General features: G+C 38.8%; 2 protein-coding genes across 2 annotated transcripts; both read right to left on the bottom strand.

Annotated features, from left to right (window-relative positions):
* Positions 1-9,839: 9,839 nt before the first annotated feature.
* On the bottom strand, positions 9,840-40,800 carry RNF168 (ring finger protein 168). The gene is made up of 7 exons (XM_046659000.1): positions 40,665-40,800; positions 39,961-40,330; positions 25,067-25,143; positions 22,419-22,598; positions 19,799-19,920; positions 14,276-14,357; positions 9,840-12,055 (listed from the first exon to the last, which is right to left on the bottom strand). The coding sequence occupies exons 2-7, from the start codon at positions 40,259-40,261 to the stop codon at positions 11,096-11,098; spliced, it is 1,722 nt and encodes a 573-aa protein (XP_046514956.1). The 5' UTR covers positions 40,262-40,330; positions 40,665-40,800; the 3' UTR covers positions 9,840-11,095.
* Positions 40,801-43,282: 2,482 nt separating this feature from the next.
* SMCO1 (single-pass membrane protein with coiled-coil domains 1) lies at positions 43,283-47,715 on the bottom strand. Its single transcript, XM_046659694.1, has 3 exons — positions 47,587-47,715; positions 44,677-44,826; positions 43,283-44,225 (listed from the first exon to the last, which is right to left on the bottom strand). Exons 1-3 carry the CDS (start codon positions 47,634-47,636, stop codon positions 43,781-43,783), a joined length of 645 nt encoding a protein of 214 aa, XP_046515650.1. The 5' UTR covers positions 47,637-47,715; the 3' UTR covers positions 43,283-43,780.
* Between the last annotated feature and the right edge of the window lie 21,760 nt (positions 47,716-69,475).

Here is a 69,475-nt window from a genome sequence, read left to right on the forward strand (position 1 = left end):
AGGGGGTTTGATAGAGCTCAGGGCCTTGGGAGGAGGCTTTTGGAGAAACATAGGGGAAATCCTGTTTCACGCGAGATAAGCCCCTGGGCAATCAGACTTCTGGGTGTCAACAGCAGCTGGGGGCTGGTTATCTGGTGATCAAAACTTCCTTAAAGGCATTCTTTTTCTTCTGCAAAACCAGCTCATAAATCCTTGTGGTCCTTGAATCACCCCTCAGGTTAAACAAGAAAACAGAAAATTAATGAGATGAACTTCTTTTCATTTGTGTCTGTGTTGGGAACAAGGTTGAAGTGTAATCATATGCTTATTGAATATTTACAGTACTACCTTCAGGTACATTTATATGATATTAATAGTGCAGTCCTTGACTAATGTCCAAGTTATAAAGGACCAATACATGCAAAAATCATGCAGCTTCTTCCTTTCTTGATACTTCTCCTGTATCCCTCCTCAACTAGAGCCCCATTAACACAGCAAGGCCTTTAGGCATTTGTGAGAACCTGGGGATGCACAAACTGGAGAGATGTTTTGAAAAGCAGAGAAAATTCTAGAGAAAATGACTTGAGAGAGTGGATGCTGAGGTCATCCCAAGAAAGTCATTTTTCAACTGCATTTCCAGAAACGTTCTGAATTTTAACTTTTCTTCAAATGCCTGAAAATTTATCATTGAAATTAATAAAAATATTTTGGACACAATAGGTAGTCGCATAATAGTACATATGAATAGGTGTCCTTTCCTCCTAACTACTGGTTGAAAATAGCTAAAATGAGATGGGAGAGAGAGTGGAAGAAATAGACAACAGTCTCCAAATTTAAAGCAAGACTGTCATTTACTGAGATCTGCAGATGGGAAGAAGACAGAGAGAAGCACGCATACAGCTGAGGTTCAACTCTCTTAGCACCTTAAGATTATAAATTTTAAAAAATACACCCTTATTCAGAACAAATACATGAAGCTAGCATAATAACTTGAGGGAGCCATGAAGGCTTTTCTTTTTTTCTCCCTGTTAAGTATTTTTCTCTGTGGTTGATGGATCACTTGAGACACAGGGGAGCATGTAGGCAGGGGTCTCTTGTGACATGGGAACTATGCAAAGGATCATTGAGTGACCCATGGGAACTAATGACACGGGTCATGGATTTCATGGACTAAGTTTTAAAAAAATCAATTTTATTGAGGTATAATTTACATACAGTAAAAATACATCCATTTTAAGTGTACTGTTCAATGAGTTTCCAAAATATGGAACATTTCCATGGCTTTTCATATCTGGTATGCTTCCTAGTCTAGCTAACAGTGCCAGGCAGGGCCTGGCAAGAAATAGATGGCCCAGTAAAACTGGATAATTTGAGAAGAGGGACTATGTGCAAAGGCGTGGGCATGGTGTAGGGAAAGCACAAGATGGTTCCTTGTAGCGACGCCAGAGAGCTGTTACCACTCCCAGAGCAGAGGAATGGAGGGGAGGAAGCTGTCACCAGAACCTGGGAAGAGAGGCTGTGAGGAGAGAGAGACTGTGAGGAGAGCACCGCCGCACAGGAGCTCCGGCTTTAGGTGGAGGGGCACAACCAGCCCACCAGACTGGGGTGATCCTGAGGGGACTCGGAGAGAAATACTCCCATCCTCCTCTCCTCTCTCTCTGATTTCCTGCTAGGGCTCCCCTGGGCATAATTCAACTAGAAGTCGGAAGGTAAGGATCCCCCTGAGTTAGTCTTTACAGGTTGTCCTCTTGGGGCATTCCCAGGGCAAGGGTGAAAAGAAGGGGCAGTCAGAAGATAGGTGTTATCCTGATTAGTGAGTTTAAGCAAAAAGTAACACAACCTCTTGTGAGAAGGCTGTGAATGGAGTGGAAAGGCCATATCCAGCTCAGCAGTTGCTCAGTCCAAGCTACATGACCTATGCTAGTTAACTCTTGATGTATAACAGTATAACCGGAGCATCTTGAAACACGCCTATATTCTCTCACAGTCGGGAGTCTGGGTACGGCTTAGCCACATTTTCCGCTAGGGTCCCACAAGGCTGCAGTCAAGATGTCTGCCAGGGCTGGGTTCTCATTTGGAGGCTCCACTGGGGGAAGGATCCACTTGCCTGCTTGTGTGGTTGTTGGCAGCACTCAGTTCCTTGCAGCTGTGGTACAGAGAACTTCAGGGTTTTGCTGGCTGTTACTTGAAGGCCGCCCTCAGCTCTTAGAGCCCATTTATAGTTCCTTGCCATGCGAGGTTCCCCAACATGGCTTCAAACACTTTTTACCAGAGCCACCAACTTCGGAAGCCAAAAAGCTGCAGTGGAGCAGAGGGGGAAGTACCACGGGGTTCTAGAAGTAGCAGGTCTCAGAAAAACATCAGCAAACTTTCATCGTCAGAAGGTGAGGGCCCTATTCTGAGTGGAACTCCTGTGAGCAGATCTGAGAACAACCGGGACCCACCATAAGCATTGGAGAAGGTGGAAGGGGGAGGCATAGAGGAAAGGTGAGAAAATTACAAAGGCCCAGTAGCGGGCCCTTTAAGAGAGGGAACTCCTTCAGAAAGCAGAGGCAGTAGCCTCCGTAGCAGCCACTGGGGATGAAGGAAAGGAAGGAAGTGGCTGGAGGTGAGACTACCAGAAACAGAATGGGATTCTAGAGTTTATGTAGAAAAATAACAATAGCTGGAACATTGTGAGAAAAAAAGAGCAATGAGAGGTGACTTGCTCTATTAGTAATTAAAACGATGTGTTATCAGTGCATGAATGGATAGCACGCCAATGGAACAGAATAGGAAAGCCAGATAGACCCTAACATGTATGGGAAAACTGCCCATCTCATATAGGGAAATGTGATGGTATTTGTTGTACTGGAAGCGTGTTTACTGGAAGTGAGACCACTTATAATTAGCTGACTTTCAAAGCATGAGGCTTTCACTGATTGGCTGATTTTTCAGAGGTGTGTTCGATGAACCAAGTTGTCATTGATTGATTAGACAGGTTTATAACCTGTTCTGGTGGCTACCTGTTACCATGGCCATGGAACAATCAATCTTTTCCTCGGAGTGTGGGGACTTATTCCCATGGGGAAATTTTTTTATAACTCATTACAAAGAAAGGGTCAATTTTCCTAATACATAAAGAACCCCTAGAAATCAAGAAGAAAGTCCAACAATCCAATAGAAAAAATAAGCAAAGAATGCAAAAGGAAAAATAAATACACATAGTCCTAGAAATTGATTTTAAGAAAAAACCACCTCCACCGCATTCAAATAAATGTTTCCTGTAGTAACTACTCTTAAGACTCTGGACGAAAACAAACCACATTCCATAAAATTAAGGTACAATGTCAAAAAGTTTTTGACATTTAAAGATAACAATGCAAAAGTCAACTAATTTAGAATAAATGTTTCAGAAAAATACATGATACTAAATGATTTTCTTAAGCCAAAGAAAGAAGACGTGATTGGCTCAGCTCTCATCTTTTTAGTTGTTTTTGCTATTATGCAACATTAAAATTGCCACTTCTCCCTCCTCTAAAAACCTAAGTCTTCATTTTAATTAGGCCTCATCTATTTTTCAGTTTGTGACCTATTTTTATCAGTGCCAAAGGAAATTTTTTCTTCTAAAAATAAACCAGTTAAATTCATGTCATTTTTAGCCTTATGCAAATAAAACCTTTAAATATAAGTTTTCTAAGCATTTGCCAATAGAAGGAATCAAGTCAATCTTTTTTGGTTTACAAGGTGCTTTTTCCAATCATTCTTTTTTGAGATTCTGAGATTTTGGAACACTGTTTTCAATTCAGTAAACTTAGAGTACAGTTGTAGGAATTACAGCGCTTCAAGCGCTTTGGGAGTGGAAAGATTCTCACACGTTAAAACCATATTGATTTAGTATTATCTTAGTACCTCTTGCTAGAATTATTACACAATTCCTCTGCCATCTGACTTTGTGCAATCTAGGTTTACTCTGGGGAGTCACTCCATCATGATCTATTCCAATTACTCAAACGCCCTCCTTTAAATCTTGTGTTTTAACTCTTATTTCTAGGGTGTATCCTCCTACAGGCTCTGGGGATTTAGTGACACTGCCTGAGGGCTTAATTTTAGATGAAATTTCAGTGAGGGGGTTCTTTTTTTTTTTGAGGAAGATTAGCCCTGAGCTAACATCTGCTGCCAATCCTCCTCTTTTTGCTGAGGAAGACTGGCCCTGAGCTAACATCCATGCCCATCTTCCTCTACTTTATATGTGGGATGTCTAGCACAGCACGGCTTTTGTCAAGCGGTGCTATGTCCGCACCTGTGATCTGAAGCGGCAAACCCCGAGCCGCGGTGAAGCAGAATGTGCGAACTTAACCGGTGCGCCACCAGGCCAGCCCCAGAAAGGGGTTCTTGGCATCCCTGTAGGTGAGGGATTGGAAAGCTTGTGGGGACTCAGGACAACGGTAGCTTTACGTGTCTGTGTGCGGGATGGCACATAAACGTTACTCTGCTGAATCATCAGTTCTGGTCGAGATGGGGACACTCGGGTATTATCAATAGAAACTAAGTATTCAGGATGGCTTTCTACAGGTACGTCGGAAGGTTCTCCACCTTTCTTCCATAGATCCTTAATGAGATTTTACCTCTCCTGGACATTTGTTTAAGCATCATTTTCCCACACATATTACTCCATCTTGTCAAGATAGAAGCTTTCCATGTTTGTGCTTTAGAAATTTCAAGACATCTTTGTCCCAGAAGCCATTAAAGGAAAATATCTCTGGTGTGTTTTCCCCCTCTTGTCTCTCAGCTCCTGCCCGTCTTCTCAAGCCTGCCACTCTAAGCTCTGCTGTGACACATAACACTTTCCCAGACTCCTTTGTCAGCAAGCTTCCTATTAAGTTCTAATAATACGAGGTACTAGAAGGGAAGGGCAAAGGGGATTTATTTTTTTGCTGTTCGCCAGTGCTGCTCCAGCAGTGGCAGTGGACTCCAGCTTCCAAATTCCTTCAACTCTTCGAGAACTAGTCTCACTGGGCCCTTTCAGAGTACCAGCAGCCAGCTGGGAGGTGTTTCTTTCTCAAAGGTGTGAACACCAGGTCTGCAGGGTCCACTCTCCCCCACATCCTGAGCTCCTATATTGCAGCAACCAAAACGCTTCCCTTTAGTTTCCTAGCTTTAAAGGTGGTAGCCACTTCCTGAAGTTATCATCTTTGCGTCCACACCTGTCTAACCAATTCCCTATACTGCATCCCCTCTGTTGAAATACCTACTGTGGTTTTTGTTTTCTTAACTGGACCCCAATTAATACACCCAGTATAATCTACATTTGTCTAAGATAAACTGAGCAGGGAATGGGGTTCTCATACTGATCCTGGGATTCAGGAAAGCCCCTGGTCAGTCAGTCTAACCTGCAGTGAAAAACAGACACTCAAGGGGCTGGCCCCGTGGCTGAGTGGTTAAAGTTGCGCGCCCTTGGCTTTGGCGGTCCAAGTTTACAGGTTTGGATCCCAGGCACGGACCAACTCATCAGCCATGCTGTGGTGGCATCCCACATGCTAAAAACATAGGAAGATTGGCACAGATGTTAGCTCAGGGCTAATCTTCCTCATGGAAAAACAAAAGAGGAAGATTGGCAATGGATGTTAGCTCAGGGTTAATTTTCCTCACACACACACACACAAAATCAGACATTCAACCTTCTCATGGGTCTTAAGAAATGGAGTGATACAAAAGATGGACAGACTCAGTTTATGATCCCTAACTGAGAGACAGCCTTCTGAACTGAACCAGTCTCAAGGATAGAGCCTAACTGGGGCAGCCTGGGACCACAAAAGCCACGTTGAAGAGAAATGTAAATAAAATGTAAAGTAAGAGGAAGGGTCCCCTCGGTTGAACTCAGGGTCTATATTACACCAAGTCCTGCCAAAACAAGGCAAAATATTCTGGGGGAAAAAAATCAGACTTGAAATTTAAAATGGTGATTTCTTATTATTTATACACAGGAATAAGAAATGGGTAAACACAGAGTAGTGGCTCAACTCCCAGTCTTTTAATATTTCAGTTTTTAGTGTTTTCCACACCTTTATGCATACCAAATGTGTAGAAGTAGTATAGGAATTTGAGGAAACCACAAAGTATTTCTGAGAATTCATTTCCTCTGAGGCCAAGGATTTTTGTGACCTGGGAGCTGTGACACAGTGGAACTTATGGGCAGGAGTCTCCTGTGACACAGGGAGCTGCGGTTACATCTGGCAGGGCAGAGGTAAGTGGAGTCTTAACTGGTAGACAGAAGATAATTGCAGTTTATTGAATGCCACATATGGGGACTTACAGGGGCACAAAGTCACTGGATGAAGTGAGACTCTTCCAAAGTGGGACCGGTGGAGCAGTGAGGTGAATGGCCAAGGGAAGGAACTGTCACCTATTAAGGTTCTCTTTTGAGTCAGGGCCTGTGCCAGGTGTTCTATGTATATTACTTACCTTAACTCTTGACAGCAACTTTGTTGCTTACACTATGACTCCCATTTACAAATTAAGAAAGCGAGGTAATGAAACTTAAGTAGCTCACACAGGTAAAGACCAAGTTGAGAAGGGAATTCTCTTTCTTCCCTCCTGCACTATATGGCCTTGTTTTTTGGGGTTTTGTGTGTGTGTGTGTGAGGAAGATTGTTGCTAACATCTCTGCCAATCTTCCCTTATTTTGTATGTGGGACACCACCACAGTATGGCTTGATGAGCGGTGGGTAGGTCTGCGCCCAGGATCCGAACCCACAAACCCTGGGCTGCCAAAGCAGAATGTGGGAACTTAACTACAATGCTATCGGGCTGGCCCCTACATGGCCTTGTTTTGATGTTCCAAAACTCATGCACAAATTATCAGTCCCATAGTTCAATTTCTCATGGATTTAATTATTTGTGAACTAAGGAATCTAAAAGCCATTTAAAATCATTCTTAGCTCATACGCCCTACAAAAATAGGCGGCATGCAGATTTGGCCTCTGGGATGTAGTCTGCAGACCCCCATGCTAGGGCTTTCGATTGAGGCCCTGGTGTGTTCCACAGGCTTCCTTCTCCTGGTAAGTCATGAACCCTATTCTTTCATCTCATCAGCAGTGTGAGCCTGATGACAACTCCTCTCTGCTTTTCAGAGGTTTTCAGCCTTTTAGTCTCTGCCATGAGCAGTTTCAAGAAACTGCAATTATCTTGATGGGAAAACCAGCTTTGTGTTTGATGACCCTCAAGTCTCCAATATTGCCACTCCAGCTTCATGAGATGGACTAGAGCTCTGCCAGTTTTTCTGTTCACAGGCAGCAGCCTTGACGCTCGTCCTGCATTTAAAAACAGGCACATGCTAGGGGGCTGGCCCGGTGGCGCAGCAGATAAGTGCACACGTTCCGCTTTGGTGGCCCAGGGTTTGCTAGTTCAGATCCCAGGTGCGGACACGGCACCACTTGGCAGGCCATGCTGTGGTAGGCGTCCCACATATAAAATAGAGGAAGATGGGCATGGATGTTAGCTCAGGGCCAGTCTTCCACAGCAAAAAGAGGAGGATTGGGAGCGATGTTAGCTCAGGGCTAATCGTCCTAAAAAAAAAACCACACACACACACAAACACAAAAACCAAAAACAGGCACATGCTACCAGCGAAAAAGTGGTTGCAAACATCAGTTCACCTCTTACATCTTGTCTCTCAAGAATCTTAGCCTCTAATTTTGTCCTCACTGTTTCACTAGCTTTCTGGTGCGGTTAAGTAGACAATTTAACATTTTTATCTGGCTTTTCTCATTGTTCTCAGCAGGACTGTAGGTCTACTGAAAAGCTACCTGAAAAGTGTAAGTTTTGCTTTTCCGATAATTTAAAAATAGTACATTAAAGCTAAATAAATTCAAATTCACTCCCAACGCTATTTCCAAAAGTTCACAATGCTATTTTTTTTCACGCTGAAAAAAACCTTCCTGAATCTTCATTCTTAAAATTTAAAGGCAAACAGGAACCATCTTGAGTGGCACAGGCTGAGATGCATAAGCTTCCTTCATCTTGCAATACTTTAACATCTAAATTTTGACTAGATATGTTCAATATGATTGAAAATTCAAAAAGTATAAAAGAACATACAGTGAAAAGTCATTCTTCCACTCCTATCTCCCAGCCACCCAGCTTCTCTCCCTGCTGGCAACATTTATTGTTTCTCCAAGATATTTTAAGCAAAGACACACATGTATTTCTCTTTTTTGGACAAACGGTTGCATCTGCATCACGCATTTTTTATTTAACTCTATATCTTATGGTTCTTGTCATATCAGCAAAGTGGGTTTTCTGTTTAACTGCTGATTAGTATCCAGTTGGACCATCATTTATTGTCTATTGATGTGACATTAAGATTGTTTCTAACCTTGTTATTACAAAGAATGCCATATAAAAATGCTTTGTACATGTCATTCTACACACATGTGGAAACAGCTTTAAGAAATTCCTAGAGGTAGAATTGCCAAGTTTACTTCCATCAGGATTTTTTTCTTTTAGATTTTATTTTATTTTTCCTTTTTCTCCCCAAAGCCTCCAGGGCACATAGTTGTATATTTTTAGTTGTGGGCCCTTCTAGTTGTGGCATGTGGGATGCCGCCTCAGCATGGCTTGACGAGCAGTGCCATGTCCACGCCCAGGATCCGAACTGGCAAAACCCCAGACCGCCAAAGCAGAGCTTGTGAACTTAACCACTTGGCCACGGGGCCGGCCCCAGGATTTTTCATTTTCTATTCATACCAAGCAACATATCAGAGTGCCTAGTGCCCCATATTCTTGCCAAGATGAAAAGTAACACACGTACATACACCAAAAAAGGTGCACCTCTATCTTTCCTAATCTGAAGGGTGGAAAAATGCCTGAGCATTAGTATAAGTGATATTATGCATCTTTTTACAGATTTGAGCCATTTGTATTTCCTTTCCTGGGAACTATGTTTCTTGGGAACAAACACTTTTCTACTTTTCCTTTTGGGTTGTCAGTCTTTCTCTTAGTGCACTGGCAGCTACTTTATATAACGGAAGTTAGCTCCTTGTGATGAACTGCATCTCTTTCTTTCCCAGTTTGCCATGTCTTCCAATTTTCCTTTATGGTAGTTTTTATCATGCAGAATTTTTTATTTTTATGTAGTTACTTTTTATTTTTTAATTGTGGTAAAATATACATAATAGCCCATTTTTATTTTTAATAAGTGTTTTAATTTTCAGATTCTCGACCTCTGCAGTTTTAGTGCTCCCTGAGAAACTGAACACTCTCATACCCCCTCCACAGAAATGAAAGGAGAAAGCAGCAATGCCTTCTAATTACTGACACAAAACATTTAACAGTCTCTAACAAAAAGGCATACGTGGTGGGACTACCAGAAAGACTAGCAGAGAAATTACAATTGATCTTAAAACCAACTCGAGTCAGGAAGACTTCTTCACAGACAAATACATGGTTAAATATCTGTGGTTAAATCCTAAATGCATCACACTCCCCCCCTCCCCCTTTTTGGTCGTGGACTATTCCAGGAAGATTTAATTACACAAATATTAATTTGAGGAGTTACAACGTCTACTCTAAAATGTAAAGTGAAATTGCTCTTAGAAGAATATTGGTTTGAGGAGAAGACCGATTTTAGTCTATTTTGGACAAATTTGGTTAGTTCCTGACTACATTTCAGCACAATCACTACTCAGAGGGCAATCACCTTTTTTTGGAGAAAGGATAAACAAAATTCTTATATTAGCACTGGAATTCTACCCATAATTACCCAATCAATACTGAAGTAGATGCCATCAAGTATGCACAGATTAACAGAATTTCAGTTACAAAATCTGGAGGAAAAACATCTTAATAATGTATAAAAAATTGACAAATTTAAGCTAGAATTAGCTTTAGGACATTTTATTATATTTTTACTTTAAAAGGATAAGGACCTAGACATCAACAGAAATGCTGTTAAAACTGTTGGTTGTTTGCTCAAAGTTGTTCATATTAATGAAACAAAAGATTAATAGTCTCGAAGTTAAATTCACAAAACGAAATCACTGCCTTCTGATTTAACTTTCAGGGGTAAGAGAGGGCAAAATCCAAGTATCATACTTTCTATTTCTGTCCATAAATACAAATAAAAGTCAGGATCAATACAAATGATAATATGAGGAAATAAACACATGGTTACGTCTCAGGTTGCACAACAGAGGATACTGTGATATAACTCTCCTACAGTAAATTCCCATTGTTTTCCTGGAATAGCAGATTAATAGAAATGTGAATTTCCAAAATTTCAGGTAATTTAGTAACTAATCTTGATTTTGACACCAGATACTATGGTGTGAAAAACCGTAAAGCCCAAATGCTTCCTGTGTCATTTAGCAAAGAAAGGAGGAGGGCGAATGCTCTGCCAAACTACCCCTGCGACTCCATCCTGGCCCCAGTTTCTGAGGACCCACTGGCTTCCAGTGCTTCCATACTGCCAATCCATCCCACTCAACCTCAGCCCAACTCTTAACTCCTTTTACATCAAGAGCCTAGTTTCCTTTCTGTCAACTAATGCCTACTTTTCCAGAAAACTCTGATATTTCTGATTTCACATTGATCCTAACCCATTTTAAATGAAAGAAAATGCTATAATGCTTAAAATAACTAAAGTGGAGGTGGAAACTTTAGTGTTATGGAAGATGCATTTCAAGTGCTCTGCAAATATATGGGAAAGCAAGAAAACTTAGATTTTAAACCCTGCCTGGACTCCTTAACTACTTGATATAGTATAATCTTGCTTTGATTACTAGTCACGACAAAAAGGTGAGCAAAGGCCATAAAACATGCACTTTTGGGAAAGACTCAGAGCGGCACCTGAAGATTTCTTGGGTTGGCCAAGGCATTTTTATATCCATAAGGGTCAGCACACCTAGTATATCACAGTTATCTTTTTTTAAAAAAAGGTTTGGGACTCTTGCTTACCACTGAGTTTGGCAGAAACACATTTCTGTATTCCTCCCTTGGAATCACACAATCCTTTAATTAAGGACAATGAGTGTGCCCACAGTGCAGAATTAACGAAAAAATTTTAAAGATTCTAAGATGGAAGAGAGAGCTTCACAATCCAGCTTACTAATTACAAAGCACTCCCTTTATCCAAGCATTACTTTGTGTATCTCTGAAGCATCTGAAAAATACTTTTCTGTGACTTGCTAGGCTGTCGGGAATGAGTGCTTTTAGATACATTACAATTATCTCTAGCAGAATTCGGCACCTTTCTTCCATTAACATTAACTGAATGTTTCAACTGGATCTTTAAAGCAGGTTGCCAATTATCATTTTTTGAGCCTCTCCGAGGTTTTAAATGTTCTCTATCAGTTTGTCTTTTTAAGTTCCTGTCTTTGGAATTCTTCCTCTGTCCATTTAGCAATCTGTCTGGCGGTGAGGACGCAGCACGTAACTGATACTCATCTGGGGAGCCTTTCTGCCGGTTTGGCTTCATTTGTTCTTTATCCACCTCTTTCTGAAGCTGTAATGCTAATAACCTGTCCTCTTCTTCTTGTTTATGTCTCTCAAAAAGTAGATGTTCCAAATCTATCAGTTTTTGCGTAAAGTTGGTTTCTGTTTCCTCTTGGTCTAAGGAACCTTTGGGGAACATTTTCCTTCTTTTTGCAGAAAAGCAGGGATCCTTGACTGTTTCAAATGAGGACTCCTGGTTTTTTCTTTTGGAAATATCTTTATTGATCAGTAGGTGAGACTCTTCATTTTCTGTCTCAACTGTGTTATTTCCAAGTGTCTGTGTCATATCTGACACAGTGCACCCATTCTCTGTTTTGCCACTAGGCTTGTCTGCAGCTTCTCTAGAGCAGGGAGCTCTGGCGTCAGGTTCCTCATGATTTGTGACACATAACTCTTTATCATGATTGCTTGGGCTGGTTATGACCTTTCCTTCAAGACACCGTTCCGTACCATTAGCACATAACTGAGGCATAGGTGACTCTACTGAAGACTGTGTACCTTGGTCTTGAATTTCAAGACATACTTGCGGAGAAAGCGTTGGCATGTCCTCCTCAATTTCTGTGTCTTGCCACATAGGGCTCTTTATACCACTACTGTCAGTTTCCTATAGAAAACAGAAAAAGACTGAGTGAAACAGAGGAAACTATCAAGTCACAATATATGTCTAATTACAATGATACCAAAGCAGAATGATTATAAGGTAGTTATTATTACTACTAATAAGGTATATTAATTCTTAATAGTATTTTTATTATTTGTGCCAATTTAGATTAAGGCATTCCTTCACTTTCACTCCCATAAAAACCTACAGATTAAAACCCAAAAGCCAGATCCTATATCTGGCCAATAGCTGCCACCATGACCTGACCTCTCTTTCACCTTATAAACTTCCTCCAGCCCATATAAACCCCACTTTCCCCTTTAATCCTTATGTCCTCCTTTAGGCATTTTGGTGAAGCTTACAGACCTCCTCTGAGAACATTATTTTTAAATATAAAAATAAACACATAGGATTATAAAGTGAACGATTTATATTGCAACACAATTATTAAAATGTTAAAATTTGCGATGTAGTAATGTATATCTATTAATATATTAAATAATCAGATCTAGTGGCAAGTCTAGTAACTTGCAATATTGAAGCAAGGATGAATATAAATGATATTTCAAGAGATCTGCAACAAATGTAATGTGATGAAACCTGTGCTTTCTACTGATGTCGAAGTCACAGGAACTGTTAACAGTATTATGCTTTGCTGTCTACATTCATAATTAAAGGAATTAGGTGAAAGTAAAGATAAACTTTTTCTTCTACCTAAATTTATATATATTCCCTGGATTCTAACCACAGACCCGAGGTTAAGAACCCCTGCTTTAGCCAGTATAATTCTTCTTCTCACCTACGGTGAAGACCTAGGGTTAGTTTTCACCATGGGAAAAACTTAAGAAGAACGGCTTCAATGAGAATTTGACTCAAAACAAAAATTACTCCTTCTTGTTGGAGACCTTAAATCTGTTCTTTTATCTACTTTGCATTTATCATTCATGATAGCATTTCTTATGAATCAATATGGTTTGGATTGAAAAATTCTAGGTTGCTTACCTAGTTTTGCTGTGAATATGAACACCAGGGCTGGAAAAATATCCCAGCCCTACAATGCTTCTTCCATCAATCCTCTCAGTTCCAGTAGGAGCTAGACTTTCGGGATTTGCTTCCTCCCTCTATTACCTATACTTGAGGGACTTTGGGCAAGTCTCTCGTCTCTGTGTGCCTCAGTTTTCTCAACTGTGAAATGGGCACAAGAAGGATACCTACCGTGTAGAGTTGGTGGTTGCCATGAAGATCAAAGGGAATACATATATTATCTGGCACATGGTAAATGTCTATCAAACGTTAGGTGCTATAAAACCACCTAGCTGAACTGAAAAAATGTCAGGAACTTGGGGGTAGAAAGTTAACAAAACATCTATGTAGGAAATCAACCCTTTGTGTCAGTTTACCTTTCTTAGTTCTATTTTCCTGGAAACCTGATAAAGGTGCAATGTCACCTATGTTACTAGGCCATATAGCTTCTGGTAAAAATTACTCTTATTAGCGAAATGCATCTGCACTAGGAGAACTATGAGTGATTTATAAACACCTAGCAGGAAGCCAAAGCTTGGGGCTTCTGTAAGTGACTTCCAACTCTTTTGACTAGATGTGTTCCTTACCAGGACCCCTGGAAGCTGCACTCATGGGTTGTTACAATAAACAATTGACTCTATGGGGCATGGGGCTTCTAAGCTAGGGTGGTTACCACATTCATCTGCATGGTCTCATTTCCAGGCTGTCACTCAGGAGTTCTGCAGTGCGAACACTTGCTGAGCAGATATCCCTGAGGCTGCCCTACCAGCATGCTTTGTTTCCCATCCTATACTCTTTTAAGTGAAGCTGGTAGCGGGGGCAGCCTATTCAGTTTTGTGAGTTTGATTATCCAGGTCAGGGATCCACAAACTATGGCCCATGGACCAAACTGAGCCTGCACTTGTTTTTGTAAACTGTTTTACGGGAAAAAGACCAGCTCATCTGTTTACGTACTGTCTATGGATACTTTCACACGACAATGGCGTAGCTGAATAGCTGTGGCTGCCGTATGGCCCCCAAAGCCTAAAATATTTACTATCTGGCCTTTACTCCTAGTCTAGTTGAGCCTAAGATGACTAAGAAACAGTGTTCCATTTACTACTGTGACTTAAAAAAAAGTTAGGAAATTACAAGTATAAACAATCTATTTATAGTATTAGTAAACGTGCCAAACTAAGAACATCCCTAACATCTACATACCTTAGATATGGAGTTTCTCCTGCCTTCTTGTACAACTTCAGACTGTGATGCTGACCCAAATTGAGATTTAGGTGACAAATACCTTAAAAAAGAAATAGTTTACCAAACTTTAAGTGCTTTGAAAGACAAGTGGTATGTACCCAATACGATAAAGCCAGATTAGCTATTTATGCCAAAGGTGGTCTGGTTTGCTGCTTGGCTTATTTATCAGAAAGAGTATGTTCCATCTCCTTGTCTCAGGTATTTTGGTCAGAGCAAAACTTAAGAGGCTAAGTATTGATAATGTAGTGAAAAACAGCAGAAAAGGAAGCAAAAGACAAATCTAAACACTTCTTAATTCTCAAAAGAAATTCAAAAGGTAGATCGCATCAAAACAATGAAAGACTGTACAGTATTCCCAAAAGTAATGGAAATGACATTTTAAATCAGGAAAAAGGATATGTTAGTTTCTATTTAATCATAGAAATTCTACATTTTTTATCTCTACTATTGGGAAAGGGTCCATGATTAGATTCTTTACCATTCTGGAATAGACATTTTGTTATATACACATTTTACATCAACTATCTGCTTAGACACAGAGAGATATATATCAACATATCAGCATTAAGAGCATATCTCTAAATTTCTAAGCAACTTTAAAAGGCTGTTGGCCATGAAAATATGAAGTTTGTAATATAATGGAAAATCCTGTAAAAGAAATGAGAATAGAAGGACAGGTTATGAGACAATAAAAATATTTTTAAAACTATAAAAAAATTGAAACATACACACAACTATGCTTAAAAATGGCAGAAATCTCCCAAAATGTTGGCTGTCTTCAAATGGTGATAACTAGGTGATTTTCAAAGATCACCCAGCTTTTATTTTTAAAATTAAAGGAAAAAAATCTTTGATCACAAATAATATGAAAAACCATAAGTTCCACTGTGTCCCAAAGCACCTACGAGCAGCATATGGTGTGATAAAATAAAATCTAGACAAAGATCTTACATAAAGAACAAATGAATATCCCTCATAGATTAGAGTATCTAGACCACATATTTAGTTGCATCAACCTAAATACTCTGCAAACTTAACAAGAACCACCTTCTCAGTTGCTAAGAGAAAACAGGAGTCCAGGGTTAGTCTCATTAATTTGGTTTCCCAGAGCTGAAGAATCCCTTCTGGCAATGCTGGATATGAGTTCCCAAGTATATTTGTAACGAGATCGAATCAGTGCAGATTCAGGAACTCTCCTGGATATTCTTTATTTAGAGTAACCAAGTACTGTATGAACACACGCTCATTATAAAAAAATTAATAGAAATGTAGGAAATATATGTCATCATTCCTATCTGCCTCCCCACAAGTAACCAACTTTTTTTAAAAATATGATTTTTATATAGTACACACTGTTTTTTAAAGCAATCATATTCTTCTGTCGTTTCCTTTTGTTATTTACGTCTTAAAGATCTTTCTGAGAGAGCATATATAGGGCTACTTCATGAAAACAAATAGTTTACAAGAGGATAGTTACAAAATACACGTAAGAATCACAATACATCCTGGTTACAGGGCAGGGGATACAACTGGGAAAGGGCACAAGTGAACCTTTGGAAATATTCTCTATCTTAATCTGGAGCGTGGTTTATACGTATGTAAAAATTCACCAAAAAGCACACCTAAGATTACTGCACTTTAATGTATGTATGGTATACTTAAGGGGAAAAAAAAATCATTGATTTTAAAATCCCTCTTCTTTGTCCCCTACCTCAGAGACAAACACTATCTTTAGTTTCTTATTTCTTGCTTTTAAAAAGTTTTACCACACGTTTGTATTCCTAAACACTGTATTCCTTAGCGCTGCATGATTCTGAACTTCATGTATATGGAATCACACTACATGTATTCTTCTACAACTTCTTTCCTTCACTCAACATTTTCCTGAATCACACATGCTCTTCTTAGCTAGAATTCACTTTCACTGCTGGACAGTATTCTGTTCTACTGCTGGCCATGTAGGTGCTTCCGGCTCTTTGCTGTTACGAATAGTACTGCTGGGAACATTCCTGTACATGTCTTCCAAGTTTTTTTTAATGTCCACACTCAAGAGTCACAACGGATCAACCGTTTCCACTCCCACCAAATGTGTAAGTGCCTCTTATCCTCTACAACACTTCATATTCCACAAAGTTTAATTTTTCCAATAGGAGGAGTATAAAATGTTACCTCACTGTAATTTTAATTTGCATCTCCCTGACTCTCAATAAGATTCAATATCTTTTCATAGATGTTAGCTTTCAGGTTTTAATTTCTGTGAAGTCAAAGTTTTTTGCCTATTTTTATACCGATCTTTTTCTCACTCATAGGTAGCCATTCTCTCATAGTAATTTTTTTTCAGTTAAATAAGTTAAAATATCTTCTTGAAGAGTAAGACTTATCTTTTTATTCTCTAAAGGTGTTTTGACAAAGACATTCTTAATCTTATTATAGTCTAATTATGTTTTGCTCTTTAAAACATCCCTCTCTAAAGATATTCTCTTTCATTATCTTCTTAAAAGTTTTACGGTTTTGTCTTTTTAATACAGATCTTTAATTCACCTTAATTTTTATATACAGTATGAGTAGAGGTGCAAGCTCACTTTTCCCCATATAATCAATTGTCCTAGCAGCATTTATTAAGTTCATCCTTTTCCCACTCATCACCAATGACAACTACTGTATTAGTTACCCAAAGTACCCCAACACTTATCTCTCACAGTTTCTGAGGGTCAGGAATCCAAGAGCAGCTTAGCTGGGTGATTCTGGCTCAGGATCTCTCAGGAGAGTCCAGTCAAGATGTTGGTCAGTCATCTGAAGGCTTGACTGGGGCTAGAGGATTGCCTTCTAATAAGGCTCACTCACAAAGGCTATCCTGGAGGTCTCATTTCATTACTGGCTGTTGACAGAAGGCCTCAGTTCCTTACCAGCTGTTGGTAGAAGGCCTCAGTTCCTTACCATGTGGGCCTCTCCATAGGGCTGCTCAAACATGGCAGCTAACCCTCCCAGAGCAAGCAATACAAAAGAGAAAATCACAGTGCCTTTCAGGACTTAGTCTCTGAAGTGTATCACGTCCCTTCTGGTCATGCTATTTGTATACTTAAGTCCAGCCTACATTCACGGGGAGGGGACTTGGGCTCTGTCTTTTTAAGGAAGAAATATCAAAGAATTTGTGGACACATTTTTAAAACACCAAAGCTCTCAAAGGCTCCATAAACTGTGTTGTGCTTCTAAACTACCTATCACATTGCCTCAATCATTTTGCCTACCCATCCCTGTGCAAATACCACATGTGTTTACGTACTATAAATCTGAAGCCTCCATCCCTGGACCATGCCTTTTATTTTTCTTCAGCACTATCTGCAGGCCTTTTCTCTTCCACTTAAATTTTAAAATCAGTATGTCAAGCTAAAAACAAAGGTTGGGATTCTGATTTCAATTGCATCCAATCTATGTATCAGTTGGGGGGAATCTCACACTTAGCAATATTATAATATTAGACGTCTTTCAATCCATGAATACTGCTTATTTCTTTAATATAATAGTAAATATAATAGTAAAACTTTATAATGTTCTCCGTAAGATCTTATAGATTTTTCAATAAATTTATTTCTAAGTACTTTTTATTTTCTGATGCTATTATAAACACAGTCTTTATTAAAGTCACATTTGCAATAGACTTTTTGTACAGATTTTATATCTACCAAACTTGCTAAACTCTTATTAATTCTAAAAAACGTATCTTTGAACTCTTGGATTTTCTATATAATTATTCCACCTCTAATAACAATAACTTCTTTTTCCTTCTTTTCCAAGCTCATATCTTTTATTTCCTTTTGTCCTCTTACTGTACAGACTGAAATCTCCAGTACAAAATTGAATAGAAGTGGTAAATAGCAGGCCACCCAAAGGGGAGTGATTTCAATTTTCTATCATAACATATGATATCTGAAATAAAATTTTTAGTAGATACCCTTTAACAGGTTAAGTTTCTTTCTATTCCTACTTTACTAAGAATTATCACTCCCATGCTTTTCATATTTAAACAGTTAATAGGTTAACTTGCATTGATTCATTTTCTAAGTCAGCAATGTATTTCAGGAATTGTCATACCACTTCAGCCACATCTCAGAAATCCTGATGTGTAGTATTTTCAGTTTTATATTTCGATCAAGATTTATTCTTTAACCAATGAGTTACTTAGTAGTTTTTCTTAATTTTCAATTCTTTAGTAATCTTTCTGTTAATCGTTTTTAATTTGAAGTGAAATTCATGCAACATTAGAGACATTCTAGTGGGTATTGAAATGGTATTTTGTTGTGGTTTTGATTTGCATTTCCCTAATGACTAATGATGTCGAGCATCTGTTCATAAGTTTATTGGCCATTTTTATATCTTTGGAGAAATGTCTATTCAAGTCCTTCATCCATTTTTAAATTGGGTTGTCTGTCTTTCGTCGCTAAGTTATATAAGAATTCTTCATATGTTCTACAGACTAGACTTCATCTGTTTTTAACTTTAACTTTAATCCACTAGTTTCTCAATTTCTGCTTTTTAAGTTCATCAGCTTATTCTTGTACTTCCAGTAATTTTTTCTTTAAATATTTCGAAGTATATATTTAGATACGTGAAGATTCATGATAATTATATGCTTTACGCAGAATATTATATCAATTGAAATATCTGCTTTTCTCCTTTTAATCATTTTTCTCTTGATTTCTACTGTGCATAATATTGGCATTAACAATATTGATAGATCCATCTGTTTTTTTCTTTTAATAGCAACCATCTCATTTAACTCTGCCCCCCCAATCTGTCTCCATGCCCCAAATCTTTACCACCCCAAATCCAAAATCTCTATGAATTTTGGAAGGAGACAAATTACCTGCACATACTTACTCAGTTGAACCAGAAGCCCTTACATGTTTTTGAAGTCTAGACTGTGATTCTTAAACTTTTCCAACTATGAGTTACTACGGGAAAGCTTTTATCTTCATAAAGCCATCTACACTACCACTGCTGGAGGGGCATTGCAGGGAAACTAAATCACTCCACTGTTGACTACCCGACTCACGCTTTTTGTATAATAGAAAAGAACTGTAATGCATAAACTGGGAAAGAGGGTGGGGGAATGAGCTAGATGCCAAATCATAAACTCCTTCAGTGAGAATGACCTTCTATGGGACCAGCTTTTCCCACTTGAATCTAAACCAAGAGAAAAAGAAATCCAACTGGTTAATTTTGAGAAAATGGAACAACATGGAAATCCTGTGCAATCAAGATAAAAACAGGCTTCTTATCTCATTTTGTGCTAGCCAGGAACCTAGGCTTTGTGAGTAGCTCTCTTATATTTTCACTTTATATCAATCTCAGACCAAGTGGAGAGTATTCATGCAGAGTTCATGGACCAAATTTTGATAATCAGTGGACTACATGCACCAAAAAACACTGACTTACAGTAGATGGTCAATAAATAATTGATAAATAGTCATATTCGCTTACTTCTGAATATCTCCAGTGTTTGTTTGTTTGTTCTTACTTTTCTTTTGCGACTTGATCGTGACTGGATCAGATTTTCTGGAATTCAAGGGAGATGCCAATATACTTCTCTCACAGAAATTGTTCTTCAACAACAGAAAAAGCATAAGCGACATTATTAAAAAGAATTTTATAATAAAATAAGCTATTTTTTTTTAAGATTGGCACCTGAGCTAACATCTGTTACCAATCTTTTTTTTCCGCCCTTCTTCTTCTCCCCAAAACCCCCAAGTACATAGTTTCATAATCTACTTGTGCTATGTGGGATGCCACCTCAGCATGGCCTGATGAGTGGTGCCATGTCTGCACCCTGGATCCGAAGCAGAGCACGCAAACTGAACCACTCGGCCATGGGGCCGGCCCCTAAAATAAGCTATTAATGTGACGAATTCAGAATCCACAACAGAACTTTTCAGTAATTATGCTCACATTTAAATTCTACACACATCCTTTGAATAATACTAACCACGCAAAAATCAGTATAAAGAAGATTAAGTCCATCCAAGTTGGTCTAAACTAATGGCATTTTTACTCTACATTATAAAACACAAAGGACATGGTGGTACTAATCTCATCAGCTGAAAACTTCTGTTAATTTTTCTAATGAATAGTTTCATATAATTATTACTACCTTAATCTACAGGGGGAAATTCAAAGAGCTGTGGATATACCTGGAATAAAAGTTAGTTTTATGTAAAAAATAACTTAATTTGGGGATTTAAGGGCATATCAATAAATATTGTGAATATTTACTTGCTGTACCAGCCTCCTAAGTTTCTTGCTGCACTACCGGAAAATTATAATTTGTAGTGGTAGACATTTGGCCTTGGACCACCAAACGTTCCCAACGGTGAACAAATGACAAGCAATACAATATATACTGGAATATATGAGGAAGCCACTTAGTTTAAATCTAATTTGGCCTGAACTTCTTTTTCCAAAAAGGCCTGACATGGCCTATTGAGCATGCCCTGTACACCTGCTTTAAATATTTACAATGTCTCAAAGACAAGAATGATGCCCTTAAAGACAGGGATGTGGCTTCCCCCCATATCAGCATTTCTTTAAGGATAAGCACCTCTTGCTGGAAACTAAGGATTAATTACTGACCTGCTGTGTTCATCTTGCCCACTGTTGTGCCAGCAAAATAATCCCATGACTGTTGTAAAAGGGACATTCCTGTCATATGTGATGTCTGTTCTGTACACCCCACTTCTTTGGAGTGCTTCCTTTCTTGGGGACGGAAGCCTCCAGTCTATAGTCCTCAGACCTGGCTCATAATAAACTCACCCCCATTTTGATTTACAAATTGATTATGGATTATTCACGGCAACAAGTAAACCAAAAATTCTTCTAAAATATCAATAGATCTACTCTTATAATCCCTGTGAAAATAAGAAGGATTAGAACAATAGACTTGAAAGACAGGTATAAATGACCCCAGAGTCTCCTCTTTGATATATTTTCTTTCCTATACCATTTGTTATCTTACTGGGCAATGTTCTTTATTTAACTTCCTGATTATGTACCATTTCAAAGCTATTCTACTTAAATTTAAAAAGAAAAGTGTGTGTGTGTATATATATATATATATAAAAGAGCATATATACAAAAAAAGTATATATAAAAAATCTAAAATTTGGGTGTATTAACATGAATGGTAGGCCTCTCAAAAATGAAAAAAAAAATCCCAATTCTGGATATACTTCATTGGTAAGTAAATTTTAAGATATTTGTTGTTTGAAAGCAGAGGAATTATTTTTAGAGGCTCTCAAACCTGAAAGCACATCAGACTGCCCTAGATCCCTCTGGGGATGGGAAGCCCTAAATCATACGCCCAGAGATTCTAATTCAGTAGTTTGGGAATAGGTATGGGAGTTTGTATTTAAAAAGAACCCCAGGTGATTCTGCCAGGTTCTTTCAAATCACTGGGTCTCATTGTATCCTTTGGTCTTAAAGTATGTATTTTATCATCCCTTCTTTCAGTCATTTTCCCTTAGGCAGTAACTTAACTACAGCAAGATAATAAAAGCCAGGTTTAATACACTACTTAAGAATTTAAAGTGTTTCCCTTTCAAACAGTGATTTGCATCCATACAATGGAATATTATCCCACTCTTAAAAATAATTAGACTATATGTAGTAATATGAAAAATCTCTAATATATATCAAGTGAAAAAAGGCAAGGAAAAAAACAAGTATGATTGATACATCCTTTTTAGGTGAACAAGAAAAAAGTTATTAAAAAACTGTTAATAGTGCTAATCTTTGAGGACTGGGAGAGGAGAGGTGGGAGGGGGAAAAGGAAACCTTCATTTTTCACGGAATAGTCTTTCTACATAAGCTGAATTTACTAACAACATACAAAAGAAGTTTTGAAAGTATACCTGGATTAGAGCAAATACGTAACAATAGGCAAAGAAATGTAATAATACACACAAAAAAGCTTTGTTTTGTTTTAAGTAAAGCAAAAACATGTCAGAAATCACTGCTAGTTATGGTGAACCCTTCTTCAGATCTTTGAAAACCACATAGTCAAAGCAATAGGAATGTTAATACTTCAAAGTCCTCTCCTAAAACTTACAATATTAATGCTTAGCATTCTTGCCAGTTCTTCATCATTTTTCAGCTGTTCTTCCATCTCTCTTTGCCTTTTTTCTGCCTGTCTTTTTTCCTCTTCTTCCTCCTCTGCCAATAATCTCTGTATGTATTCTTCACTGGCTTTGTTTTCTTCTTCCTCATTGGCTCGTCGCTCTGCCTCCACCTTAAAAATGATAAGGAACAATCCTTCTCTGAACTTTTTTAGTATACCTGCAATATTTCTTAATAAGAATAATAAAAGTAAAAAAAGACAAATTGCCAGGAATGAAAATATCTCAAATAAAGTGCAAATCTAGAGAGGCACATTCCTGCAGAATAGTTCAAGAAGCCTCTTTCTGGAAGCCTTCCCCAGTTAGCCCAACAAAAGCTTAATTAAACCCTAACCCTCCTCTTCTCAGGCCTTATCACATTTTCTACTACACTGTTACATTGGTGCAAATGTTTCTAGGTAATCCTTTTCCTCAGTTAACAGAATGCCACGTTGCTGACTAGCTTAGGCCTAGGTTTCTGAGCCCAATCCTAGCACAGGGGACGGAATGATAGAAACTGACTTAGACTAATCAGGGCCTATCCCTGAAGCCGGGATGAGTCCCCAAACACGGTGGGCGGGAATGCAGTGGCTGCCGAAGAAACCACCGCAGTGGTCACTGCATGATTTATAGAAGAGAAAACAGGCACAGAAAAGCAGGTGACTTCCTTAGACAAGGAAGTGATAGAACGGAGACTCAAACTGTGATTCTAGGACCTAAGGCCATGCTTGTGCTCACTTAAACTATACTTCCTGAAAGAAATAGTATAAGAACCACTTTAGAAATCCAAAGGATTTGACGCAAGAATAACTCCTTGATCCAATTTGAGTGAAAGAGTCATGAGGGAAAGTTTGCTAAAGAACTTCTAAGTTGTCTTGTTCTTAAAGTACAGCCGCAGGAAGAGACTGCTGCTTCTTCCGCTGCATGTTGCTGTACACACATCTGAGTTTCAGAACTGTGCAGCCATCTTGCTAGTGGCCTGAGGATAAAGCCAGCTGACAGAAGTTAGTAAAGATCTGGAGCTAGAACTCTGGATGACACCCACCCTGAAGGCCCTGCTACCTCTGGACTTCCAGTTCAATTACAATTTTCTTACTGTTTAAGGTAGTTTGAGTTTTCTTTCATTTTTAGTCAGAAGCATCCTGTTAGAGTGTGTTCTCACTGCAATGTTGTAAGGATTAAGTTATTCCTTTAAAACCACTACTTAAGACACTGCTTAGACAATACAGTGACAATTAACTATCATAATTATTATTTATTAGTTCTTCAGACCTGCATGGTCCAATACAGTAGCCACTTGCTACATGTGGCTATTGAGCACTTGAAATGTGACTAGTCTCAGTACACAGTTCTATATTCTAGCTGTAGGTCCTTCTAGTTGTGCTATGTGGGACCTCGCCTCAGCATGGCTTAACGAGCGGTGCTAGGTCCACACCTAGGATTCGAACCGGCGAAGCCCTGGGCCACTGAAGCAGAGCCTGTGAACTTAACCACTGGGCCACAGGGCCAGCCCCCAAACTGGTATGTATTTTAAGTGCAAAATATACAAAAGATTTTGAAGGCTAACTAAGCAAAAATAATGTAAAATCTCTCATGATTTTTATATATGACTTTATATAATTAAGACCAAATTATATAATGATATATAACTACATATTTAACATATAATTATATTATATAACTACTTTCTATACTGATTACATAAAATATTTTAGATATATTGGGTTAAATAAAATATAACAGTAAAATTAATTTCATCTTTTCTTTCTAAAAAATGTGGCTACTAGAAAAATTTAAATTATATATGGGCTCACACTGTCTTTCTACTGGCCAACAGTGCTCTACACTAAGCAGGAGGGTAGGAATCTCCCAGTACTAGAGAAGTTCAAAGGCGTCACTGTAAGCACTACTTCCTCTTTTCCTATTTAAGTACTCCACAATTAGCCTTTTATGCTCTCCTCATCTAAACCGATTGTGTGTGTCCTCCAGATTCCTATGTGGAAGCCCTAATCCCCAGTGTGATGGTATTTGGAGGTGGGGCCTTTGGGAGGTAACTCCGACACGAGAGTGGAATCCTCATGAAAGGGATTATGCAGTACCCTTATAAGGGACATAGAGAGATGATCTCTCTCTCTGTCTCTCTCTGCCATGTGAGGATGCAGCAAGAAGGCAGCTGTCTACAAGCGAGGAAGCAGGCCCTCACCCAACATCAGATATGCTAGTACCTTGATCTTGGACTTTGTAGCCTTCAGAACTGTGAGAAATAAAACTGCTGTTTAAGCCTCCAGTCTATGGTATTTTTGTTACAGCAGACTAAGACACCCATAATTTTCCATCCTCTAAGCTCAAAGCTTCAGGGAAATGAAAAAAATCTCATATGCTTAGGGATTACTATCATATAAGAGCACCAATTATGGATAAATAAAGCTAGTTTGTAACTATTTTGAACACATGTAAAAAACAGAGCCTTTATATAGAACATTAAAATTATTTACATTTCAATATATACTATTTATATAAGCACATAAAACTATATGTAAAACCTGAAACTGAAAACACAGCAGAGAATTTTTCCAAGAAGGAATAACTATTTAGTTCCTACCTTGCTTATCTCCTCTTCATATTCTCTTCTTAATTCCCCAGGTTTACTTAGCAGGCGAACTGGCTGATAGTCATCAACTGTTTCAGATCAACAAAGAAAAAATATTACAGGCAACACAAAATTTTACGGCTAGCTTTCATCTCCCATTAAAACTCTATTAATAAAAAATGCAAAATCAAAATAAAGTGTACAATTATTAACAGCCACAGCCAGATTTTCTTTATGAAATTCCATTTTAAAAGAAAAACCAGAGGTTTTTGGTTCAAAATGACACACGAATACATATACTTAACTCTTTCTCTAGAAGCCATTAAAAATAACAATAAAGGAATTAAAAATAAGTAATCCTACAACAGCAAAGAGATTAAAGGAAGGGTCAATCAGTAAACAAGAAACTAACATATTTCTAGAAAATGGGAAGCCAGTGTAAGAGAGGTGATTGATGCAACAGAACGAAGGAACACATAACCCTTGGAAGGGAAAGCTACAGCTGAGTGGGAGGGGGTCTGCCCAACATACCTGAAGAGCAGCTCAGGCTCAGAAACGCAAGGCACGACACAGTTCAGAGAGATTAAGTGTGGAATGGGGAATTCAAAGTTTATAAACTGTTAAATCAGAATACTTGGCTGGTAGGCATTTCTTCCCGGATATTTGTGTAAGTGCCCACTCCAAGGCTATTTTTTTAAAAGACACTGAATTGTCTGGAGAGAGCCAGTGCAGCTAACGTAAGAGGTGGTGACCCAGAGCAAAGCCCTCTGAAATCTGGCAGTTAGGAGTGGAAAAGCATAATGGCCAGGTTTCCATCTGTTTAACCTCAAACAACGTCTGCCAGGCATCACTGCCTATATATGTACACAGAGCTTTTTTCTAGGGCCTCATTTTTAAATATGAAAGCAAAACCAAGGATCACCAGACATTTGTAATAAACCCACAAGATTAAAGAGAAACATTAAGCTATACAAAAAGGGGGGTAAAAAAATCACTCTGGCGTTTATCCAGAAAAAGGGGCAGCTGTTACTCTGGGTGACTGCTGCCATCACCGAAACTCAGGTCCACCATTGCCGTATGTTCTGTTTTTTCAAGACAATCCAGAAATTCATATTTTAATGTGAAATCTCCCAATTTGAAATGTTGGCACTGAATGGATCACAGAAAACATGTCTGCAGGCTTTAAACAGCCTGCATGTGAACAGTTTGCAAATTCTGCAATAGAAGAACTAAAAACAGTGATTTGCAACTCCATAACAAGTAGGGGTGAAGTAGGCTAAAGTCTTATTTATTTGAGCCATTAAGCATGAGCCACTTATTTTAGCCATTTGAGACAATACAGTGGAAAACACAGGTGAGAGAAGTATAAGGCTCCTAAAAAGACAGGAGGGGCGAGAAACAGAGCCCAGATAGATGGAAGGGACAGCACTTCTAATAAAGGAGGATACAGACTATGTGCAGAGATGCAGTGCAATATCAGATGTGATAGCCTGGGGGTGGCAAACTTTTTCTGTAAAGAGCAAGAAGATAAACATTTTATGTTTTGTAGGTTATGCAGTCTCTGTCACAGTTACTCAACTGCTATTGCAGCACAAAAGCAGTCACAGACATAGACAAATGAGTGTAGTACCTGGGTTCCAATGAAACCTCATTTACAAAAAAAGACATGGGCCAAATTTGGCCTGTCGACCACAGTCTGCTGGCCCCTGGCTTAAAATATCCCTAATTATTAAAGCACTGACACAGCTATCAAAAAACAGACAGTTAAGAAATAAAAACCCCAAATAGCTCTGGAAAATAAGCATATGATTAGGGAAACAGTACACAATAAGGATGTATCATTCACCAAGCAATGCGGTTATAACTGGCAATCCCTGGGGTAAGAAGGTTAAGATGCCTACTTCATACAGTACTCAAATTCCAGGTGAACTAAAGAAAATTTAATAGAAATAAACCATAAATGACTAAGAAGAAAATACAAGAAATAAATGTAAAATCTTAAGTTAGGGTAGATGTCCTGAATAACTGAAGACATTCCAAAACAATAAAAACTTCTATATGATGAGAAACATCAAAAAGTTAAAAACAACAAACTGGGAGAAGTTATTTGCAAATACATAAATAAAGAGAGAATTAAGCTTCAGAGTATAACAAGAACTTCTACAGATCACTTAAAAAAACTAGAATGGGCAAAGGAAAGAAACATGCAATTCACATAAGATGCTTAACTACTTTATAGTAAGCAAAGAACTGTAATTTTGTTAAACATGGAATTTCTGAGATGTTTAGTTTACTTATTTGTACTAAAGGTAAAATTTAAACTAATATCAGTAATTTCTCCAACCACAGACACAACAAATTAAAATCATCTTAATAGGCCTCCAACATCTTGTCACCCAGGGAAGTCCCTACAACATTTTCCATGTCTAGGAATGCTCTGTTTTTAAGTTGTGCTTGCTTATAGGAACCAAGGCAGAACAATGCCAGGTGGCCAAATGGCAGAACCAGTCCAAACCAGAAGGTCCAAGATGGCGATGGGCTTCCATGAGCAAAAAGAAATGTGTGCAAAAGGTGCCATGTGCAAGAAGGGAAGATCTGCGCATGCCCCAAAAGCCTCCCCACAAGCAATGATGTAGAGACCCCTCCCACTTCACATCCCATAAGAACTCTGCTCACCTTCCCTTGGAGAGAAGGGGGTTTTAGAGCATGAGCTCTGTCCCCTCCATTCATTGATCAACGAATAAGGTTTCTGCTCTGCTATTCCAAACCCGTTCTATTGGTGTGGGCAGCTCTGGGCAAAAGGACCCACTGTGGGCCACCAGTCCCTTGGGGCTCAGTGACAATCTAGATGCAGCAATTATTTGCTATTTCTTAAACAATTTCTAAGTGTATGAGAAATCTGAAAATATCAGTTTTGTAGACTAAAAGTGATAGTCAATTTTACACACTATTAAGACGGTGAATTTCTGCCATCTGTTGGAAACAACTCTCAACGCTGCTCAGTTTTGGTTTAACGCTAAAACTTCTGTTGTAACCCACTGAAATTCAATGTTCCCACTGTACTTAATATTGCTTTCTTACGGTGAATTTTCTTCCTGCGCAGCTAGGATTCATTAAAGAAAATTTATCCTCATACTTTTTACTTTATTCTGAAGGAAAACCCAATTTAATTAAAGAACTGAATGTCCAATATTGGACCAAAAATAAAAATAAATAATAAAACCTAACTTTAACAATTAAGCTATGTACAAAATTATTCTTCCATCCCTCAACTTGACTCTGCTTGCATCATCATGGAAATAAACCATTTTCTTTTTCTAATTAAATTTGCTCACCTCTTATTTTTTTATTTTGAAAAGTTTTAAACCACATAAAAGTTGCAAAAATATTATGATGAACCCCCATTTATCTTTAATTTAGATGTGCCAAGTGTTAAATTGTCACAGTTATGTCTCTCTAGTGTGTGTGTACATTTAAATGTATATATATTTTCTGAACCATTTGAGAGTAAACTGCATAGATCGTAATCCTTCATCAAATACTTAAGCATCTACCTCCTAAGGTAATGTTCTTATCCTTATAACAACACAATAATCTAATTCAAGAAAATTAACTTTGATACAAAACTAGTTATGTAATAAAAATACAGACCATATGCAAATGTCACCAATTATCCCAATAATGTCTTTTATAACACTTTTCCTAATCCAAGATCACACACTGCATTTAGTTGCCATTCTCTTTTAATCTTTCTTAATCTAGAACAGTTCTTCAGCCTTTGCCTTCACAACAGTGACATTTTTGAAGTATGGACCATGTTTTGCAGGTCTCTCAATTTGGGTTTTTGCTTTCCCACAATTAGATTCAGATTATGCCTTATACATATCATATCAGGAGGCATATGACATCAGTTTGTTCCAATGATGATGTTAACTTTGATCATTTGATTACAGTGAACATTGGCCAGATTTCTAAACTGTATCCTTTCCACTTTTGTAATTAATAAGTAGTCTGGATACTTTGAGAGTGTATGAATCTTCTGTTCCACCACAAAATTTCAGGCAGGCATTTTGCTATCTATTAGTGATTCTTGCTTGCATCAATTATTACACTGATAATTGCAAAATGGTAAAGAAATTTAGACAGTCTAGGGTTGATTGTTCCCTTCTGTAGGATTATTTTTTGAGAAGTTCAAATGTAGAACTCAAAGACTATCTCCCTCCATCACATTAATCCATTTTCAAACACTTCATTTTTAAAAGCCATCTCACATATGCTTTCTCACAATCCTCTTCTATAAATAAAGAACGATAACACAAAAGTGAATGAGCAGGTACAAGGTTAATACATAAATACAAATTATATTTTTATGAACTACCAGTGAACAACTGAATAAAAATTTTTAAAAATTCAAGAGCCATACAATAATTAGGAATAAATTTAACAAAAGATGTGTACAGTAGTTTTCTAGGGCTGCCAGACTGAGTGGCTTAAAATAACAAACTTATTCTCAGTTCTGGAGGCTGGAAGTTCAAAATCAAGGTGTCAGCAGGACCAAGCTCCCTCTGAAACCTGTAGGGAAATCCTTCCTCACCTCTTCCTAGCTTCCAGTGGTTTGCCGGCAATCTTTGGTGTTCCTTGGCTTGTAGATGCCTCACTCCAACCCTCTTCTTTAAATGTTCTCACTGTGTGTCTTCACATCATCTTCCTTCTGTGTGTCTGTCTGTGTGTCCAAATTTCCCCTTCTTATAAAGACACCAGTCATAACAGCTTAGGGCTCACTTTCATGACCTTAACTTGATCAGCTCTGTAAAGACCCTACTTCCAAATAAGTTCACATCCTAAAGTATGAGGGGTTAGGAGTTCAACATATCTTTTTGGGGGAGACACAATTCAACACATAATAACCTGAAATACGTCTTCACTGAAAAACTACAAAACATTATTAAGAGAAATTAAAGAAGACCTAAATAAAAAGAGACATACTATTTTCATGGGTGCAAGGGTTCTATATTGTTCAGATGTCAATTATACCCAAATTGATCTAGAGTCAAATGCACCCCAATCAAATTCCTATCAGTCTTTCAGTAGATACTGACAGCTTTATTAAAATATATGGAAACAGAAAGGACCTAGAATACCCAAGCAAACAAGAAAAATAATAAAATTGGAGAACTATAATTATGTGCCTTCAAGACCTACTATAAGGCGACAGTAATCAAGACAGTGTGATTTTTAACCCTAGAATCAACAAATAGATCAATGGAATAGAACAGACCAACACTTGCAAGAAAAGCCTTTGCAACAAATGGTGCAGGAACAATTGATACCCATACAGGAAAAAATTAACCTCAACCTCTAACTCACATAATATTCAAAAATTAATTTGAAATGGGCCACAGACCTACATAAAAAAGCTAAACTATAAGCTTTCAGAAAAAAACAGAGGAATATTTTTATATTCCTATAGAGGCTAGGTAAAATTTTCTTAGAACACAGAAAGTAATAACCAAAAAAGGACAAGTTTATGAATTAGACTTCATGAAAATTAAAAATTTTAGCTCATCAAAAGGCACCATTAATAAAACAAGCCATGGACTATAAGAAAATATTTATTACATTATCTGGCAAAGTATAGGTATCCAAAATCTATAAAGATCTCCTGCAACTCAATAATACAAAGATAAACAACTCAAGGGGCAAGAGATTCAACGAGACACTTCACAATGAAAGATATACAAAAGGCCAATAAACAATAAAAAAGACTCAACACCATTAGTCACCTGGGAAATGCAAATTAAAACTATGAGACACTACTACACATCCATCAGAATAATTAAAATTAAAAAGACAGAAAACACAAAATGTTGGTGAGGATTTCTAAGTGAACTGAATGTGTCTCCTTCAAAATTTATATGCTAAACACCAGTCACAATGTGACGGTATTTGGGGGTATGGCCATGTATTTGGCCAGTATTTGGGTACGGCCTTTGGGAGGCGGAGCCCTCATGAATGGGATTAGTGCCTTAATAAGATTTAACAAGGTTTGCGGTAGATGTAATTCAGTTCATAGTAGAGTAGGGTGGGCCCTTAATCCAATTATCATCGGTCTCCTTATAAGAAAGGAAAGAGAGCCAGAGAGGAGAGGGCCAGTACAGACAGAGACACTCAGGGACAACACCACGTGACTATGGAGGCAGAGACTGGAGTTACGCAGCTGCAAGCCAAGGAACACTACAGACTGTCAGCAATACCCAGAGGCTGAGAGAAAGGCATGAACAGATTCTCCCCTGCAGCCGTCAAGAGGACAAGTCCCTGTTGCCACCTTGATTTTGGACTTCCAACCTCCAGAAGTGCGAGAAAATAAACTTGTATTATTTTAAGCCACCTAGTTTGTGGTACTTTCTTATGGCAACCCAACGACACTAACAGAATTCCATTTATATGAAGTTCTAGAACAGGCAAAACTCATCTATGGTAGAAAAAAATTTAAAAAAGTGGTTGACTTTTGGGGGGTAGGGGTAGAGATTAATTGGAAGGGACAGGAGGGTACACTCAGGATGATGATAATGTTCCGTTTTTCTACAAGCGTTTGTGTTACAAAGGATTACACATTTTTGAACAGAGAAGGTATAATTAGGATTGGTGCATTTCATTATATGTAAATTTCACATTAAAAGAAAAAGGTTATAAGCTAATATTGATCTCTCTATATATACTTACATATTTAAGGGAAAGTGAAATAACTGAAAAAATAAGATTGATGGATAGACAGATGAAAAGATATAAGACATAGCTAGAACAGTAAGATGCTAAAATTTTCCATAAAATGCTGAAAAAAAATAAGTATACTATCAAAATTGCTAGAAAAGAAAGAGAGAAACCAACTGTTGGCACGGGTGTGGTGCAACTACAACTCTCATCCACTACTGGCAGGAGTGTAAATTGGTAAAACCACTTTGGAAAACTGCTTGGCAGTTATCTCCTAAGGCCTACCCTACCAGTAACATGCCCCAAGGGGTGGTCTTAGGTGCTACTAAATATTCAAATTCAGAAAACAACCAGAGAGGGCCAGCCCTGGTGGCCTAGTGGTTAAGTTTGGTGCACTCTGCTTTGACAGCCAGGGTTCAGTTCCCAGGGTGGACCTACACTACTTGTCTGTCAGTGGCCATGCTGTGACGGTGGCTCACATACAAAAAAAAAAAAAAAAGGAAAAAAAAAAGAGGAAGATTGGCAACAGACGTTAGCTCAGGGCAAATCTTCCTCACCAAAAAATTAAATAAATAAATAAAATAAAATGACCAGAGAGCCACATTTGGCATCAATCTAACAGCATGAAAGCAAAGAAGCCAGGTAATCCTTGCTCCTCAGAAGCCAACATCTCTTGTATCAACTATACAGGCACAAGGTTCCCCACAAGGAACAAGCTCAGTTACAATGGTCACTACATCCAGAGAAGCACAAAGCATAGTATCCCAGCCAATATTTATAATTCCTCCCAAGAGAGAGGCAACTTTTCAATTGGGATCATTTTTACCTTAAGCAATGTCACCTACTAACATCATTGACATTCTAACCCTCATTAGGTTTTTGGGAGAACAAAGCTAGAGATTTAATCAAAGGTCAGATTCTCATGTAACACAGGAAAGGATTTAACTCTTTATCCACATTCTATGACCTCAAAATTCCACTCATAGATCTACGAACATATCCAACAGAAATGTAGACATATGTTCACCAAAATACAAGTATAAAAATGTTTACAGGGGCCCAGGTCAAGGAGAGTGGCCACACACTCTGCTTCGGCAGCCCAGGTTCCCAAGTTCAGATCCCAGACATGGACCTACTCAACTTACCAGCTACGCTGTGGAGGTGTCCCACGTACAAAAAAATAGAGGAAGACTGGCTCGGATGTTAGCTCAGAGCTAATCTTTCTCAAGCAAAAAAAGAGGAGGATTGGCAGTGGATGTTAGCTCAGGGCAATCTTCTTCAGCAAAAAAAAAAGGTTCACAGTAGGGGTCAGCCCAGTGGTGTAGTGGTTAAGTCTGCGTGCTCTGCTTTGGCAGCCCGGGGTTCATGGGTTTTGATCCCGGGTGCAGACCTACACACCACTCACCAAGCCACACTGTGGCAGCACCCCACATACAAAATAGAGGAAAATGTTAGCTCAGGGACTATTTTCCTCAAGCAAAAAGCGGAAGATTGGCAAGAGATGTTAGCTCAGGGCCAATCTCCCTCACCAAAAAAAAAAAAAAAAAAAAGGTTCACAGTAGCACTAGTCATAACAGCTAAAACTGCCCAGTATCAATGGAAATAGAATTTTTCATTGTTTTCACTATTTAATATCCATAGAACATAGGACTATATAGCAATGAAAACAAAGAAACAGCAGCCACACATATCACAATCACCAATATAATGGGGAGCTAAAGCAGCCAGACACAAGAGTCCAAGATTCCACTTTTTAAAAAGGTTCAGAAACAGGCAAAAGTGATTTACGGTGTTACAGGTCAGGACAGTAGTTACAGGAATGGTGAGTAAACAGAGACGGGAAGGGAGCCACAAGGACGACTCATGAATTCTGGTAAAGTTCTGGGTCTTAACAGGAATGGTGGTTACACAGACATGTTCACTTTGAAAATTCGTCAAATGGCAGACTTATGATCTGTGCACTTTTAATAAAATTTACATTAAAAACAAAGTGAGGAGGATCACCTTGCTGGATGGTAGAGTGAAGAGATCTACAGACCTGTTCTTCAACATAACCATAAGTGGAGAAAAGCATAAAAAACTGGTCATATAAAGCCCCTGGAAATTGTCTTAAGAGCATACAGCAAACGAAGAAATATTTCCCCCCAAATCTACTAAATCTCAGTAAGAAAAGTGAGACTCTGTGGCATTTGAGCCACGACCTGCTCCCCTCCACCCAGCTCAACAAGAGGGAAGCTCCACTCCAAGTGGGTGTGGCCAAGACAGGGTCCGTCTCCCCATCTCCCGGGCAAGGGCATTAAGCATCCCTCTGGGAGGAGCTGACTACCCGCATTTCTCATCCCCTCCAGCTCAGTGCTGCAGAGGCTGAATTCCAGGTGAGTGGAGCTGAGAGACTGGGGGCTCCCTTCCTCTATCCACTGCCCGTTCACAGGATAAAGTTATACTCTGAGCACAGCAGGCAGAGAATACTGGGACTCCACGGCCCTCATCACAGCTCACTCACAGGGCGAAGGTTCTAGGAGAGGCAATCCAAGAACACCAGAGGCTTCCATGCCTGCCCACTGGCCTGTTCACAAAGAGAGAAGTAAGCTATTGTCTCTGCCTCCAGCTCCAGAGCAGTGGCTCAGAGATTTTGCCCAGGGGCAGAGACAGGCCATAAGAACTGAGAGCTCCAAAAATCACCCTCAAAGAAACTGACTTTATTTGGAACAGAATACGGGGAAGTTCAAGCAGAAAGGCACTCATGAAAACAATGGCAATTTTAGTGGTAAGCAAAAGAGGATGGCGGAAGATGTCAGTAAAACGGCAGAGCAGGCAGCTACAAGCCCTCATTCTTCCACAGAAACATCAAAAAACAAGCAGAAACTATCAGAGCTAAGATTGTCAGACCACTGGAAAACAATCAAAGGTGTAGTGCAACCAAGAAAACGGTGAGTCAAGAAAACGGTAACTTCAAAATAATAGGAAAGTTTTGTGATTTTTTTTTAAACATTTTATTTTTTTCCTTTTTCTCCCCAAAGCCCCCCAGTACATAGTTGTCTATTCTTCGTTGTGGGTCCTTCTAGTTGTGGCATGTGGGACGCTGCCTCAGCGTGGTTTGATGAGCAGTGCCATGTCCGCGCCCAGGATTCGAACCAACGAAACACTGGGCTGCCTACAGCGGAGTGGGCGAACTTAACCACTTGGCCACGGGGCCAGCCCCATGTTTTGTGACATTTTTATTCATTCTCGCCCCACCTACTCCTCAGCATAGTGGGCAGTCTCGAAGAGGGAAACCCACATTCTCTGAGTAGGACACTGGCCCTGGTTCTGGAGGGAGAAGGGCAGACTTTATTTATAAATTATTGTGTATGTCTATTTTAACCTGTCCGAGCTTGTGAAGGACTGACACAAGGCACTCATCTGTTTCACCTGAGAACCTAGGCCAGAAAAGCAGTGGATGTTGCTCGAAAATACTGCAAGCTAAGTAAACAACCCACAGAAGTTTGTTCAAAAGATTATAGTTAAAACACACATCCCTCTAAAATCAGGAACAAGACAAGGATGTCTACTCTCACCACTTTCATTCAACGTAGTAATGGAAGTCCTAGCCAGAGCAATTAGGAAAGAAAAAGAAATAAAAGGCATCCAAATCAGAAAGGAAGAAGTAAAACTGTCACTACTTGCAGATGACATATTATATATAGGAAACGCTCAAGACTCCACCAAAAAACTGTTAGAACTAACAAATAAATTCAGTAAAGTTGTGGGACACAAAATCAATATACAGAAAGCAGCTGCATTTCTATACACTAATAACAAACTATCAGAAAGAGAAATTAACAATCCTATTTACAATTATATCCAAAAGAATAAAATACCTAGGAATAAACTTAACTAAAGAGGTGAAAGACCTACACATTAAAAACTATAAGATACTGATGAAAGAAACTGAAGACACAAATAAATGGAAAGATACTCTGTGCTCATGGATTGGAAGAATTAAGATTGTTAAAATGTCTGTACTACCCAAAGCAATCTACAGATTCAATGCAATCCCTATCAAAATTCTAAAACATATACCAGACTGCCTAAGGCCCAGGAGCAAAAGCTGAGGAGTTTCTTTGGGAACTTAGCACATTCAAAAGCACTCATACAAGAAATTTAGAAGGCTATACACATACTCAGGGTGAGACATATGCTCAGAAAACACCGAGAAGACCCTCAGCTTTCACCCTGCTGATCCATAGACGCAGTGCAAGCCCGGATAAATGGCAAGGACAGCCTCGGCACTGAGCCAATCTGCCAAGACAGAAAGGTGCTCTTTTGTCTTGTTTCTCTTTGTCGTTTGTTTTTCAGCTTCTGGCATTCAAGGAAATCTGTCAAAACACTAGCTGGAACACAAGCTAAGGCACAGAGACTTCAGCAACCATACGCAACATGGAAAAGTCTTTGAAAAAAAAAACAGTTTGGGAAAGTCAGTAAACAAATGGACTCTTACAACCTTCAACAATCAAAAAAATGGTAAACCCTGGGCAAAGGAAGAATTTGATTTCCAGGGGCCGGCCCTGTGGCTGAGTGGTTAAGTTAACGTGCTCTGCTTCAGCAGCCTGGGGTTTTGCCAGTTCAGATCCTGGGCGCAGACATGCCACCACTCGTCAGGCCATGCTGAGGTGGCATCCCACACAGCACAACCAGAGGAACTCAGAACCAGAATATACAACTGGGTACTAGGGGGCTTTGGGGAGAAGAAGGAGGAAAAACAAAAAAAGACTGGCAACAGTTGTCAGCTCAGGTGCAAATCTTAAAAAAAAAAAAAAAAAAGAATTTGATTTCCAGAGTTACCACATTATAATATTCAAATATTCAGTTTTCTCCAAAAAAAAAAAAATCACAAGGCATACAAAGACACAAGAAAGTATGGACAATTCAAAGGAACACAATAAATTAACAGAAATCATCCCTGAGGAAGTCCAGACATCAGACTTTACCAGACAAAAACTTTAAAACAACTATCTTATCAACAAATGGAACTGGGAAAACTGGATATTCACATGTGAAAGAATGAAGTTGGACCTTTACCTTGTACCACGTACAAAAATTAACTCAAAATGGATTAAAAACGAAAACGTAAGACCTAAAATTATAAAGCTCCTAGAAGAAAACAAGGAAAAAGCTCCATGACATTCGATTTAGCAATGATTTCTTGGATATGACACCAAAAGCACAGGTAACTAAAGTAAAAATAGACAAATGGGACTACATCAAACTTAAAAACTTCTGTGCAAAGAGAACAATCAATAGAGTGAAATGGCAGCCTATAGAATGGGAGAAAATATTTGTAAATCCTATCCGATAAGGAGTTAATATCCAGAATATATAAAGAACACCAACAACTCATAACAACAACAAGATAACCTGATTAAAAAATGAGCAAAGGGGGCGAGCCCCAGTGGCCTAGTGGTTAAGTTTGGTGCACTCCACTTCAGTGGCCCAGGTTCAGTTCCCAGGTGTGGACCTACACCACACATGTTAGTGGCCATGCTGTGGTAGCAGCTCACATACAAAAACAGGAAAATTGGCAACAGATGTTGGCTCAGGCAAATCTTCCTCAGCAAAAAAAGGGAACAAAGGACCTGAATAGACATTTCTCCAAAGAAAACATAGGAATGGCCAATAAGCACATGAAAAGATGCTCAATATCATTAGTTATTAGGGAAATGCAAATCAAAACCACAATGAGATAGCATGTTGTTCCCATTAGTATTGCTCTATCAAAAACCAAAAAGACAAAAAGTAACAAGTGCTGACAAGGAAGCAGAAAAATTGGAACCCTTGTGCACTGCTGGTGGGAATGTAAAATGGTGCAGCTGCGATGGGAAAGAGTATGGCAGTTCCTCAAAAAATTAAACATGGAATTACCATATGATCCAGCAATTCCTTTCTGGGTATATACCCAAAAGAATTGAAAGCAGAGACTCAGATACTTGTACACCAATGTTCATAGCAGCATTATACACAATAGCCAAAAGGTGGAAGTAACCCAAGTGTCCATCAACAGATGAAAGGATAAACAAATTGTGGTAAATACATACAATGGACTATTATTCAGCGATAAAAAGGAATGAAATTCTGACACATGGTACAACATGGATGAACCCTGAAGACATTATGCCAAGTGAAATAAGCCAGACACAAAAGGACAAACACCTACAATGATTCCATTTATATAAGGAACCTAAAGTAGTCACATTCATAGAGACAGGAAGTAGAATAATGGCTGCCAAAGACTGGAGGGAGATGGAATTGGGGAGTTATTATTTAACGGGCATGGAGTTTCAGTTTCGGAAAATGAAAAGGTCGGGAGATGGATGGTGGTGATGGTCGCACGCCAATGTGAATATACTTAACGCCACTGAACTGTACTTAAACATGGTTGAAATGATAAATTAGGTTATGCATACTTTGCCACAAAAAAACCCAAACCACACTAAGATACCACTTCACATGTAGGAGGATGGCTATTAAACAACACAAAAACCCCAGAAAATAACAAGTGTGGAGAAACTGGAACCATTCTACACTGCTAGTGGGCATGTAAAATGGTGCAGCCCTGTGGAAAACTTTGGCAGTTCCTCAAAAAGCTAAACATGGAACTACCATATGATTCAGCAATTCGACTCCTAGCTATACACAGAAAAGAAGTGAAAATGTATTCAAACAAATACTTGTACATGACTGTTGATATCAGTATTATTCAAATAGCCAAAAGGCGACAATTCAAATGTCCATCAATGGATGATGATCTAACAAAATAGATCCACAAAACAGAATATCATTCAGGTCTAGAAAGGAATGAAATATTGATACACGCTACAACGTTATGTTAAGTGAAAGAAGCCAGACAGAAAAGATCACATATTGCATGAATGCACTTACATGAAATATCTAGAACAAGCAAATTCATAGAGACAGAAAATAGATTAGAAATCCCGGGAGAGAGGGGAGAAGAAGGGGGAGTCACTGCTTAATCGTTAAAGAATTTTTCTGGGGTGATGAAAAACTTTGGAAACAGATAATGGTGATGGTTGCACAACACTGTGAATGAAATTAATGCCACTGAATTGTAAAAATTGCAAATTTTAAGTTATATATATTTCACCACAATTTTGAAAAAAATACTGTAAAATAAAACCACTGAACTGTACCCTTTAAATGGATCAACTATATGTGAATATCTCAATAAAGTGGTTTTCATAAAAGATAAGTTCTGTTAAAAATATGATTATCCTGTAACTCTCCTGGTCAGAAATCAGAACTTAGGGTTACAAACAGAAGCTGACCACCGATCACTGAAGTGTCATGAGGCATCTACTGTCAAAAAAAAAATCATTTTAAGCCCCATGTAAATACTCAATCTTCAGATCCAGAGATGTTTACATTTCTGGATTAAAATCAGTGTACTTATGGAAAATAAAGGCAAGTTTGAAATTGAAACAAAATAAAATAAAAATGGCAATTTTTGTTACATATTTTACCATAATAAAAATAATTCCCAAAAAAGGGGCAAGTACACCAGAGCACAGGTACCACATTCAAAGCCTAGACAAGAAACACTGCATGGTTTATTGAGGTTTATTGATCACACAAGTGATCAAGCTGCTAGAGTCAGGCATTCAGTTTGGGGGATTACTAAATAGCTACTGAGTCTACACTGGAGGGCTCTGAATAAAAATACTGAGCTAGATGGAACTGGGAATAGAAAGCTGTTTTAGGCTCACTGCATGCTTAAGAATTAAATGAATGGAGATGTGTAAGTAAGTTAGAGAAAGCAAATGAAAACGCAAGAAATACTAACACAAGAATCCAGTGGTTTCCTTACTTTTGCTGTTGCTGTACTAGGATTATTGCTCATCTGTGAATACTTAATATAACTTTTCCAATAACTGAAGGCTCTAGGGGGGCAATTCTTATTTTTATCTCTTTCCATTTTTAACCCAACAAACACCAAGTGAATACAGGCTGGGTATTATAACAATGAACAAATCTTGCCATTGACCTTAATCATCATTTTGGGGCCCATAAAACCCAAAACCCCATGAATAATTTAGACAAATACTAGTCGGGCTTTCTTTTTGTAACCTTTTTTAAAGAAGTGGGTATTCACTTTTCAAAGGATTTTTTTTTAGCCGATAATCAGGCTAGACTTTACTCACCGATTTCCTCTGATTCTTGCCCAGAGGCTCTCAGTTTGCATTCCTTTGGATAGTGTTTTTGAATTATCTCCCACAGTTCCATGTTGATCAGAGAATTTCTTCGGGTATGGTACCGGGTCCACGAAGAGACCCGGCGGCGACAGAAGGGACAGCATAAACTTGCCTTTTCGACAGTTGATTGGAAGCATGGATTACAGAGCGTGTGGTTACAAGGGAGTGTTACGGGCTCAATCAGGATTTCCACACAGATCGGGCACTGGCATTCCGACAAGGAAGGGATGGCGTCTTTGGGTCCAGCCATTTTAATATGCTAATAAGGCAGATCCAACATCAACACCCGAAAAGAGAAACAATCCTATTTCCGGACCATCTACAGAGAAAGCGAATTAACAGTTCGTGCTTAAATATTATGCCCAGCAGCATGCCAGAATTCGCAGATTGGGCGCATCAAACAGGACTTGAGGCAAAAGGCGCTCTGCGGGCCAGGTAAACAGTACTCCCTGGAAGGCGGTCTATCAGTCCAGGTTCAAGACAAAGTCGGATAAGAAAATAAACGAACGTTTCTGCCGGGAGACCTTAGCTGCACCGAGGTATTTACATAACCATTGCGGCAGAGCGGACGGGGGGCTCCAGCGCTCGGTCGTGGCGGGAGCTACGCGCCAAGCTCCCCTCCTCCCTCTTACCAGGTGAGGATGCTCCCTTACCTCCGGGCAGCCAAGCCCGAGGCCGCCGCTCCGGGAAGAACGCTGCTTCCGCCCGGAACCCGGGCTCCGCGGGAGCAGGACTTCCGTTTTACCGTTCCAGTGCGGAAAGTGCGGGGGGCCACGAGTTCCAGCTTTCCGGCGCCTCGCTCGGTCTGCGGGCGCTCTGCGCCCCCTACGCCCTTCGGTCAGCCGAAAAGCTTAGGCGCAGCAGCAGTGCCGCAGCGACCCGACAACTTCTATTGACGTCACAACTGCCCGCCAAAACAGCCCCTCCCACCCATAGAACCGCCAGAAGTGCGGTGGGTGGGACTTCCGGCGGCTGTGCGCACCGCCCCCGGCCCCCGGGAGGGCTCTGTCCCCGTGTCGTAGCCCCGCCTGCTTTCCGTTTGGGTGGCGTCGGACTTTCCCCTGCGCCTGCTGTTCGAGGAGGCTGTGGAAACGTCGGAGTGTCGCGAGAATGGTTACTGGCGAGAAACGGGAAAGCTGAAAACAAATTAAAAAGCCCGAACAGTGATTTTTGAAATTCTTACCTCAGTATTCGTCACACCACCTTTCTGTTTCTGTTAATGTGTAACTAAGACCCTTAGGTCGCTTTCCAAAGTTCTTAGAAGAGCATCTCTGAGGTTGATCTCCCAGAAGGGTTGTGGTCGCAGAGTCCGCAAACTTGCAGTAATTTAACGGGCACTTAGGCTTCCTTCTATAGCCCGGACCCTTCCTAAGTCTCCGGCCCGGAGATAGATTATATTAGGTTGCCTCCCCTCCTAAGGAGTTGGGAAACAAGCTGCAGGGCTGCGTCGAACCTGGAGCTCAGCCGTCATGTGCCTCATTTATAATGTACTACTTTACTATGAAATTGCAATCTAGACAATGAAGATTACAAAGGAGGTCCAAAAAAAAAAGTTTAACATTTTATGCATTTTGAAATGTTTTTACACTTTGATATTAAGTTCTTGTACTGACAACTCATCCTAGTGAATTGAGTTCTATGAAAAAAGTACTTTCTGGATAGAAAAATGACAAAGATTAGACACTGTGATCCTTAGTGCTTAAGAACCAACTCTCAGAGAGACGGAAAGTAAAATGGTGGTTGCCAGGGGCTGGGAGAGTTATGTTTTAATGGGTATAGAGTCTCAGTTTTACAAATTCTGGAGATAGTTGGTGGTGATGGTTGCACAACATTGTGAATGTATTTAATACTACTGAACTGTACACTTGAAAATGGTCAGGATGGCATATTTTATATTATGTGTATTTTATCACAATAATAAAAAAAGAACTTGGCCTGAGTTTTTTGAGGAAATTAACTGTGGCAGAAGAGAAAAGAAAATCACTGTGCATGAGAATAGCGTTTAAGGTCTTTTGGGTTTGCTGAGGGCTTTCAGGTTGAGGAGATGAGTGGTTTCCAGATAGAGCCTAACCAAAGAGGTGTGGGTTCTTGGTAGAGAGCTTTGTTTTGTTTAAGGTGGGTTCAGTAACCTTTGGTTGTCATCCAGTTGTCCACAGCATCCATCCCTTAACCTGGATTTCCAGGCTCTGTAATATGGTCCCAACCTGCTTTTCTCACAGAATCTCCCATTATTCTTTTAAATATTCAACTGTGGTCTGTTTGCTGTCATTTTGTGCTTTCAGGCCATTGCTTTCTCAATTCATCCTAAATGAGTTGTTTTGTGGCTTTGTCTCCTTCAAGGATGAATTCAACGCACTTCTCCCAGAAATATTTCTCTATCACACAGTGATACCCCTCTTCTGAACTCACTCAAGAATAAATGGCCTAGTGATAGTGGTTTTTATTGTAATCTTATTTAACTCTTGCATTTTGATTTCCATTTTCAGGTACTTGTGTCATGTGTAATAGATAGATTTTATATGCTTCCTCAGATTTCCTTGGCCTCATTTACTTTCTAGACCAACAGTCCCTGGGTCTGCTTGGAGCTAACCAGTTGCATTCCTGGAATCTCTGGCTCCTCCTGCCATGTCTTGGTTCCTGTGAAATACTGCACAGAACAATCCCAGCTCTGACTTCCCAGTGGCTCCTGGGAGGGCTTAGATGATGCATCCTGGAAGTATGGGTGGTCACTCCCCATGGAGCAAACTTTGGCCAATTGAAAACAATAGACTGAGTGGACCTGACATAGAAATTTTTCCTTCTTCCTTACAAGGCATGGTTTCTCCAAACAGTGTGTGTGGAGAAGTACCAGACTGAGTGTGTGTTTCTGCCAAGAAACCTGCTGTGTCTCTCGAGGTTCATTTTCAAGGAGGGGCCAGCAAGGTAACACATCACCTTGTGTTACTTATACTTCTCTACCTTCTGTCCTTCCAGAGTGTTACTTATTATGGCTGTCTTGAATTTGTACCTCCCAAATAAAGCCATCAACACTTAACCTTTACCAGGAGTACAGGGTCCACATTTTTAAATGTTTCTGTTATTCACAGCACCTGGCACATGGCATTTAGTGTTCAATAAATATTATAAAATATATGGTCAATGTGTGTGAATTCCCTTTCTAGTATAAATAACTGTGGTACTCTACTAGAGAGAAAAAGTACATCAACACACAATATATATTAGGTGTTCCATCGTTGTTGTTTTTTTTTTTTGTCTTTTAATAGGTAGAACATTCACATGGTTCAAAATTCAAAATGTACAAGACAGATTAACAGTGAAAAGACTGCCTCCTATCTTTGACCCCTAGCCTCTTAGTTTTCTTGCCTAAGACAACCAATGTTATCACTTCCTTATGTATCCCTCCAGAGGAAGTTTATGAAGTTTACGGTTATAATAGCTTATATATGTGTATGTGTGTCTGTGTGTATATATATATATACACACACATACATATTTGGTTTTGCCCTTTTTTCCACTTTATATTGGAAATAAGTATTTTAAAACAACGCATCTTGGTGATAACTCCATATACAGTAACACAAAGAGCTTCTTCATTCTCTTATATGGCTACATAGAAAATATCCATTGTATCCATATATCATAATTTCTTTAACACTCCTCTCACTTTTGTTACAAAAATAAGACTGTAACAAAATTGTACTTAGATATTTTTTTCCCATTTGCAAGATAAATTACTAGAACTGGAATCGCTAGGTCATAGAGTAACAAGTTAGTTTTTGACTGATGGTATCAATTCTTTTAGAGATGACTTTTGCTCTGCAGGGGCCTTCACTGCTTTTCCCTTCTCAGTGACCTGAACAGCCCTCAGCAAGGCATCCTGCAGAGCTTGGTTATTTACCATGTTAGTGATCATGAAATTGACATCCCTGATGTACATCTGCCTCACTTTAGAAGTGTAGTGTTCTGCCTTGTTACCATGTGCAATAAAGAAGGTACACAGTGCTGTGATATCTTCTTCCTGCAGCCCAGACTCCTCCAGGACAGACTCCCAGACGATTCTAATGCGCTTGTTCTTAACTTTTCGTCTAAGGACAGAGGCTAAGGTGGGAAGACCTCTCACCAGATCTGGCAGCTTCTCAAGCACACGAGTGTGCAAACAGATGAGTACTTCAATGACATAGCTGTATAAAATATTCAATTCCATTGAAGTGAACCTACAAAAATGGAGAGAGCTTCTTAAGCAGTTGAAGTCTTTATGTACAAATATAAAATAAATTCTATTAGGATAACTCAGAGAAATGCAAACCCACTAGGAGAACCAGCTGCTGTATTTTAGAAAATACTTTAGAAATAGGACCTGCTACCTGGACACCTTAGTTCTCTGGCCACCCATACTATAAGTTTCTCAATGGCAGAGGAGTTATATTATTCATCTCTGTGTTAGTAAGACTTGGCAAGCAAGAGACTCTGTGATGAGATGAGTAGCATAATGTCTGGCATATAAACAGGTGCTCAAATTAATCTTTTTTGAATGAATGAAGCTAAGAAAATGTGATTTCTTCACAATCCATTGTTGGAACCATATTAAGAAATTCAATTTTAGAATGACCACTGCAAGCTCTCACAAAGCCACAAAACTCCACTGATTTCTCATTGGATACTCACCTGAGTGCCAGAACTGCTGTCCACAGCTCATCTTGGGCTGCCTGGCTTGCCAACGTTTTGCTATGATGTTCAAATTTCTGTGTCAGATTATCCTTGGTGAAGTCCAGTTCTTTGAACTGTGCTTCTAAAGCTTGGAGTTTGTGGTCTACTCTATAGGATAAAAAAATCAAGGGTTAGTTTAGATCAGGGGACAAAGCTAAAGTTTTTGCCTTAAGATAAGACTAATACATTGCTTACAACTACTACCAAATTTGGATTGCTATTCAAATTTAAGTTATAGGGGCTGGCCCCGTGGCCGAGCGGTTGAGTTCGCGCGCTCCGCTGCAGGCGGCCCAGTGTTTCGTTGGTTCGAATCCTGGGTGCGGACATGGCACTGCTCATCAGACCACACTGAGGCAGCGTCCCACATACCACAACTAGAAGGACCCACAACGAAGAATAGACAACTATGTACCGGGGGGCTTTGGGGAGAAAAAGGAAAAAATAAAATCTAAAAAAAAAAAAACAAAAAAACAAATTTAAGTTATGAACAGATGTTCCCATTTGCCATTCTCTCTAGCCATCATCCTAGTTCTTGCATTCTTTATATTGCCAACTTTTGAATTCTCTAATTACTTGAATTATCTGCCATGTCTTGTCTTTGTATTGTACTTTATACTTTAAAAAGTGTTTTCTACTAGCATTACTTTGATTCTTGCAACAACAATAAGAAGTGAAGCAGTCATTTTTACTATTTCACAGATAAAGAAATTGAGTCTCAACAAGATTGAGATCTAATGTCATACAGCTAGCTAGTGCTGGGACCAGTATTTGATAACTTGGCTTTCTCTACCCTATTCTGGCTGTCCAAATTCTATCCTTCCTTCAAGGATAAGCTCAAATTCCACTGCCTGCTTAAATGCTCCAGCCTGCCTACCTAGAAATCTCCTACTCACCCACTTCATTTTCACAGGGTCTGCCTCTACCACCTGTCACTCCTCACCTCCTGGTTTATTTTTAGAGTTAGCTTTTCATGAATAAATTGTAAGTTTTTGGAGGGAGGGGATCAGATACTATTTCTTAGACATCTTTATACCTGTCCCCTAATACCTAGCAGAGGCCTTACACAGAAGTAATAAAATGTGGGCCGTATGATTGACATCTATGATATGAATGAAATGCTGAGCTGTGTAACCCAACATGGGGATTTGAGTAGCTCCACACAGCCCTAATCATCAGAGGGCGCTGTGGCACTGGAATTATGTCTAACAAACCACAAAGAACTGGAACAACACCACAACTCACTTGCCTGAAGCCACCCACATTGTCTTTCATAAAGGTACACAAACACACATACCACTTCCCTCAGGTTCTATGTCCCCAGCGACTTGAACACTGTTGTGTTTGCCAGGTTCTGTCTTTGACCGTCTTCTCTTCTTGGTCCTCACTTTCTCCCAAGGCTAATTCAGCTTCAGGCACCACCTCTTTCCCAAGCTCTAGACCTAATGTGGACTAGGTTTTGTACATCCCCACCTGGATGAGAAGTCAAACTCAACTGTCCTCACTGAACCTACTATCCCCCCGACTCCCTATCCAGACGTTACTACAGTGGAATTTTCTCACCGCTTTGGATTCTATTTACACATGGATAAGGCTCAATATGAAATGTGTGTTTCGGAGGAGCAAAAGCCTACATGACCTAATATGTTGGCAATCTCTGTCTACACATCAAAATTATGTTATCTGGCATACTGTTTGTATTAACTTTTAGATCTTTAAGACTATATTGCCTATAGGTCATCTCTAGCTTGTCAATCAGTATAAAAGTTTACAACTGCGGCAGTTCTTTGGCATCTTCTCTCCAAAAGGTATTCCCAGACCATTCCAAATAAATCCTAACCAACATGTCTGCAAATCTGAGTCTGTCTTCTACTACAATTCCCAAGCTCATTTAACGACATCACCATAACGATATCAATTGCTTGAACTAGAAATCTCAGAATAATTCTCACGTTTTTTCTTTTCTTCCTCCCCATTAATGTCTCTAATCTATCCCCTCCTCTCCCTCTCCACTAAACCAATTAATCACCATCTTTCTCCTGGACCTAGGATTACAGTAGCCTAACTGGATCCCTGCTTTAAATTTCTGCCACTTCCAATCCATCCTTCAGAAATATGCTTCTAAAACACAGTTCTGATCAAGCAGCTCAACTGCTTTTCTACCTTTTATGCCACCCTGACTTGCTCAGTGATGTCATTAGAGCCAAGTTGGATCTCCTCAAGGAAACATAAAGCTCTTTACCCTTTGCACCCATCTTCTGCCATTCCTCTCACATCCTAATCACCAATTATGTGAGACATCTAGCTGCTGACTGAGTATAGTACGCCATTCCAAGCTTCTGTGGCTTATATGTACTGTTTCCTCAGCCTAGAATTCTTTCTCATATTTTTCTTTCTCATAAACTGCTACTCTCACTTTAACATCCAGCTTACATGTCTCTCTATGAAGGGTTCCTTTTCCTGGTATCAAAGGCAAAATTAATTGACCCTCTCTTCATGTTCTCATAGCCCTTTAGGAACATCACAATTATAAGGTCAATCACATTAAATTGTCAGAATTTTTGAAAACTTCTGTTATCCCTACAGGCCGTGGACTCCTTGAGGGCAGAAACCACATTTTACTTATTTTTGTATACCTACCATATAGCCCATGCATTATTGGAATGGAATTATAGCACCTGGGAGTAGATTTTTCTTTATTATTAATTTACGTATTTTTTAAACCTGGAAGACTTAAGCCGCTTTAACAGAGACAGAATTCTAACTAGCATATTTGTAGTTCTTTGCCTATTTTTATTCTTCATTCTTCTCTTACCCATCTTCCCAGAAAAACAGACCTATTCTTGCTCCCTCCCTGTAGCCCTTAGCAACCTTTTCATTGCCTCCTTTAAGGATATCAGGGTTGTGGTTTCATTGTTCATCTTCTTAAGGCAAAGGAAGGGAAACAAAACAAGCAAAACAAAAAGCCCAATAGAGGTTTGAATCCAGAGTTTTCTGCTGTCTTCCACTCAGCAACAGGCAGCAGCAGCATGAGTATTCGATCTAAATTTTGCCTGAAAGGTCACTCAGTACAAGGAGCTTTTAATAGCTTGTACATCCAAATATAGTTTCAAAGAACTGATCGTGTGAACACAGGTGTCCTGGAATGCACTGTAATATGTGCCTTTGAAAAATGAGCCATAGTACATCAACATAGCACAACAACAAGGTGTCATTGTGGCTTTATGTATATTCTGCTACATGTATATACAGATATACAAATGTATACATATACTTGGATTAAATTTAAAGGAAATATTAGTCTCAAATTTTAACAGCTTAATTATTCAATTATAATCTAAATTAGGTTTAGAGAGAGCTCCAGACTTTTACGACGTATTATATCAATGCTAAAAATCTAACCATCCTTAGAAGCTAATAAATATTTATTGAGAGCTTCTAGTATCAGCTATGGTATTGGAAATAAGAGCAGATGTAAAACGGGATTCCTGAATTCAAGGAGTTTAAACTCTAACTGGGGAGATAGGACATATAGTTAAAAAGAAAACATATACAAAACATTGTGTGCTAAATAGGTGCTACATGACCATAAAATTCATAGAAGATGAGAGAATAGGTTGCTGAAGCCTTGAATAACTGAGAAACACTCACACTGAAGGTAGGATTTGGGCTTGGCCTTAAAGGAAATGTAAGTCTTTGGTTATTAGAGAAAAGAGAGAAGGGTTTACAAACTGGAGAAACAGTGTGAGCAAAATCGCAGAGGTGGCTAGGTACATGATGTGGTCAGGGAACAATGAATGAGTATGTCTTAAGCAAAAGATTCACGTGAGAAAAAGAAAAACAACATTTAAACTGATAAGAGCCAGGTTGTGGATTTATTCATTTATGGAATAATTTATTCACTTATTCAATATTTACTGAACATGATAATATCAACTGAATGGATAAAACCTATGAATGAATGATCGGCACTATTCCAGGTAGTGAGAATACAATGATGAGTAAGGCAAAACTCTGCCCTAAGGAGCATACTAGTAGGGAGACAGAAAACATGGATCACAAAAGAGTGGCTCATTCTACATAGCCTGGTAACGAGTTTGAACATATGTGAGCTGTTGGTTCTGTAAAATTAATCTAGTAGTGGTGTTTAGGATGGATCCAAGTGGGAATAAAACCAGAGGCAGAGAAGCCCCTCAGGAGACTGCTATCACAGTCAGATGGGAGGTGATGAGGGCCCAGGTTACAATGGTGGTCCTAGCAGTGGAAAAGCAAAGGGACAGCTCTGAGAGATGTTATAACTCCCCCAAGGACTCCTGGGGGCTGGCGTCAGGAAGTCTCACATGAATCTTCAGAAAAGTTCGAATGTCCTAAGGGAATCAAGTCCTTCCTTGCCCCAGTGGGTAAACCTTGCTAGGGTCTTTGTGTCCTACCAAGTAGCCATCCTCTCCGACCTCCACCTCCACCTCCATCCTTCATATCCCACCCCCACCCGCACCTAGCTACTTTTATCTCATTAACAGAATCCAAATTTTGTTGGAGTATTGGGCAGCCATGTGCTTCAGGGGAGGCTGGGCCCCTCCCCAGTCACAGGAGGGTGAACTTGATTAGACTAAGCCAATTATAGTAATTTCATTATTGTTGCCATATCCTTGGTTTAGGAATGGGCGGTTGGCAGAATTCTAGCCTATGAAATGTGAGAGGAGGTCTACTGTGGGGCTTCTGAGAAAAGTTTTTTTAAAATTGTGATAAAGTATACATAACATAAAATTTACCATTTTGGTGGGGGGTGGGTTAAATGGGTGAAGGTAGTACATACCCATTTTGTACCAAAAGGTATCAACTTCCAGTTATAAAATAAGTCCTGGGGATGTAATGAACATCATGGAGACTAAAGTTAATAATATTTTATTGTATATTTGGAAGTTGCTAAGAGAGTAGAACTTAAAAGTTCTCATCACAAGAAAAAAATTGTAATTATGTGTGGTGATGGATGTTAACTAGACTTACTGTGGTGACTATTTCTCAACATATACTTATATTGAATCACTATTTTGTACGCTTGAAACTAATATAATGTTATACATCAATTACATCTCAATTTTAAAAATTTACCACTTTTGACCATTTTTAAGTGTACATTTCTGTGACATTAAGTACACTTACACTGTTGTCCAACCATCACCACCATCCATCTCTGGAACTTTTTCATCTTCCCCCACTGAAACTCTGTACCCGTTAAACCCCAACTCCATATTCTCTCCTCTCCTCAGCCCTTGAAATCACCCTTCTACTTTTAGTCTCTGTAAATTTGACTACTCTAGATGCTTATATAAGAGAAATTGTACAATATTTGTCTGTTTGTGCCTGGGAGAAAAGTTTTTCTTATGATAAAAAAAAATATAGGAGAGAATGGTCTTTGTTCGTCCTTCAATATTGTTGAATCTTCATGTGATGCCTGGAACTGCAGCAGCCACCCTGTTACGACCGTGAGATGAACTAGCCTCAGAGAGCAAGCCAGGACAGCAGAGCAGAAAGATGAAAAGAACCTATCACAGTGGAAAATAGTATGGAAGTTCCTCAAAAAATTAAAAAATAGGACTACCGCATGATCCAGCAATCCCTCTTCTGGGTAGACACATCCAAAGAAAATGAAAACAGGAGGTCGAAGAGCTATCTGCACTCCTATGTTCATTGCAGCATCATCACAATAGCCAAGATATGGAAACAACTTAAGTGTCTGAGAAAGAAGGAAAACCTGCTGTTTGTGACAATATGGATGGACCTTGAGGGCATCAGGCTAAGTGAAATAAGCCAGACAGAGAAAGACAAATACTGCATGGTATTACTTATATGTGGAATCTAAATAAAAAGTCAAACTCACAGAAACAGAGAATAGAAAAGTGGTTGCCAGGGGCTAGGGAGTGAGGGAAATCGGGAGAGGTTAATAAAAGAGTAAAGAAAAAAAATTTTTTACGGAAAAGAACCTGTCACTGAATTAACCTCCCCTAGAACTGTTCCATTGCTGGCTGCTTATTATGGGGAATAACAACTTTGCCTTATTGATTAAGCCTTTTCTGGTTGGCATTTCTGTCCTTAAGGAGTTAACAGTTCAGTGAAGTAAGCTTTATATGTCAGATTCTTCTTTGCTGAGGTTTCTTCTGAAGCCCTTCGTTTTTCTGGAGCTAACATTAATTTTCTTATGGGTAGATCTGTGGTCAGGACCTTGACAAGGAAATAAAACAGAGAAGGAAGGAAAGAATGGTGGAGACTGATGCTCACATCTCTGTCTTCAGCCCACTCAGAGTAAGCCAATGTGGGACCAGCCCCCAGCTCCTGGAAGAACATTTAGAACAGAGCGAAAAGCAAGCAGTTCTGCTCCAGGAGCTGAGCCTGCCAATTCCACCCCCCAGTGCTGTTTCCTCTAGGTTGCTGCCTGCCTATCCAGATCTAGTGCTTGTTTCCTTCTCCTGGCTTTCACTGACCGCCTCTTTTCTGTGCAGACCTAAATAGTACCTGCTGATCTTTCCATCTTACATCGCCTCTCTGGTATTTGGCCTTTTGTCTGCCCAGTCTTTTGTAATTTCCTGATCTGTTCTGCCAGGCTCATCTTCCGGACTCTCCTTGTCCCCTGTCATATTGCTTTCCAAACTCTTTAAACTGATAAACTTTATTTTTTTAGAGCCGTTTTAGACTCCCAACCAAATGAGCAGAAAGTACAGAGAGTTCCTATTTACCCCTACCCTCACACATGCACAACTTTCCCCACTATTGACATCCTGCACCACAGTGGTACATTTGTTACAATTGATTAACCAACACTGACACATTATTATTACTCAAAGTCCACAGTTAACATTAGGATTCACTCTTCCTGGTGTCCATTCTATTAGTTTTGACAACTGGGTAGGAACATGTATCAACCACTGCAATATCATATAGAATTGTTTCACTGTCTTAAAAATCCTGTACGCTCTGCCTATTCATCTCTCCCTTCCCCCAAACCCCTGGAAACCACTGATCTTTTTACTGTCTCTATAGTTTTGCCTTTGCAAGAATGTAGTTGGAATCATATAGTATGTAGCCTTTTCGGAGTGGATTCTTTTGCTTAGTAATATGCACTTGTTTCCTTCATATCGTTTCATGGCTTGATAACTCATGTCTTTTTAGCACTGAATAATATTCCATTGTCTGGATGTACTACAGTCTTTATCCATTCACCTGCTGAAGGAATCTTGGGTGCTTCCAAGTTTGGCAATCATGAATAAAGCTGCTATAAACATCTGTGTGTAGGTTTTTGTGTGGACATAAGTTTTCAGCTTATTTGTGTAAATACCAAGGAGCTAAATTGCGGAATTGCATGGTAAGAGTATGTTTAGTTTTGTAAGAAACTGCCAGACTGTCTTCCAAAGTCACTGTCCCATTTTGCATCCCCGTCAGCAATGAATGAGAGTTCCTGTTGCTCCACATCCTTGTCGGCATTTGGTGTTGCCTGTGTTTCGGATTTTGGCCATTCTAATAGGCGTGTAGTGGTATCTCATTGTTGGTTTAACCTGTAATTTCCTAATGACAAATGATGTTGAACATCTTTTCATCTGCTTACTTGCCATCTGTATATCTTCTTTGGTGAAGTGTGTGTTTAGGCGTTTTGCCCATTTTTAAATTGGGTTGTTTGTTTTCTTATCATTGACCTTTAAGAATTCTTTGGATATTCTGGCTAACAGTCCTTTATCAGTTGTGTCTTTTTCAAATATTCTCTCAGACAAACCTTTTCATAACAAAGCTGCAGCCTAGATTCCTGCCTGCTTTCTGTTGCAGGGTACAAATCTTTAAAAGAATGCTGTGCTCAAGAGCTAAACAGCAGTGCCAAGAAGTAAACAGTACTTTGCTCTAAAACAAGGATCTAAAGCACCAGCAGGTTTTTGTTGTTTATTGTAGAGCTGCATCGAGTACTAACAATTAGATACTTTAAGTACTATACTTTGAGTGCTGAACTTAAAGTACAGATACTAACAGAGTAATATTATTTCCAGAGCCTTCTGACCCAGGAAAAAGATCCAGAAGTTTTTGTTAGAGATTAAGTTACCATTAGTAAGCTTACTAATGGCCACCTTGCCCTAAGAGTTCTTGTAACAGTAGCACATGTGGTTGGAAATAAGATTTGTTAAAATGATACTTTGTCAGGAGGGCTGCCAACCTGGTTTTGCCCACTTTGTACTTTCTTCATACTTCAATCTTCAAGAAGATGCATTCAGTCCAGAGACTTATCTGTGCCAATATCACTTGCAAATTTATAAAGACTACAAAAGGATTCATTGAGAATGTCTGAGCTCATATTCTAGAAAGAAAATTCCATGCATTTTATGGTTGGGATCCTTCCGGACCTCACCCAATGCATCTCTTCATCTGGCTACTCATTTGTATTCTTTAATACATCCTTTGTAATAAATTGGTAATAGTAGGAAAACTGTTCCTCTGGGTTCTGTGAGCCATTCCAGCAAATTATCAAACTTGAGGAGGGGGTCATGGAAACCTCTGATTTATAGCCAGTTAGTCAGAAGTACAGGTGAAAACTTGGGACTTCTGATTGACGTCTGCAGCAGGGGCAGTCTTGTGGGACTGTGCCCTTAACCTGTGGGGTCTGTGCTAACTCTGGGCAGTTAATTTTAGAACTGAGGTAAGTAGTAGGACACCCAGCGAATGTCTGCCAAGAATTGGAGAATTGCTTGGTGTGGAAAAACCCACACTGCGGGGCCAGCCCCATGGCCTAGTGGGTGCTCTGCTTTGGCGGCCTGGGTTCAGTTCCTGCACCCGGACCTACACCTCTTTTTGGTGACCATGCTGTGGTAGTGATCCATATACAAAATAGAGGGAGATTGGCACAGATGTCAGTTCAGGGCAAATCTTCCTCAGCAAAAAAACCAAAAAACAAAAAACCAGATAACCCACACATATGGTGTCAGACGTATTGAGTGTAGAGAGGAACTTGTTTTTCCTTTTAATGACTTATCACAAGGTGAACACAGTCATGCTCCCTTAACTCAAATCAAGAAATAGAATATTGTCAACATGCCAGAATTGGCACAGTCGTTGTGGCTCCTCCCAATTATTGCTCTCCCTGTTTTCCCAAAAGGTAACCACTACATCTCATTATACATTAGTTTTGACTATTTTTGAACTTTTTGTAAATGGAATCAGTGTGGATTTTTAATAGCCTTATTGAGATATAATTCATATATCACAATTGACTCATTTTTTTTTTTTTTTAAGATTTTTTTATTTTTTCCTTTTTCTCCCCAAAGCCCCCCCGGTACATAGTTGTGTATTCTTCGTTGTGGGTTCCTCTAGTTGTAGCATGTGGGACGCTGCCTCAGCGTGGTCTGACGAGCAGTGCCATGTCCGCGCCCAGGATTCGAACCGACGAAACACTGGGCCGCCTGCAGCGGAGCGCGCGAACTTAACCACTCGGCCACGGGGCCAGCCCCCACAATTGACTCATTTTAAATGTACAATTCAAGAGTTTTTAGCATATTCACAGAGTCCTACAACCATCACCACAATCACTCCCCAATCCTTCCTGATCTCTCCTCCCTCTGCCGCTGGCACTAGCAGCCATTAATCTACTTTTTGTTTCTATAGATTTGCCTATTCTTGACATTTTATATAAATGGAGTCATAAGATATGTAGTCTTTTGTGACTGGCTTCTTTTACTTAGCATAATTTTTTCAAGGTCCCTCCATATTATAGCATGTGTCTGTATTTCGTTCCCTTTTATTGCCAAATAATATCCCATTAGTGGTGCCGTGGACTGAATTGTGTTCCCCCAAAATTCCTATGTGGAAGCCTTACCCCCCAATGTGACTGCATTTGAAAACAGGGACGTTAAAGAGGTAATAAAGGTTATATGAAGTTAGAAGGGTGGAGCTCTAATCCAATATGACTCGTGTCCTTAGAAGAAGAAGAGACGCTAGGGAGGTTCATGCACAAGAAAAAAGGCCATGTGAGGACACAGCAAGAAGGGAGCCTTTTACAAGCCGAAGAGAGAGGCCTCAGGAGAAATCAAACCTGCCAACATCTTGATATTGGACTTCCAGCGTCCAGAAACGTGACAAATAAACTTCTGTTGAAGTCATCCAGTCCGTGGTATTCTGTTCTGCCAAGCCCTAGGAGATTAATATAAGCACCAAATGGAAATTCTAGAGCTGAAAAATGCAACATCTTAAATCACAAATTCACAGGATAAATTAGGAGCTGAGATGAAAAAATTAATTAATCTGAAGACAGGGCAATAGAAACTCTAAACTGAAGCACAGAGAAGTAAGGCTGAAAACTAACAGAGCCTCAGTAATCTGTGAGACAACATCAAGAGTTCTGACATTTGTGTAGTGGAGTTCCAGCAAGGGAGGGAGACAGAAAAAATACTTGATGACAGAAATGTTTCCAAATTTGATGACACATATAGTTCCAAGAAGTTCCAAGAAGCCCAAGCAGAATATACCTAAAGAAAACCATACCAACGGTGACTATAGTTGATAACACTGTATGGTATAATTGAAATTTGCTTAGAGAGTAGAACTTAAATATTTTCACCAAAAAATAAAGAAAGATAAATATGTGAGGTGATGGATGTGATAATTAACTAGATGGGTGAATCCTTTCACAATGGATATGAATATCAAATCATCACATTGTACACTTTAAATATCTTAACAATTTATTTGTCAATAACACTGGGGAATAAAGAATAAAACCATACCAAAGCATGCCAGAATCAAATTGTTGAAAAACAATGATGAAGAGAACATCTTGAAAGCACCAAAGGAAAAAAGATGCATTAAATTCAGAGGAACAAAGGTAAACATTTCTGCTGACTTCTCATCAGAAACAATACAAGCCAGGAGAAATTGAATTGTCTTCTTGAAAATGATGGAATAGAACAAAAACAAGGGGGGAAAGCTATCAACCCACGACTCTCTATCCAGCAAAAATATCCTTCAAAATTGAAAGTAGAATAAAAAGATATTTGAGAAGGAAAAAATCAGAACGGAGTAGTATGGGCTGTTAATCCATTACGACTAGTAATGTCTTAGTCCCTTCTGGCTGCTGTAAAAATTTACCACAGACTGGGTAGCTTATAAACAATAGTAATTTATTTCTCACAGTTCTGGAGGCTGGGAAGGCCAAGATCAAGGCACCAGCATGGTTGCCTTCTGGTGAGGGCCCTCTTCCTCTTTCATAGCTGGCCCCTTCTTGCTGTGTCCTCACAGGGAGGAAGGGGCTAGAGATCTCTCTGGAGCCTCTTTTACAAAAGGCACTAATCCCATTCATGAGGCCTACACCCTCACAACTTAAGCATATCTCAAAGGCCTGACCTCCTAACAACTTTGGGGTTAAGTTTCAACATATTGAAATTTGGGGGGACACATTCAGACTATAGCAAGTGTTCTTATGAGAAGAGGAGAAGAACACAAGACACAGACACACAGGGGCGGATTGCTATGTGATAACAAAGGCAGATTGTAGTCCTATAGCTGCAAGCCAAAGAATGCCAAGGATTGCTGAAAAGCACCAGAAGCAGGAAGAGGGAGGAAGAATTCTCCACTATAGGTTTCAGGCCCTGATGACACCTTGTTTCCCAACTTTTCACCTCCAGAATATTCTTAAGATATATTCTTTCATGTCTTAAGCTACTAAGTTTATGGTACTTTGCTATGGCAGCACTAAGAACTGATAAACCATATAACCCTAGAGAAATGAAAATGTATATCCACAAAAAGATTTATACATGAGTATTTATAGTAGCTCTATTCATAATAGCCTGAACCAGAAACAATCCAAGTTTCCATCAATAGGTGTATGGATTGACAGATTGTAGTATATTCGTACAATGAAATATTACTCAGTAACCACTAATCTACTTCCTGTCTGTATAGATTTGCCTATTCTTGCCATTGTCTAATAATTTTGATTGTATGTTGGTCACTATGAATGTTACATTGTTGATTATATGGATTTTGTTGCTTCTTTAAAAATGTTTAGTTTTGTTCTGGTAGGCTGTTTGTTGACTGCGAATCAGAGTGATCTTTTCAAGGCTTGTTTGTTTTTAAGCTTTGTGATGATGGGTCTAGAGTAGCCTTTTCTGCAGGTCTAACTTAGCCCTACTAAATGCATCAGGTCAATAAGGTCTCCCAACACCACGTCTCCCAACACCAAGGTCTCTTTGATGCTTGTCCAGCATCCAGTTCCTCAGTAGCTTTTGTTTGCTGACCTCACGGAGTCTCATCCTACTCCTGCACAGCTTTGCATTTGGCCAAAGGCACAAGGGACCTCCTATGCAGATTTCTGAAACTTGTTCTCTGTGTAATTCCCATCTCTCTGGTATTTTGCTCCACAAATTTTAGCTGCCTTAGTCTCTATAACCTCTGACTTTTTCTCCTCAGCTCAGAAAGTCTGTCATGCTTTCCTTGGGATACCCCTTCTGTGCTGATATTTGGAAATGCCACCAAGCAGAAAGCTGGGGAAATTGTAGGGCTCATTTCACTTTTTCCCTTTCTCTCAGTAATCACTGTCCTGTGCTCCTGTGGTCCAATGACTGAAAACAATTATTTCATATATGTCGTACAGTTATCTAATTGCTTATGACAGAAGATTTAGGCTGGTACCAGTTACTCTGTCTTGCCTAGATATGTGTATTATTTTTTTGACTAGTTCCTTTTTGCTCAACATTATGTTTATAAGATTCATCCTTGTTGTTGAGTGAAGTAGTGAGCTTGCTTTTTATTTCTGTATGGCATTTTATAGTAGGAATATATCACAATTTACCTATATAATATGTTGTTATTGGACATTCGAGTAGTTTCCATTTGGAGGCTATTATAAACAATGCAGCTATGAACATTCTTGTACATGCCTTCCTGCTAGGTATATATCCAGAAATGGAATTGCTGGGTCATAGGCAGTGCTTATAGTCAGTTTTATACATATTGCCAATTAGTTTTACAAAATGGTTGCACCAATCTAATAGTATATTAGAGTCCCAGTTGTTTCACACTTCATCAGCACTTGGTATTGTCAGTTTTTTAAATGGGAGCCTTTATGGTGGGTGTACTTTCTGGCTTCCAAAGAAGTGGATCACCTTTCACATGTTTATTGCTCTTTTGGATATCTATCGGCCTATTCGTGTCTTTTGTCCATTTTTCTATTGGATTGTCTGACTTTTTTCTTTTTTGATTGACCAGTTAATCGAGTGAGTTATTTACTCATTCTGGATTTGAGTCCTTTGTCAGTTATACATATTACACATTATCTTATTCCACTCTGTGGCTTGCCTTTTTAATCTCTTAATAGTGTATTTTGGTGAAAAGAAGTTCTTAATTTTAATGTAGTCCAATTTATCAGTGTTTTCATTTTGATGTCTTATATGTGAAATCTTTCCTACCTCAAGGTCATGAAAATATTTTTTTCTTTTTAGAAACTTTATTACTTTACCTATCACATTGAGATCTACAACACACCTAGAAATAATTTTTGGATGAGTGTGAAGAAGAACTCAAGATTCATTTCTTCTCCATATGGATATACAATTGACACGATCCCATTTATTACAACGACTGCCCTTTCTCACTGCTCTGCAGTGTACTTTTGTTATTAATCAACTTTCCATATTTGTAAGCATCTATTTCTGTCTTCTATCCTGTCTCAATGGTCTATTTATCTATTCTTGTGCCCATACCACCCTCTTAGATATTGTAGCTTTATAATTATCCTTAATATCACATAGTGTGAGTCCTCTATCTCTGTTTTTCAAGATTATCTGGGCTATTCTAGACCATTTGCATTTTCATATAAAGTTTATAACAAGCTTACTAATTTTTATAACAGTAATAACTTGGATGTTGATTAGAATTACCTTGACATCTTTATAATATTTGGTCCTCTAATTCATGAATATGATAAAACCCTCTTTTAGATTTCTTTTTAGATTTTTCTTTAATTTTTCTTAATCATGTTTTGCAGTTTTCTCTGTAGGGTTTTTGCATGTCTTTCATTAGGTTTCTTACTAAGTATTTGATGTTCCTTGATGCTATTGTAAATGGTATTTAAAATATTTTCCCTTTTTGCTGTTGTTATATAGAATACCATCAATTTTTGTATATTTATGTTTTCGTTGTTTTTGCTGAGGAAGATTTTCCCTGAGCTAACATCTGTTGCCAATCTTCCTCTTTTTGCTTGAGGAAGATTGACCCTGAACTAACATCTATGCCTATCTTCCTCTATTTTGTATGTGGGTTGCTGCCACAGCATGGCTGCTGCAAAGCAGTGTAGGTCCGTGTCTGGGAACCAAACCTGGGCTGCTGCAGCAGAGCACCCCGAACTTAACTACTAGGCCATGGGACCAGCCCCTGTATATTTATGTTTTTATTCGGCAAGCTTACTAAATCTACTTTTAATTCTAGTAATCCATTTGTAGAGTCTTCTGATTTTCTGCATGCACAATCATGTCTGTGGACGATGGTTTTACTTCTTACTTTCCAATTCTTATGCCTTTTATTTCTTTTTTTGCCTTACTTTACAATCTTGGACCTCTAGTAGAATGTCAAATAGAAATAATGATAGAGATCTTCTCTTCTCTTGTTTCCAATATGAGGGGACAAAATGTCAATATTTTACCATGTTTCTAAATAAACCATGTCTGAAAGAAGAAATCATAATGAAAATTTAAAATGTTGTATTGGAATAATAATGAAAGTGTGGTACTTAAAACTAGAATGATACAGCTAAAGACATACTTAGAAGAAATTTTATAGCCTTAAATGCATATGCATGCACAAACACACACACACACAAAGGGCTGAAAAATCAGTGAGCTAAGCATCCATCTCAAGGTGTTAGAAAAAGAGCAAATTAAACCTAAGATAACAGATGAAGGAAATAATAAAGATGATCATGAATTAATGAAACAGAAAACAAATAATAGCAAGTATTATCAAAGGCAAATATTGGTTTTTTTAAAAGACTATTAATATTGAAAAACTCCTGACAAGACTAATAAAAGAGAGAACCAGATAAGCAATAACAGGATTGAAGAAGGGGACATCACTATACACATAAACAGATATTAAGAAGCTAAGAAGATATTATAGACAAATTCATGACAATAAATTTTAAAATCTATATCAACATCCAGGTTGTTGCATGTATCAATAGTTTGTTCCTTTTCATTCTGAGTAGTATTCTACAGTGTCGATATATCACGGTTTGTTTAACCACTTACCTGTTTAAGGAATCTTGGCTGATTCCAGTTTGGGGCTATCAAAATTAAGCTGCCATAAACACTTGTGGACAGGTTTTTACGTAAACATACATTTACATTTTTCTAGGATAAATGCCTAGGAGTGCAATTGCTGGGTCAGATGGTAGTGACATGTTTAATTTTGTAAGAAACTGCCAAACTGTTCTTCCAGAGTGGCTGTACCATTTACATTCCCATCAGCAATGGTTGAGAGATCCATTTTCTCCACATCCTTTCCAGCATTTGTTGTCACTATTTTCTATATTAGCCATTCTGATCAGTGTGCAAATCAATTTAAAAAATATTTCACCCCGGGGGCCGGCCCCATGGCCAAGTTGTTACGTCTGTGTGCTCTGCTTCAGCAGCCCAGTTCAGATCCTGGGCGTGGACCTAGCACCACTCATCAAGCCACGCTGAGGCCGTGTCCCACATAGCACAGCTAGAAGGACCTACAACTAGAATATGCAACTATGTACTTGGGGACTTTGGGGAGAAGAAAAAGAAAAAGATTGGCAACAGATGTTAGCTCAGGTCCAATCTTTAAAAAAAAAAAATTTCATCCAGATTTTTTAGTGTTTTTGAAGGGTGAGGTAATCTGCAACATATTAAACCTCTATAACCAATACTGAATCAGGTTTTCGAGGGATAGGACCCAGACATCTAGATATTTTTTAAATCTTCATTGGTGAATCTGATTTGCAGCCAAGGTTATGAAGACACCTTGGTCTCAGAAGACACAAGCCACAAGCTTTGAAGGAAAAGTCATCCTTTGAAGAAACAGCCATATCCAATGATGGGAACGTCACAGACAATGACAATATGTCGTAGGATAGTAGAACTGAGTGACATTTCAGAAATATACACAAGGATTCTATGACCCTGAAAAATAACATTTTTTGAAAATAATTTTTAAACTTTTGAAAATTCAAATAGATTAATTTTTAAAAGAACTACTTGGACCAAAACTAATTTTAAATTTGAATATCTAAATAATAAATGGTTACTTAGAGCCATGAAGAATTCCTTATTAACAAGAAATGAAAATAAGTTAGTTGATAAGATGTATAATTGCCCCATTCACCTAGAAAAGAAAAAATAGAAAAAGTTCAGGTAGTGACTAATCAAATTAATTGATTAATTTGAGGCTATCAAAATTTCTGACAACCCAGGAAAGTTGTAGATTGTGTCTCCAGGGGGAGCCGAACCTCTACAGAGCAATGCAGGAGGGGAAAGTATTGAAAATTCTAAGAACTAAAAAAGTAAGGCCTCATGAAGAGAGGTAACATCAATTAGAAATCTACAGTATGTTATTAAAAAAGGAGCAAGTCTAAGAGTAAGAGGTTTCAAGAGAAACAAAAAGAAAGAGAAGGGTCTGCCTAATCCACCCCCGGCTTATCATCCCTGCCTCTCCAGTGGGATTCCGTCACGTGCAACTGGAGAGTCCTGACTAGGAGCAACTGCCATGTGCCGCTTTGGAGAACTGGTGGTAATGACATCAGAATGGCTAGTCAGGGCCAGTCAGGGCAGACAAAGTAGGTCCAAGTAGTCAAACCTGCTCACCCTCTTGTGCTCTCTACCTGGATTTATGGCATCAGGATCCACCCATGTCACCGAAACCAGAAACCTGGGCTTTATCCTTGACTCTAATACCTCTTACTGATAATGTGACTAGTTTTCCTACCTAGCTACCTTTGAATTTATACTGAGAAATGATCTGTGCATCTCCAGAATACTCTCTTCCACAGCAAACTACGGGTTCCAACCTTGCTATTTCCCTACCTTCCCCAGCAACATCACTGATAGGTCCCAGTCTCACCAGGAGATGCTAAAGGTCACTCAAAAGGATTTTCAGCACACTATCTACAAGCCCACGCACTCAAGTTTGAGTACTGTATACTTTTAAAAGAAAAAATTATCAGACTTCCAGGATTATTAACTATATAATTATTATACTAAAATTATTTCAGTATAATCTTGCTTTAATATGTCCAAATCCAATATTAGGTATAAACTTCTTATAACTCTTATGCAAGTATAAAATCAAAACTAACCTACATAGTAAATACAACCCAAATTACAACTAATAAAAGTAAACTGTCAATGTTAATTAGTTATAATGGCTGATGCTGTTTTGCTGAAACTAAATCCCCTCTTACATCATGGATTCGGCACTAGCTGCTTTAGAGGAGGCTCTTTTGCATTTGGCAAGTTCATACTACTACCTGGGGCAGAGTAATGACTCAGTTATAAAACTTTTCTCTAATTGAATTACATCCATCACTTGGTTTATGCATTCTCAGTCTGTAAATTTTAGATTTAAAAAAAAAAAAAACCTGAATATTTACACCTGCCATTTATTCTAAAACATTTTTACATTTTTATGAGTTTTCTTTCAAACCAAAGATACTCTCTATACCATGACATAGAAGATAAGTTTCCCTGTTACTTTTGCTGCTGCTGCTGCTGAGGATTCATGAGGGGACTATGGGGAGGGGTTTATTGACACTTTGGTTGAGTGACTCTGTTGGCTCTGGGACCTGTGTCTGCTGAACAACCAAAGTGTTTCTGTTGAACATACGCCCAGTTTAAACTCTTGTTTGTATTATTATGATTATTTTTTTTTGAGGAAGATTAGCCCTGAGCTAATTACTGCCAGTCCTCCTCTTTTTTGCTGAGGAAGCCTGGCCCTGAGCTAACATCCGTGCCCATCTTCCTCTATTTCATATGTGGGACGCCTACTACAGCATGGCTTTTGCCAAGTGGTGCCATGTCTGCACCTGGGATCCGAACCGGTGAACCCTGGGCCACCAAAGCAGAACATGTGAACTTAACTGCTGCGCCACTGGGCCAGCCCTGTATTATTATTTCTAACATCACAACCTTTAAACTAGAAAAAAGAAAGGATGGAAAAAGTATTAACTTAAGCTGTGAAAACTAAGAAAAAAATGCTTATTTTAAGTGAAAAATTAGTGGTGATAAATCAAAGCAAGACAAACATTAATGGCATGAAAGCCAAACTTTGTACATACAAGGGCATTGGGCGGTAACAGGTTTGGAAAGAGCATTAAGACACCTATCTTGAAACTGCACTTTTATAGCAAGCAATCTTTTAAGAAAATTAGCCCTGAGATACAATTTACCTATAACAAATTCAACAATTTAAAAAGTACAATTTGATGAGCTTTGACAGATGTTTACAATCATGTGACCACCACCACAAACATGATAAAGATTACAGAACATCTCCTGTTACTTCCCAAATTTCCCTTGTATTTTTTTGCAATCAATTCTATACCCCACCTCTAACCTCTGATCTGCTTTCTGCTTTGCCTTTTCTGGAATGTCATAAAAATAGAAACAAACAGTATTTTGTGTCTGGCTTCTTTCACATATCATAATGCTTTTGAGATTCGTCCATGTCGTTGCATGTATCAGTATTTTGTGTCTTTCATTGCTCAGTATTATTCCAGTGTATGGACATACTACAATTTGTTCAAATAGTCACCAGTTGATGGACATCTGGTTTGTTTCCCATTTGGCTATTATGAATAAAGTAGCTATAAACATTTGGCTAGTGATCTTTGCGTGGACATAAGTTTTGATTTCCCTTGGGTAAACATCCTGGAGTGGAATTGCTGGGTCATATAGTAAGTATATATTTGACTTTATAAAAACTGCCAAACTTTTCCAAAGTGGCTGCTGCAGTTTGCATTCCTACCAACAATGTATGAGAGTTTCAGTTGCTCTGCATCCTCACCAATATTGTCAGACTTCTTAATTTTAGCCATTCTAAGGGTTGTGTATAGATATAACAATGTTGTATTAATTTGTGTTTACCTAGTGACTACTGGATGTCAGGCATCTTTTCATGGACTTATTGGCCATGTGTATATTCACTTTGGTGAAGTGTCTGTTCAAATCATTTGCTCGTTCTTTAACTGGATTGTCTTCTTATTAAGTTGTAAGAGCTCCTTATCTGTTTTGTATGTAAGTCCATTAGCAGATACATGTTCTACAAATATTTTCTCCCAGTTTATGGCTTGCTTTTTCATTTTCTTAATAGTTTTCTTTGAAGAGCAAAAGTTTTCCATTTTGATGAGGCATAACTTGTCAATTTTTCTTCTTTTATGGTTCATGCTTTTCTGTGTCCTAAGAAACCTTTGTCTAACTCAAGGTCACAAAGATCTTCTTTTATGCTTCCTAAATTTTATAGCTTTAACTCTTATTTTTAGTTCTACGATCCACTATTTATAGTATGAGGTAAGGGCTGAGGTTCCTTTTTTGGGCATATGATATCCAGTTGTTCCAGTGACATTTGTTGGAAAGACCATAATTTACCCCATTGAATTACCTTGGCACCTTTGCTGAAAATCTGTTTGCCATAAACGTGCAAGCCAATAAGCACATGAAAGGATGCTCAAGATCATTAATCATCAGGAAATGCAAATGAAAACTACAATGAGATACCACTTCACACTCACTTGGATGGCTATAATAAAAAAATAGAAAATAACAAATGTTAGTGAGAAATAGGGATTCTCATATTTTGCTGCTGGGAATATAAAAGGGTACAGTCACTTTGGAAAACAATCTGGCAGTTCTTCAAAATATTAAACACATAGTTACTATATGACCTAGCAATTTCACTCCTAGGTATATACTTGTTCATAGCAGCTTCACTCATAATAGCCCCAAAATGAAAACTATCCAAACATCCATCAGCTGATGAGTGGATAAACAAAATGTGATATATACATACAATGGAATATTATTTGGCCACAAAAAAGAATGAAGTACTGGGGCTGGCCCCGTGGCCGAGTGGTTAAGTTTGCGTGCTCTGCTGCAGGCGGCCCAGTGTTTCGTGGGTTCGAATCCTGGGCGCGGACATGGCACCGCTCATCCAGCCACGCTGAGGCGGCGTCCCACATACCACAACTGGAAGGACCCACAACTAAGAATGTGCAACTATGTACCAAGGGGCTTTGGGGAGAAAAAGGAAAAAAATAAAATCTTAAAAAAAAAAAAATGAAGTACTGATATATGTTACAACATGGATGAATCTTGAAAACATCATGCAAAGTGAAAGAAGCCAGTCACAAAGATCACATATTATATGATTTCATTTGTATGAAATGCATAGAATTGGCAAACCTACAGAGACTAATGATTGGGGTGCATGCAGGGTGGTGGTGTAAGGGAAAATTGAGAGTAACTGCTAATGGGTATGGAGTTTCCTTTTGAGGGCAGAGAAATTTTCTAAAATGGGGTTGTGGTGACAGTGGTACAACCCTGTCAATTTATTTAAAAACACTGAATTGGACAATTTAAGTGAATTGTATGGTATGTGAATTATACCTTAATAAATTTGTTTTAAAAATCCAAAAAAATTAATTGATTTAAAATTTTTGTTCCCTAAAGCTATATTCTTGTCTCTACCAGTATCATAAAACAATTTCCAGTGTTTAAAACAGCAGCTGTCTCCTTCCTGATATTGTTAAAATAAAACTTTTTCTAAAGTCACAGTCACAAAACACACACACAAGCACACTAAGATAAAAAAAAAGTTTAGTAAATTTCACCAATGCATCAGTTACATACGAAATAGCAAGCTAGGGGCCAGCCCCGAGGCCGAGTGGTTAAGTTCGAGTGCTCCGCTTCGGCGGCCCAGGGTTTCGCCGGTTCGAATTCTGGGCGCGGACATGGTACCTGTCGTCAGGCCACGTTGAGGCGGCGTTCCACGTGCCACAACTAGACGGACACACAGCCAAAAAAATACACAACTATTTGCTGGGGGGATTTGGGGAGAAAAAAGAAGAAAAAGAAGATTGGCAACAGTTGTTAGCTCAGGTGCCAATCTTTAAAAAAAAAAAAGTAGCAAGCTAAAGTAAAAATAAAGTATAATAGAGAAATTGCAGACCACTGGGAATACATACTCAGATGTCAGTTCTATTCTCAGGTTCTCCTCCTGATTCATGGGTACCACCTGACCAGTGAGAATATGGAGGACTGCTGCTCCCCAAACCCCTCCACAATATAGGAGCACTTAATCTCAAGACCTTCCAAATTCTCCTTGCACATCATACTATATTTTTATGTTAGACACAAACACTTTCCATAGGTTAAGTTCCTTCTTCCAAACAAGAACTATATAAAAGAATCAAGATATAGTCAAGAAGGGAGGAAAGTGCCATCACCTGTGTCTTTATAATTCACAACGTCAGTATACGTGCTTGCTCATACTGTTCCAGCTGTGTCTTTAGCTCCTGAATCTGAAAGGTACACTTAGGATGCTTGTGAACACCTGGGCCAGTCCCAATGCTTGGGCTGAGAGAAGACTACATGCTAAAAGAAAGGTCTTAGGCTGATGGGGGTGCAACCTATTAATTTCTGTTTTCAAGTAGAAGGACAGAACTGCAGAGAAGGCCCACCAAATGGCAAGATGAAGCCCCCAGCATCTTGGGCCACAGCTCTGTTTACTTTGTCCTTCAGACAAATACGTTCTCAGTTCAAATACCAATCTATTCAACTTCCCTTCTTTCACGAGTACACCACACTGACCTACAGAAAAAAAGCTATCTTCATCAGTCCATAGTCTACATACATCTGATATTCTACTATATCTTAATAATTTTTTATTGAGATATATTTGATATACAACACTGTAAGTTTAAGGTGTACAACATATTGATTTGATACGTTTATATTGCAATATGATTGCCATTGGCGAGTTAGCTAACACCTCTATCATATCACATAATTAGCATTTCTTCTAGTGTTGGGAACAATTTAAGATCTAGTCTCTTAGCAAGTTTAATGTTTATAATACAGTTTTGTTGTCTATAATCACTGTACTATATATTATGTCTCTGTGGCTTATTTATCTACTAATTGCAAGTATATACCCTTAAACAACATCTCTCCCATTACCCCACCCTGGGGCCCCTGGTAACCACCATTTTACTCTCTGCATTTATGATTTTGATCTTTTTTAGATTCCACATATAAGAGATATCCTACAGTATTTGTCTTTCTCTAACTTATCTCACTTAGCATAATGTCCTCAAGGTCCATCCATCTTGTTACAAACGGCAGAATTTCCTTTTTTCTCATGGCCGAATAGTATTCCATTGTATACATATACCACATCTTCTTTATCCATTTATCTGTTGATGAACACTTAGGTTGTTTCCATATCTTGGCTATTGTGAATAATGCTGCAATGAACATGGGAGTCCATATGTCACTTGATAACCTGTTTTCATTTCCTATGGATATATACTCAGAAGTGGGACTGCTAGATTGTCTGGCAGTTCTATTTATAATTTTTTGAGGAGATTCCATACCGTTTTCGATAATGACTAACCCAGTTTACAATACCACCAACAGTGCACACGTGTTCCCTTTTCTCCACATCCTTGGCAATACTTGTTATCTCTTGTCTTCTTGACAGTAGTCATTCTTACAGGTGTGAGGTGATATCTCATCATGGTTTTGATTTGCATTTCCCTGATTATTAGTGATACTCAGCACTTTTTTATGTATCTGTCAGTACATAACTTTCATTGTTAGTGTATTTGGATGGCTTCTTTGGAAAAATGTCTATTTAGTTCCTCTGTGCATTTTTAAATTGGATTTTTTTTTTTGTTATTGAGTTTTAAGAGTTCTTGATAAATTTTGGATATTAACTGCTTATTCAATACATGATTTGCTGAAATTTTCTCCCATTCTTTAGCTTGGCATTTTCATTTTGTTGATTGTTTCTTTTGCTGTACAGAAGCTTTTAAGTTTGATGTCATCCCACCTGTTGGTTTTTTCTTTTGTTGTTTGTGCTTTCAGTGTCATATCCGAAAAATCATTGCCAAGTCCAATGTTGAGGAGGTTCTTCCCTGTTTTCTTCTGGGAGTTTTACAGTTTTAGGTCTTATGTTTAAGTCTTTGATCTATTTCAAGTTAATTTTTGTGAGTGGTGTAAGATAGGAATCCAATTTCATTTTTTTGCATGTGGTTATCCAGTTTTTCCAACATCATTTTTTGAAGAGACTATCCTTTCCCTGCTGGATGTTCCCAAGTCCTTTATCAAATATTAGTTGACTGTATATACAGGGGTTTAATTCTAGGTTGTCTATTCTGTTCCATTGGCCTATGTGTCTATTTTTATGCCAGTACCACACTGTTAATTACTATAGCTTTGTAGCATAGTCTGAAATCAGGAAGTGTGATACTATGGCTTTGCTCCTTCTCAGGAATGCTTTGGCTATTTGGGGTCTTCTGTGGTTTCATATAAATTTTAGGATTGTTTTTTCTATTTCCGTGAAAAAAGCCGCTGGAATTTTGACAGGGATTGTGTTGAACCTGTAGATGGTTTTGGGTATTATGGACATTTAAAGAATATTAACTCTTCTAATCCATGAATGTGGGATGTCCTTCCATTTGTTTGTATCTTCTTTGATTTCTTTCAGCAAAATCTTGTGGTTTGTACAGATCTTTGTATAGATCTTTGACTTCCTTGGTTAAATTTATTTCTAGGTAGTTTACTGTTTTTGATGCTACTGTGAATTGAACAGTTTTCTTTTTCAGATGCTTCATTGCTAGTGTATACAAAAGCAACTTATTTCTGTGTATTGATTTTACATCCTGAAACTTTACTGAACTCATTGATTAAATCCAACAGTTTGTCTTTTACATCTTAATAACTTTTCATATTAACATATTGCATTTATTTAGCCACACATTGGCTTGAGACACAACGAAGAATCTTGCTCATCTCACATATAATACTTAATGAATCCAATAATTGAACTCCTGAGAGTCTAACATATAGTTATTTAGGAGTAAATTCAGGTTTGAAAAGTAGCTGCAGGTTTTGTAGTCTGTCGACTCAGAAGGCACACAACTCTTACAAACACTTCCACTGTTTCATTCATAATAAATGGCATATTTGATGATGTACTTTGCAGAAATTCTAAGATTAAACAGAGTAGCTAAACTTTCAAAAATGCACTCAATTTTTAGGTCACTACCAACCTGTGACCTATTGTGTTAACATTTCTAAGTCAATAGGGTTTGTTTTTACTTGACCACTGCAAGCTCTGGATGCTTCTTCATTCATTGGCTAGAATGATTACAGGAAAATCATACCCAGGTGAACTTTGGGTCATGCTCCCCAAGCATTTCTTATGGCTATAGAGAAGAGAACCTGATGGAGGCTCTAATAAACCTCAGCCCAGCCCTTTCCTCTACCAAGAGTACCAAAGTATAGCAGGTGCTCTCCAGGTGTTGGGGAGGTGGTCTGAACTTCTCCCACATGCTCTCCTGGGCCTAGATTAAATCTTGCTCCTCTGGCTGGAGTATGGCCCAGGTGGTGGCAGTGATAGCAGGTACCTTGTTCACTCCAGCTGAGACACAGGTCCTCAATATTCCCTGCTGGGGACAGCCATGGGAAGAGCGTTGGCTACAAAGGAGACCCACCTC

Source organism: Equus quagga, chromosome 4 (genome assembly GCF_021613505.1).
Source record: "Equus quagga isolate Etosha38 chromosome 4, UCLA_HA_Equagga_1.0, whole genome shotgun sequence".
In the NCBI taxonomy this organism is placed as follows: domain Eukaryota; kingdom Metazoa; phylum Chordata; class Mammalia; order Perissodactyla; family Equidae; genus Equus; species Equus quagga.

Excerpts from the sequence above, each read along its gene's own strand:
- RNF168 (XM_046659000.1), bottom strand. The coding sequence starts at position 40,261 with ATGGCTGGACCCAAAGACGCCATCCCTTCCTTGTCGGAATGCCAGTGC. Across the intron at positions 25,144-39,960 it reads GCAAGAATCAGAGGAAATCG|TTGATGACTATCAGCCAGTT; the intron begins GTGAGTAAAGTC and ends GATCTGAAACAG. Across the intron at positions 12,056-14,275 it reads GGAGAAACTCCATATCTAAG|GAAACTGACAGTAGTGGTAT; the intron begins GTATGTAGATGT and ends TGTTTTCTATAG.
- SMCO1 (XM_046659694.1), bottom strand. The coding sequence starts at position 47,636 with ATGAACAATGAAACCACAACCCTGATATCCTTAAAGGAGGCAATGAAA. Across the intron at positions 44,827-47,586 it reads TTAAAGGAGGCAATGAAAAG|AGTAGACCACAAACTCCAAG; the intron begins GTTGCTAAGGGC and ends TTTATCCTATAG. Across the intron at positions 44,226-44,676 it reads ACAGCAGTTCTGGCACTCAG|GTTCACTTCAATGGAATTGA; the intron begins GTGAGTATCCAA and ends CCATTTTTGTAG.